This window comes from Nelumbo lutea, chromosome 4 (assembly GCF_056320005.1).
Source record: "Nelumbo lutea isolate HS-2025 chromosome 4, American lotus-T2T, whole genome shotgun sequence".
Lineage (NCBI taxonomy): Eukaryota > Viridiplantae > Streptophyta > Magnoliopsida > Proteales > Nelumbonaceae > Nelumbo > Nelumbo lutea.
Window position 1 is genome coordinate 40,471,173 of NC_142687.1, and position 72,089 is coordinate 40,543,261.

Below are 72,089 nucleotides of genomic sequence, written 5' to 3' on the forward strand. Positions count from 1 at the left end.
ATTTTACTTTTTTATATTTTTACTAATTTTAATAATTTTATATTAATTTTTTATTAATTATTTATCATGAATACTAGTTCTCTTATGTATGTGTTTTATATTTTTATATTATTTTTAATTTTTTGAATTTATCCATTAATTTTTTATTAATTTGTATTAAATGTGGTTAAATTGATTATTGATCACGTGTTTCGGCTCAACGGTAATTCTCTAGGCATTGTGTATCAAAATGGCACCAAGCAGCCAAAGACCCAGTAACTCTGATGGGCTTCGGCTTCACAATAATCCTTTTGACACTATGTATTAAAAAGGCATAAAGTTGCCAAAAGACCCAATAACTCTAGGGGCTTTGGCTTGACGATAATCCTTAAGTTTCTATCTATCAAAAAGGCATAAAGCTACAAAAAAAACTCACTAACTCCCGGGGGCCCTGGTTCGACGATAATCCTCTAGGCACTAACATTGTGTTAAGAATGACAACTATCATATCAGCCCAAGATGAGCTTATTTCTACATCTTTAAGAGACACTCAGCACTAGCCCCCACAACCGGTAGGTATGCACAAGTTTTATATTTCATATGTGATGAAGGAAGATTTAGCTCGACCGCTTTATTATGAGACACGTGGCAAAAACGATAGCTCGGCAAAAGGGGGCCAAGCCTAGGCGGGAATAAGGGCATACTTCGCCGAACTAACCCCCCTTGTAACAGCTCAGGACAGACTTCGCCAAATTGCCACCTTGTAACAGCTCGGGACAGATTTCGCCGAACTACCTTGTAACAGCTCGGGATACACTTCACCGAACTGACCCACCTTGTAACAACTCGGGATAGACTTCGCCGAACTACCTTGTAACAGCTCGGGATACACTTCACCGAACTGACCCACCTTGTAACAGCTCGGGAAAAACTTCGCCGAACTACCTTGTAAAAGCTCGGGATACACTTCGCCGAACTGACCCACCTTGTAACAGCTCGGGACAGACTTCGCCGAACTACCTTGTAAAAGATCGGGATACACTTCGCCGAACTGACCCACCTTGTAACAGTTCGGGATACCTCCGAGCTCAAGACCGCCTCGCTCAACACTTCGCATCATCTTCTAGGCACCAAAGCCAAACAAGTCGTACCATGCCTGACACCAGGGAAGTCCGTGCCCGAGGACGCCACGCCTGATTGACTTGGGATCTGATGTTTGGCAGCAGCACTCTAAACGGCCACCTGCCACCGCCACTGACGCCGCCATCTCCAGTTAGACGGTTAGGCAGTGACGGTTCTATCTCAACAGAAGGGACGATGGCCGAGTTGACAAGCGCAAGGGTAATCATACCCGATCTGACAAGGGCCTCGGGACGAGTACACGAAGTGACTATAAGAGCCCCCTGCCCCCCGACAACGGAGGTATGCAAAAACTTTGCGCTATCTGGTATTACCTTGCCTTTGAAGGATTCTAACTTGAGCTTCGGAGCCTCTACACCGGGTTCCCCCCGGAGCTTTTCCACCTCTTCCGTTTCAGGTTCCCTGCTACCCCGTTCAGAAGCAAGGCAGCGAACAGCTAAGACCAGCCGGATTGCGCTCCATCAATTGGCGCCGTCTGTGGGAAAACGCTTCAAAAAGCCTCCCTCCAAACTTTGATACCCCCCTTTTCTCTTCAAAAAACCCAACACTCATGGCCTCCTCCAGCAACACCGGATGTGGCACGGAGACAAACGCCACCGGGGAGCAACTTCAGGTCCCCGTAGTATGCGTTGGACAGTTCACCATCCCCCTTTCGGCGTATGGGATCCCCATCCTGAACACGCCACAAGCAGTGGCACCCGTAAACCCTCCTACCACAAACGTCCCCTTTCCTCTCCCCATTGAGACAATCTTCACTGAACCAACTGCCGTCCCCCTGGCAGCTAGCCAAGACCGATTGGAGGACCTGATGCAGTGCATGCGGGCAATGCAAGCCCAAATGCAACAGTTCCAGCAACACCAGCTTCACCAGCACCAAGTGCTGCACAACATCTCCCAGTATCACTATCAACAGCAGTTCCCCCAACTGCCACTGAACCAACCATTACTTCCACCTCGCCACCCCGCTCCGAGGCCGGTTAAGGACTCCCCGCAGGATGGGCGCCCCCGGCAGGCGAAGGCCTCCCGGCCCCAGAACCACCCCAACAGCCAGGCCTCGTCCCCAGGCCGAAGAGAGAAAAATGTCATCCCCGCCTCGCAACCCACAGGCGGGTCGGGAACCTCGCCCGCGAGGTCGGCACCCTGGCGCTCCCAGCCCGAGCTCCCGCTCACCGAAAACCGATTCAGCGCCTTGGCGGCAGATTGCCAGCACTCTGGGCCCATCGATCTCGGTAACACGGAGGCCAGCAGCGCCAGCACAAGGCCCGCTCAACGGCGAAGGCGCCGGCGAAGTCGCTAGACCGCCACCCGCGCCTTGTCGGAATTCAGAGGCAAAGCCACGAGCTCGGACGAGGTAGGGGCTATCCCGGCTCTCTGCGTTCCTTCCCCCCTCGCATCGGAACTCCTGGCGGTCCCCTTACCTATAGACTTCAAGCTCCCACCTCTGGACAAGTACGACGGGTCCTTCGACCCCAACGACCACGTTGACGCCTTTCAGTCGCAAATGCACCTCGCCAGGGCTAGCGAATTGTGCATGTGTGTGGCCTTTACCACCACCCTCAGGGGGGTAGCCCGCACTTGGTACAGGAACCAGGCCCCCGGGTCAATAAAGTGCTGGGCCCAGTTCGTGCAAGTCTTCACCACACACTTCGTCACCAGCTGACGGTGCCCCAGAACAGAGGAAAGCATCTTCGAAGTGGTCCAAAGAGAAGGAGAATCTATTCGGGGCTACATCAAGCGGTTCAACGAAGCATGCTTGCAAATGCGGTTGGACCCTGCAGTGCAGCTCGCGGCAGCCAAAAGAGGGGGGACGCACAAAGAGTTCAAGTGGCACATGGTGGCCAACCAACCCGCGACCGTGGCCAAATTCCTCAAACTCGCGGATAAGTTTATGAGGACAGAGGAAGAAATCAACCAACGAACCGAAGGCGGGAACGAGAAAAGGAAGAGTGAAGGCGAGCTCTCCAACCCGGTGAATAGAAAAAACCCGACCCGGGAGCCGAAGCCGAAGCAGTCCTTCCGGGCCCCCCTAGCAGTTTGGACGGACTACACGCCGTTAAACACGAGGCGGACAGAGATCTTAATGACGATCAAAGACGCTCTGTACGTTAAGTGGCCACCTCGCCTAAAAGGAAATCCGAACGAGAGAAACAAGAATTTGTATTGTAGTTTCCATAGAGACTATGGTCATAGCACCGAACAGTGTAATAACCTCCGGGACGAGATAGAGGGACTCATCCGTCGCGGATACTTGAGAAACTTTGTACAGCACAACAATAACAATAAAGCAGGTCGGCAAGGGGAGCACGAAAAGGATGCCCCCGAGTCTAACAACAGACCTGCCGAACCGTTGCAGAAGCAGCCTCCGGAAGAGAGGCCAGTTCGGGGAACCATCCATGTAATAGTGGGAGGTTCGGTGGTAGCGGGGTGTACCTCGGCAGCAGCCCGGACTTCAGTTCGCGAAGCGGCACTCGAAGAACGGAACCCCCCAAAGAGACCAAAGACCGAAGAACCAATCTTTTTCATGGAGGACGACGCGCAAGGAGTCCACTACCCCCATGATGACGCGCTTGTCATTAAGCTAAGGATTAGCGACTTCGAGGTCAGGCACGTACTCGTAGATTCGGGCAGCTCAGCAGACATCCTCTTCAAATCGGAATTTGACCAGCTGCAGTTAAAGAGGAGCGAGCTGAAGCCCGCGAACACTCCCCTGGTAGGTTTCAGCGGAGAGGAAGTCAAGCCCCTCGGAAAAGTAACTGTCCCTGTGGAAGTCGGCACATGGCCTTGTGCGGTCAGACTCAACCATGATTTCCCGGTGGTCGCGACCCCCTCCCCATACAATGCCATAATAGGGCGGCCGATCACGCATATCCTACGGGCGGCGGTCTCCACCTACTATTTGGCCATGAAGTTCCCTACGGACTTCGGTATAGGGGTAGCGCGGGGCAACCAGCTCGAGTCCCGCAAGTGCTACGTTGCCGCCCTGAAGGGCAAAACCAAGGCGGCCGACGACCTCGAACTGGAGCGGCCGGCGGAGCAAGGTGAGGAGCGAGCTTCGCCCACGGAGGAAACAGTCGCAATCCCGACTTCAGCTACGGACCCAGCTCGCACACTAAGCCTCGGAGCTTCCATCGAAGATCCCCTACGAGCCGAATTGGTGAGTTTTTTACTTCAAAATTTAGATATTTTTGCTTGTTTCACGGCCGACATGCCCGGCATTAGCCCCGGACTGATAACTCACAAACTTAATACTGACCGTGTAGTCAGACCCGTTAGGCAGAAGAAACGCAACTTAGCCCCAGAACGCTGGAGAGTGGTTGACGAGGAGGTTGAGAAGCTCCTCGCAGCAAACTTCATAAGGGAATTCCACTACCCGAGCTGGGTGGCCAACCCGGTGTTGGTAAAAAAGGCAAGCGGCAAGTGGCGCATGTGCGTCGACTATACCGACCTGAACTGAGCTTGCCCGAAAGATTGCTTCCCCCTCCCCAGAATTGACCGCCTAGTGGATGCGACCTCGGGAAACAAGTTGCTAAGCTTCCTGGACGCCTACTCGGGCTACAACTAAGTTAGGATGGACCCATCCGATGAGGAAAAAACCAGCTTCATTACCGAGTTCGGCCTGTATTGCTACAAAGTCATGCCCTTCGGACTAAAAAACGCCGGGGCAACTTTCCAAAGACTTGTAAATAAGCTATTTCGGCCCCTAATTGGCACGGAGATAGAGTGCTATGTAGACGACATGGTCGTCAAGACTCAGTTTTCACAAGAGTTAATACAAGACTTAGATTCTGTTTTCCAAATTCTGCGTCAGTTTAGTATGAAGTTGAATCCCAACAAGTGTGTCTTCGGCGTCACCTCGGGCAAATTCCTAGGCTACATTGTCAATCGGCGCGGTATTGAGGCCAACCCGGACAAAGTAAAAGCCATTCTAGATATGAAACCACATCGGAAAGTAAAAGAGGTTTAGAGGCTGAACGGCCGCATAGCCGCTCTAAGTCGCTTCTTGTCCAAGTCAGCAGACCGCTGCCTACCCTTCTTCAAGGCAGTCAAAGGCAAAGGGTTCGAGTGGACCCATGACTGCCAGTTCGCGTTCGATGAACTAAAAGGTTACCTCGCTATTGTGCCAACCTTAGCCCGGCCCGAGGTGGGCGAGGTCTTACAACTGTACCTCTCGGCCAGCGACGAGGCCGTCAGTTCGGTACTAATAAAGGAAACAGACCGGGTCCAACGACCCATATATTATGTTAGTAAGATTTTGCAGGGAGCAGAGGCAAGGTACCCGGAGATAGAAAAACTAGCATACGCCCTAATAATAGCAGCTCGGAAACTCCGCCCGTACTTCCAGGCTCACACAGTCATCGTCCTAACTGACAAACCTCTCAGACAAGTTTTACTCAAACCCGAAGTCTCCGGTCGACTGACGAAATGGGCCATCGAACTCAGCGAGTACGATCTCCAGTACAAACTGAGGCCCAAGCTTTGGCAGATTTTATCGCCGATTGCACTTTCAGCCATGAAGCCCCACAGGTCGAGCCCGAGGTCCCCATTTGCGGCGAACCCGGAGCTCCTGAGCCCATAGAGTTCGAACCCCGTGAAGTAGCACCCAGTGTGGCATCTCTCCTGATCAGGCGAAGAGCGAATTGGGATGAGGAGCCCTGGATCCTTCACGTGGATGGTTCCTCGAACCGGCAGGGCAGCGGAGCTGGAATAGTCTTGTGCGGCCCGAGTGGCACAAAAGTAGACTATGCACTACGCTTTGAGTTCGCAGCATCCAACAACGAGGCAGAGTACTAAGCACTGATCGCCGGGCTGGACCTAGCGTGAAAGGTTAAGGCAAAACACTTGGTCATCTGCAGCGATTCTCAACTCGTGGTAAACCATACCGGCGAATACGAAGCACGCGATCTCTCCATGATCGCATATTTGGCCAAAGTAAAAGAAGCCCTGCTCAACTTCCGGTCACACATCATCAGGCAAATCCCGAGGTCCGAAAACACTGAGGCCGATGCCCTATCCCGGTTAGCCAGCACGAGTCACAACAATATGAGAACTGTGTACATAGAGGACTTACCTCGGCCTAGTATTCTCGGGGGGACAGAGGAGGTCGCTCCCATCTTAGAAGCAGAGCCGAGCTGGATCGATCCACTTGCGAGCTTCCTGATAGACGGAACCCTCCCTGCCGAACGCAATGCGGCCAAGAGGGTGCAGCGCCAGGCGGCCAAATATGTCATAATAGACGAACGGTTATACCGACGGTCATACACGCTCCCCTATTTGCGGTGCCTGCGACCTACCGAAGCCGAGTTTGTACTCCGCGACACTCATGAAGGCCTGTGCGGCGGACACTTGGGGGGCAGAGCACTCACCCAAAAGGCACTTCAACAAGGATACTACTGGCCAACAATGAAGGCAGAAGCTGTCGAGCTCGTTAGAAAATGCGACAAGTGTCAGAAGCACGCTAACATCCATCATCAACTTGCCTCCGACCTCAAATACCTCGCCAGCCCGTGGCCCTTTGCACAATGGGGCATCGACCTCCTTGGGCCATTCCCACCAGCAACAGGCGGAAGAAAATTCTTAGTTGTTGCGGTAGATTATTTTACGAAGTGGATAGAAGCCGAACCTCTGGCAACTGTCACGACTCGAAACATACTGAACTTCTTTTGGAAGAACATAGTATGTCGGTTCGGATTACCTCGGGTTCTAATCTCCGACAACGGCAAACAGTTTGAGGATATCAAGTTCCAAGAGTGGTGCCAAGACATGTGGATTCAGCAAAATTTCACGTCAGTCGCGCACCCACAGGCAAACGGCCAGACGGAAGTGATGAACAGAGCCATCCTGCGCGGACTGAAAGCACGTCTGGATCGTGCTAAGGGATTGTGGGCCGAAGAGCTACCAAGTGTCTTATGGGCTCATCGAACGACCGAAAAAGCAGCCACGGGAGAAACCCCCTTCAACCTCACCTACGGCACTGAAGCGGTGACCCCGACGGAAATCGAAATACCGACGTTGCGATTAGAAACATATGACAATCGGACGAACGAAGACGAATTACGCACCAACCTTGACCTACTGGACGAGGTAAGGGACCTTGCGCACATCCGAACAGCGGCATACCATCAGCAGGTAGCTCGCTACTACAATAGCAGAGTAAAGCAACGAAGCTTCCGAGTCGGCGACCTGGTCCTCCGTAAGATTATGGTGCCCGAACCCGGCGTCGGCAAGCTTGGACCTAATTGGGAAGGGCCCTATAAAGTAAAAACAGCGCTCGGGGGCGCATACGAACTCGAAACCTTGGAGGGCAAACGAGTACCCCAAACGTGGAACATCGTGAACTTGAGGCGATACTACCTATAAACCACCTAGCGAAGTGGACGAAATCAGGCCATGTGCCACAAGGCAAGCCGAGGAACTTCAACACATTATCAGCTCGGCAAAAATCAGTTTGCGGCATAAAAGGCCACGGAAATTTAAAAACCCGGCAAAGAAATAGCTCGGGGAAGGTGAGCAAGGGGAAAAAGACTCCATTGCAAGAAACAGTACACTGGCAAAAAAAAAAAAATTACATGCCCGGAGCCACTTCTTCGCCATCGGAAGGCACATCAACAACACCCGAAGGCCCTGCCTCTCCTTCAGAGTCCGGCTCACCATCGGCAGCATTGGCCATCTCCTGAGTTATGCGCGAAGTGGTTATGGCACTTACATCGAGGTTGGGGTATGTATTCCGGATCATCCACCGGCTCAACTTGAACCCCCTCCTGTAAGAGTCCACCATCAGATCGTCAAAACGCGGGGAGGCAATGTAGTCTTCAACTGCCTTCTTCTTGGCGTCTTCAATGCCTTGGGAAAAAATCTGTGTTCTCTCCCTAATGTCCTCCTGAAGATACTCGACTTGATGCTGCAAATCCTACTTCAAGTCCGCCATATGCTTGACAACTACCCCCATGGCCTCGGCGTCACGCTGAGACCTCGCCTGTCTGGCCATCGCGACGCGAGCAGCCTTTTCAGTAGCATAAGCAGCCGCCTCAGCAGCCCGGGTATTTGCCTCTGCAGCACGGAAGGCTTCTTCAGTAGCATGAGCGGCAGCCTCAGCAGCTCGCGCCTGTCGCGAGCTCCTCTCCACTTGGGCCGCCAAGGCATGAATCGAAGAATTCACCTACCAAAAGAAACAAGTGAGCAAAATGACAGCAGAAGCAACAGAATAAAAAAGGTCTAACTTACCACCATGGCATGCGTTACGCCACGGCAAGCGACCTGATTCAAGGGAAGATCGGTCCACGCCGCGATCTCCTCGGGGAAAGTAGCGTCCCTACTCTTCTGAAGAGCGTAGTTCGGCGTCAACACGCTCCTACCCTTCACCGTCTCTTTATCAAGAGTTACGCCCAAGTCGGGAGCGGCCTCACCCCACCCGGTCTGGAAGGGCCATCCTTGTGCACTTCGTACGCCGAAGTAGTCCCACTTCCACGCTGGGACCTTGTTAGGAAGATCGTGCAGAAGTTTAAAACCTTGGCGAGGAGTAAGGTAATACGCCCGTCTTCCCCCAGGAAGAGGACCCGCCTGTCTCTTGAGCATCAAGATAGAAGAGAATATCTCTAAGTCTAAGGGGAAGTTCTGCTCGCAAAAAAGGGATATTGTCCCCACCAGGTTCCGAATAGAGTTCGGATGAAGCTGGCCAATGGTGACACCGAAGTGGTTTATGACTTCGACGAGGAGGCGATGGAAAGGAAGTCGCAACCTTGCAGCGAGCTGCTCTCAAAAAATCACGATCTCGTCGGGACCGTGTTCCCAAGGAAAGCTACCCGAAGGAATGAAATATGTGTACCCCCCAGGAAGATTATAGGACAGAAGTATGGATTGAAGCCCCTCAGGGGTCATGGTCGAAGGACCAAACCTGTCTAGCATCCGACCTCGGCGGGAGGTAGACGCCAAACTGCCCGAAGCGACTCGGCCCACGAGTTCATAGTCTTCAGGCTCCACCTCAGGATCACTGAGGCAGTCTGGGGACACGACTCGGTTGGTGGAACCTACGTCGGCCCTACTCGAAGAATCGTCTGAGCTATCAAAGCTAGACATTGAGGGAAAGATAGATTCAAGAAAGTACTCACCGGAAAGTTTGAAGAATAAGCCAAAGAACCGTGAAGACTGTGTAACCAGCCTTGACGCGAGCTGGAAAAGACTTGGACGCGAGTTGAAAGGTTGGACGCGCACTCAGTAGACAAACCGTAGAAGTGACAAACCAACCGGGGTCCCCCACTATTTATAGCTACAGTAACCAAGAATCGACCGTGCAGACTGAAGAAGATCCGACGGCCCACGTTCTTACCGACGTCGCTTCGACACGCGTCTTTTCGAAACTGACGCGCTGCACGTCTCCCTGACAGTCGACGGCGCACGTACAACAGTGGCGTGCCTTTTTGAAATGACCCGTTGTCACGTCCCAGCGGCGCGAGTGGGTTTGAAATTTAAAAACGCACGGTCACAACCACCAGCATTCTTGAGTAAGCACGTTTTCAGCCTTCTCGAAAACCGAAAAAACCCTAGCAAAAGCGTGTCATACAGTGGAGATTTGAAGGACGGTACAAATCTACAACCACCTCGTGAAAACTCCCCGCACCATGGCAAGGCCCTCGGCGCAAGGAGTGGGGGGCAATTGATGAAGGAAGATTTGGCCCAACCTCTTTATTATGAGACACATGGCAGAAACGGCAGCTCGACAAAAGGGGGCCAAGCCTAGGCGGGAACAAGGGCACACTTCGCCGAACTAACCCCCCTTGTAACAGCTCGGGACAGACTTTGCCGAACTACCTTGTAACAGCTCAGGAAACACTTCACCGAACTGACCCACCTTGTAACAGCTCGGGATAGACTTCGCCGAACTACCTTGTAACAGCTCGGGATACACTTCACCGAACTGACCCACCTTGTAACAGCTTGGGACAGACTTCGCCGAACTACCTTGTAAAAGCTCGGGATACACTTCGCCGAACTGACCCACCTTGTAACAGCTCGGGACAGACTTCGCCGAACTACCTTGTAAAAGCTCGGGATACACTTCGCCGAACTGACCCACCTTGTAACAGTTCGGGATACCTCCGAGCTCAAGACTGCCTCGCTCAACACTTCGCATCATCTTCTAGGCACCAAAGCCAAACAAGTCGTACCATGCCTGACACCAGGGAAGTCCGTGCCCGAGGACGCCACGCCTGACTGACTTGGGATCTGACGTTTGGCAGTAGCACTCTAAACGGCCACCTGCCACCGCCACTGACGCCGCCATCTCCAGTTAGACAGTTAGGCAGTGACGGTTCTATCTCAACAGAAGGGACGATGGCCGAGTTGACAAGCGCAAGGGTAATCATACCCGATCTGACAAGGGCCTCGGGACGAGTACACGAAGTGACTATAAGAGCCCCCTGCCCCCCGACAACGGAGGTATGCAAAAACTTTGCGCTATCTGGTATTACCTTGTCTTTGAAGGATTCTAACTTGAGCTTCGGAGCCTCTACACCGGGTTCCCCCCGGAGCTTTCCCACCTCTTCCGTTTCAGGTTCCCTATTACCTCGTTCAAAAGCAAGGCAACGGACAGCTAAGACCAGCCGAATCGCGCTCCATCAATATGCATTTCATAGATGCATTTCAACAATAACGATCGTACTCAAATACATATGCATATTCTCATATATACAAATTTATACATTACATACCCACAACATAACAATCATAACACCACCACACGCATAATGTTCATATTTCTATACACATCACTTACAGCTTACCATTCAACATTCCTCATATACGATACCAGAAAACTTATAGCCCATAACACTATTACATGCTCATACATTAACACACTAAAATTCATATTCATATTTATACCACTATTATTACAACACCACATATTTGCATGTAGTTCACAAATATCCCATATGCAAACTAAGCAATACAAACCTTATGCAAATCACAATACACAAAACCTGCACACCCATCAACATTTACAACTTTGCATTATTCAATACTACCTTGCCAATACTAGGGTTAAATAAATTTAAAAGTTTTAGAAAACTTGTGGGTTAATAAAATTGAATTTTTTCTGAAAAATTGGAGGCTAATAAAATTGATTTTTTTTTGAAAATTTGGGGGTTGATAAAGTTAAAATATTTTGTGAAAATTTTGAGGGCTGATAAAGTTAAAAATTTTTAGAAATTTTTGGGGCTGATAAATTAAAAGAAAATTTAAATATTTTGGAGCTAACAAAGTTAAATTTTCAGAAAATTTTGGAGGCTAGTATTACATAAAATTTTAAAAAATCCATACACGGACGTTTGAAGGATTATGGCGGGTCCCAAGTTTCGCCCAATACAGCTCATGTCACGTGACAACCAGTCTTCACGGACGTTTGAAGGAAACCTGCCCTTTTAATTACAGAAGAAGAGAACTTGGAGAAGAAACCAAAACTCGCTGAGCAAATCTCTCTCTCTCTCTCTCTCTCTCTCCCTGTTTGAAAAAATCAATGGCGGAGCAGTTAACGGAAGAGCAGATCTCGGAGTTCAAGGAGGCTTTCAGTCTCTTCGATAAGGATGGCGATGGTAGATTTTATCTCCATCTGTTTATTTCTTGTTTTTAGTAACGTCATTGAGCTATGGCTTTCGTTTCGGAGGTTCTTTTCAAATTGAAACCCTAAAATGTTGACATTCTGGATTTGCGTGGAAATGCTAGTGGCTTATTTCCTTCAGTCGCCTTTCTCTTCTATTTTAGGTGTACGGGTTTCGACTGTTATTGATTATTATGCTTGCATTCTTGCTTTGAGCAGAGGGAATGTTACTTTACTCTTGAGCTCGTTACCGTTTTGTTTCTAAATATTAGAGGGATTGTTGACCTGGAATGTGAGAATGATAGATCGAGATCTTATACTTCTAATATTTTATATTACATTTGTGTTCTATTAGATAGAATATCCGGATGACGCAAGTTGCTAGCAACTTGCGATGAACTTTACTCCTGCGCTGAAGCTGCGATGAACATCACTCTCGAGATGTTATGCGATTAAGCTGCGATGAACATCACTCTTCCAGATGTTATGCGATTAAGCTGCTATAAACCTCACTCTCGAGAATGAGTTTGTTACCATCCCTTAATCGGTTACGGATTTGGTTTTGGTTGTTTCATTTGTAAATGCCACATCAGCTCCTTGTGATAATTGCCTATATATATTACAGGTCCTCGGGAAATTCAGATTCTTGCGGAAATTTTCGTTTCTTGTTTTTAGTCCTCTTCTGCATCTTGTTTTACATTTCTTGACTCAAGTCTCCTTCTTGTTTTGCCCTTTTCTTTTATCAACATTGATGGCCGTGAAGTGATCAGAATTCACTCTTCTACCTACATCCTTTTGATAGCCCTGGCATGATGCTTGTTTCTTGTCTTCTTAATGAAGACAACTACATGACTTGGCAAAGAGCAATGATTAATGCTCTCAGTGCCAAGAACAAGATTGGCTTCATGAATGGAATGATTCAGAAGCCAGATCCGACGAATCAGGCAGAATTTCTTGCCTGGTTGAAATGCAATTCCATGGTGGTATCATGGATCTTCAATGCGCTAACCAAAAATCTCCATGAAAGTGTAGCCTATGCTGAAAACGCTCAAGAAATGTGGAAAGATTTGGAAGAAAGATTCTCACAAGGAAATGCACCAAGGATCTTTCATCTCAAAAGAGAACGCATGCTGCTCAAGTAAGAAAATTTCCTTGTCTCTGTTTACTTCTCAAAACTCAAAGGGATCTGGGATGAGTTATCAACCTATATTGCTGGACCATTATGTATGTGTACCTGTGGAATCCAGAAAAATTTTGTTATAGAACGGGAAAGAGATAAGGTGTATCAATTTTTGTTGGGTCTGAATGAAAAATTCAACAACATCAGATTGAGCATCTTGAGCATGGATCCTCTACCGAGCATCAGTAGAGTCTATGCACTTGTGTCACAAGAAGAAAGACATCAATCTTTGATTGCTTAACATGGTCCAACTGTGGAGGTTGTTGCTTTTCATGTTGCAGGCCCGCCCAAAATTCAATCCAAAAGGAGGAAAAGAAAAGTCCAAGATTCGATGTGATCACTCCAAGAAACAGGGTCACAACAAGGACCGTTGTTTTGAATTGTTTGGATATCCACCAAATTGGGGAACTTGATCAAAGGCCACATTCAAGAACAATACTGACAATCAAGAAAAGGTTGTTGTTGGTACGAACTTAGTCCAACGAGTCTCTTCGATTCCCAGCCTATCCAAGGAACAATATCAACAATTGTTGAGCATCATCAACAGTCTGTCTGATCTTTTGAACAAAGATAAACATACTTTCTCAGCTAACTTTGCGGGTAAAATCACTACCCCTTCCTAGCTTTTGGATAGTGGGGCCTTAGATCATACGGTTCCTGCTAATTCTGGATTTGCTACATCTTTTACTTTGGCATCAACACTAAAACTGGTTCAGTTGCCAAATGGAACACTGTTACCAGTTAGTCACAGAGTGACATAGCATTGTCCTCAGGTATGGTATTAAAGGGTGTGTTATTCATTCCGGGATTTCAATGCAATCTTATATTTGTTGGTAAACTTACCAAAGATCTGAGCTGTACTGTATTATTCTTTCCGACTTTCTGTGCTCTTCAGGACTTGACATCCAAGAAGCTGATTGGTGTGGGTCTAGTGCGTGACGGGCTGTATCATTTCACGTCCTTTTCATCATCATTTTCTTTGCACAGTACCTGTGCACATGATCCACGCATATGGCATTCAAGGTTGGGACATGCTTCTTATGAGAAACTAGCTTTGATTCTGGAACTGTACATTACTGTACCAAATGATGATTGTTGTGACACATGCTTTCGAGCCAAACAAATACGTATATCTTTTCCTATTAGTCATACTAGATCTGATGCCCAATTTGCACTCATTGTGACATCTGGGGAGGCTATTGGACTCTATCTCATTATGGAGCTCATTATTTCTTGACAATTGCAGATGATTGTACTCGAGGTACTTGAGTATATTTGTTACGATATAAATTAGATGCCTGTTCTTTTCTTGGAATGTTTTGTGAAATGGTGAAAACACAGTTCAATGCCCAAGTTAAGTATATTCATTCGGATGGTGGATCCAAAATTTTCTCTGGACCTGTTCAAGATTGTTTGAAATCACATGGAATCTTATAACAAACATCTTGCATAGACATCCCTCAAAAGAATGGTGTGATTGAGCGCAAGCACAGACACTTACTTGAGATAGCAAGGGCCTTGCAGTTCCAAGCGCACTTGCCAATCGAGTTCTGGGGAGAATGTGTTCTGACAGCAGCCTACATCATCAATTGTCTACCCACTCCAATACTTGCTGGAAAATCACCATGTGAACCTTTTAGCAAGCCCTCATCATTTCAGAACATTAGGTTGCCTCTGCTATGCAAGTACATCTAGATGTGGGCGTGATAAATTTGATACCCGTGCCACCAAATGTGTGTTTGTTGGGTATCTTAATGGTAAAAAATGATACAAATTATATGATTTGACAACCAAGCGGACATTTGTGTCCAGAGATGTGATTTTCCTTGAACACAAATTTCCCTTTGTTGATGAAGTATTTTTGGAGCCATTTCCATCATCAACAATACCTCTGCCAACAGTCGATGATACAGTGGCTGACACAGTTCCTAGTCAAACACCTGGAACTGAACCTGTTTGTGACAGTTCATAGCCCTCCATTAGTGATAGTTCAGAATTGCTTGAACACACTGGTGACATGGACTTCATCACTTCGCCAACTTCTGAACCAGCTGTTTCTAGCTCTCCCACCTCACATAACCATCGCCCACTTTGCTCCAAGAAACCTCCTCCACACCTGACTGACTACATTTGTCCAACACTTCAATCACAAACTAAGTCATGCAGCACTCACCACCCAATTTCCAATTTTTTAACTATGGGACCAATCCCCTCTGCCCAACCTGAACCTTCTTGTTATGATGAAGCCAAAAAACATGACTGTTGGAAACAAGCTATGTCAGGCGAACTAGCTGCACTTGAACACACCCATACTTAGATATTGACTGACCTGCCACCAGGAAAGACTCCCATTGGGTCTACAAAGTCAAGTATAAATCTGATGGAACTATTGAGCGTTACAAAGCCCATTTGGTAGCAAGAGGCTATACTCAATCCGAAGGCATTGATTATACAGAGACATATGCCTCAGTTGCCAAGCTAGTAACAGTACGTTGCCTCTTAGCTCTGGATGCAGCCTGAAATTGGGATCTACATCAGATGGATGTAGACAATGCTTTTCTCTATGGCACTCTCCATGAAGAAATCTACATGGTGCCTCCACCAAGACTCCTGTCTCCTAAGGATCAACGAGTATGTTGCTTGAACAGATCCATTTATGGCCTCAAGCAAACCTCACGCAATTGGTTTGAAAGTCTAGCTCATACCCTTCGCCAACGGGGCTTCAAGCAATCAATTGTCGATAATACCCTCTATACTTTAGTCCAATCAGCAAGCATTCTCGTGGTACTTGCATATGTTGATGGCTTGGTAATTGCCGGAAATGACCCAACCCGTATTTTTGCTCTTAAGGACTACCTACGATAGTGTTTTCCAATCAAGGACCTTGGCGTTCTTCGATATTTTCTTGGCATTGAGATCTTTCGGTCCTCTTCGACATTTTTCTCAGTCAAAGGAAATATACCCTTGTCATTCTTTAGGATGCAAATATGTTAGGATGCAAACCTAGTATGTTCCCCATTGCACAACAACTTCATTTGGGACCTGAATCTGGTGAGTCAATTGCTCAAGCCAATCAGTATAGACGACTTGTGGGTCGTCTCCTCTATCTCACCATTACAAGACTAGAACTCACTTATTCAATTCACATTCTAAGTCAATTTATGAGTGATCCTAGACAACAACAATTTAGACACTGCAATGCACGTCATCCGATAACTGAAGGCTACTACTAAGCAAGGTATACTTCTCCTGGTTGATTGTGATCTTCAATTGCGAGCTTATTGTGACTCGGATTAGGCTGGTTGCCCAACCAGTTGGAAATCTATCACTGGCTATCTTATAACTCTAGGACAATCTCCTTTGTCATGGAAGAGCAAGAAGCAAGCAACAGTGGCCTGCTCTTCTACTGAAGCAGAGTACTGTGCAATGACAACCACCACTAGTGAATTTTTATGGCTGAAGCAAATCTTCTTTGATCTTGGTCTTTCTCATCCACAACCGATGCAGCTGTATTGTGGCAACAAGGCAGCACTCCACAACAATTTGGACACTGCAATGCACGTCATCCGATAACTGAAGGCTACTACTAAGCAAGGTATACTTCTCCTGGCTGATTGTGATCTCCAATTGCGAGCTTATTGTGACTCGGATTGGGCTGGTTGCCCAACCAGTTGGAAATCTATCACTGTCTATCTTATAACTCTAGGACAATCTCCTTTGTCATGGAAGAGCAAGAAGCAAGCAACAGTGGCCTGCTCTTCTACTGAAGCAGAGTACTGTGCAATGACAACCACTACTAGTGAATTTTTATGGCTGAATCAAATCTTTTTTGATCTTGGTCTTTTTCATCCACAACCGATGCAGCTGTATTGTGGCAACAAGGCAACACTCCACATCGCTGCTAATCCAGTGTTCCATGAGCGCACCAAACACATCGAAATAAATTGCCACTTTATGCGAGAACAACTTCAGTCCAAAGCTATAACTACTGCTCATCTACCTACATCAGCTCAGCCTGCAGATATCTTCACTAAAGCAATTGGCCGAGATAGATTTGCATCTTTGTTAACCAAGTTAGGCATTTTTAACCCTCATGCTCCAACTTGAAGGGGGGGGGGGTATTAGAGAGAATACCTAGATGATGCAAGTTGTGATAAAGCAACTTGTGATGAACTTTACTCTTGCGCTAAAGCTGCGATGAGCCTCACTCTCGAGATGTTATGCGATGAAGCTGCGATAAACCTCACTCTCGAGAATGAGTTTGTTACCATCCGTTAATTGGATACGGATTCGGTTTTGGTTGTTTCATTTGTAAATGCCACATCAGCTCCTTGTAATAATTGCCTATATATATCTGATTATTTTAATGAAGACAAACAACTTTTCTCTTCGTCAATTCTGCGTCTCTGAGTTTTTACATGTTCTTTGTTTATGGATTTACATTTCCTGCTTCCATTTGCCATTACTACTAAAAAATTAATAAGTGAGTTATTTTTTTAGCTTCTATTTATAAACACACGTTTCCTTGCTTCTTCTTCTTTTTCCCTCCTGGCTGTGAGGTTTTCTTAAGCACTGCAAAGAGGATCTTTTGTTCGTTGTTGTTGTTGTCGTCTTCATTTTTTCCCTCCTCTTACTTGATCCTCTTGTGTAAAGGTTTTGGATCTCCTTAGAACATTCAGACCTTACTTGCATCTGGGTGTCCTTTTTTCTCTGTTTCCTTGTATTGCCAATAACAAGAATTCAATGTTCCAGAATCACAAAATGAATTTCTTGAAGAATCTTTAACAAAATGATTTTTTTGGAAGATGACCTATACATTAAATATTTCCTAGAAACTGAAAAAATTTCATCCACACCATAGAATTGTCAAAGCTATTCTGCTATGTTTTCCAAAACGTGCTGGATAATACCCGTATGTTTTCTTAGACCCTAACCGAGGGAAGCATATCTTTAATTAGTTATTTCTTTTGTCATAGTCTGGTCTTTCCAATGTTTATGCTGGGGGCCATTTTTTAATGGCTGAAGTGGCTGAACTGAATGACTTATTGCTTTGTCAATTTATCTTTTAGTGGATAAAACAATCATACAAGAAAAATTTTAGCAGTATAGCAATCGGACCAACAAGACATTTAGCCATAAAGGAGCTCACAATGTATTTACTGACTTATTCACTAAATTTCAAAGCTATAAGTATTTCAGTTAAACCACTTTGTAAAAGTACAAAACTTATTATGAATATTTGATATGAATTTCAATCCTTATGTTGCCTTTTGTTGCCTATAAATTAGATGTTGCTGTTCCCCTTTTATCAACATCTAATGACAGAAGTGTTGTCATAAAGCCTGAAAGAGAGTATGTGGAGAAGACTTACTAAGACATGCAACTTTCTAACTCAGGAGTCAGGTTGACTCAACTCATCAACATTAATCCCAAGTATTTGGGGTAGTCTACATGAATAGTGTCCTGCTATTATGCTCTATCATTTTCCACTTTATGTTACTCTTTAGGATTTGGGTGCTTGTGAATTACTTTATAATGATATTTGTTGATCTGAATTGATTAGGACCTCTTGTAATCTATCTATTTTCAGAATCTCAGAGTGCTGTGTTAAATTTTTTTTGCAGGTAAGTAATGCTATTATTTTTTTTTCTATATCAATGTGAGGATAAAGTTAGCATTGGAATGTGTAGAAAACATTTGCTTTAAGTCATAAAGAGTAGGGGTGTTCATAATGTGAGTCAAACCGACCAAACCGGCCCAACCCAACCAAATTTGGTCGGTTTTTCAAAATCATCGGTCGATTTCAGTTCTTGTAAGTAAATAAACTGATAAATTGGGTCGGTTTCAGTTTTCAAGTGTGAACACCGAAACCAACCCGAACCAAACTGAACATGTAATGTAAAGTGCTTTTCCAACTTTCCATCCTGTTGCTCCTTAGTCCTTAGTCCTTTCCTATCTTAGTTAACCGCTTTAAGTAACAATAGTCAAATGGGGAAATGCTTTTGTGTTGGGTTTTAGGATTGCTATTTCTATTTTCTAATATTTCTTCCTCCCTCTTTTTATTTTGTTTTTTTGAGTTGGAAAGTTTACACACAAAAGGAAACATGGGATATGGGAAAAGCTGAACTTTATGGCATAGTTTGAGTCAATTTCAAAGTCTAATTGAAATAAGACCCACACTTTTATCTATTGCCTTTTTGGGATTGGCAAGACTTGCAAGAAAGACCCACAAGGCTTAAACTTGCCAAACTTAGGGAGTCTGTCATGCACAGGTGCATACACGACACAACCTCTTGTTTGGGTCTGAGCTGCCTGGCACATCTGAAGTCTCTTGGGTAGATTCCCCAAACTGACCCTTCATGTTTGGGTTTTACTTCAGTGTTGGTCGGTTTTGGTTTGCTGAATAAGCAACCTGACTAGGTTGGGTCGGTTGAACAAAATCCCTGAAACCGACCCAACCTGACCCATGAACACCTCTGATAAATAGTAAAGGAAAAGTGATTTCTATAAGTGCTGCCTTTCTGTGTTGGCACTCTCATTGAAATGTTATACAATATTATGGATGTTTCATGGTGTTTGTTGGGTTATTCAAAACCAAGTGTGTCCTGAATGCACTTTGGCAGCTTTTCCACATAATATGACCTGTTCTTGAATTGCTATTTCTTAATCTATAACTTGCTCATTATCTAAATGTAATTTGGTTTATAGCATAATGCTGTTATCAAGCCTGAGGATTTTATACTGTCAACCTATCAATTATGATTACAAGGTAACAAGTTATGTTGGCCTTGAGAAACCTTTGAAGCTGAGACAACATCCCTTAATGCTTTCTCCACCATTGATGATTGCTAAAGTCATTGATGTAACTTTTTAATGGAAATCAAGAAGGAAAATGAAAAGAAGATTTGGAAGTCCTTGAATATTCCAACTGTTGACAAAAAATTAAACGTTTCACCTTCACGTGAAATATGAAGTTTTCTTTCTGAAATCCAAATCATTGTATAGGTTGCATCACCACCAAAGAACTGGGTACCGTTATGAGGTCTTTGGGCCAAAATCCAACTGAAGCTGAACTCCAGGATATGATTAATGAGGTTGATGCTGACCAAAATGGAACAATTGATTTCCCTGAGTTCCTCAATTTGATGGCAAGGAAGATGAAGGTGAGTTTAATTTCACAGTGCAAAATGTGAAAGAGCTTCAGGGCAAAAGTAACTAGTATCTGCTGTATGGAACTTCCATTTTTATACAGCTTATGTATTTCTGCTTTGAGACAGTATTATTTTTATTGGTCTACTACATTACATGGTTCAAGTTTATCTAGGGGCTATTTTGGAATGTAGTTTTATTTGTGACAGTGCAACTTTTGAACATTCTACCACAACCACACCTGGTAACTGCTTCAGGGCCCAATTTTGCCTTGTAATTTTCATTTTTGACCTGTTTTTCCTCAAAATTCTGCCAACCTTTGGGCCTCAAAAGATGGCAAGACAGCTGGCATGGAGTTTTGGTCGTACATTATATGCTGTAAACCAACTCATCAAAAATTTGATTGCTGCAAACCAAGTGTTCCCTAGGGCTTGAGGCTTTAGACAGTAGTTAAAATGCTGGTATACTTTTCTATGGGGTTGGGGGATGAAATTCTTATCCCAACTTAGCTAAAACTATGTTATACTGGTTTTTCCCTCTGCACTGTACAATTTAAAGACATCGTTCTTGTGCTGCATTATCTTCTGTGGACTGTGGTTTATATGGTTTTTTCAAATTGTTCTTTCTCATGGTGACTATCCATTAGAATCTGATGTAGTCATAGTCTCATGTGCTTATATTTTTTAATGTATGACCATATATTAGATGACAACTTTCAAAGCCACAAACTTAATCCTGGATTGTGGCATGAGAATGTTACTGACTAGAAGCCATTGATAAACTTTTTACATAAATAATAAGTCTGGTTTTGTGCCTAAAAAATGACCTTAACTCTTTATAATGTTCAATTAGCAAATCTGAAATGCATTATATTGATTTTCCTACTTTTATATAATGGACTGTTAATACCCTAGCATTTTCATTAAGTATATATTCTTATCCATTGGGCGTTGGAGAAAAAAGATTGAATGCAAATAACCCCTGTTCACAATTTGACACAGGTCTACTTAGTTTCACAACTAGTCCGATGGCATTTCAATAATACTTATCATTCTTTGTAGCAGTTTATTCATAAAAAAATATCTAGGAGTTTGGCCCAATGTGCCTTTGGCTTTAAAATTCATCTATCTGATATTTGTTTTTGATCAACAAATTCATCTATCTGATATTCTTTTCTTCTCTCCTCTTGAAGGACACTGATTCTGAGGAGGAATTGAAGGAAGCGTTTAAGGTCTTTGACAAGGACCAAAATGGGTTTATTTCTGCTGCAGAGGTAATCTCTCTCTCTCTCTCTCTCTCTCTCTCTGTCTCTCTCTTTCTCTCTCCTCTCTATCTCTGCTTTAAATGAGGGAAAAATGCATTCTGGTATCTTGCTGCCAGCAGCTTTGAAGCCTGCATAGAGGGATTTTCTGTGACATGGAGGATTGAGATGGCAAATGTTGATGCCTGTGTTCACAGGGAGCCCTCTCGATAAGTTAAATGTACAGTGCCATTGGCAACATGGTTCCCGTGCCTTGCCATCTATTTAACTTTTCACATATGAATGACTTCCATAGAATTTGTTAAATACTTTTTTAATTACATTTCAAACCATAAACCATCAATTGTGAGGATATGGCTCTCTTTTTGCATTATTGAAAAATGAACATAAGCTGTACACATGTGAAACAGTGGCAATGTTAGGTGATTATTAAATAATGTGGTCTAGAGATCGTTTGGGAGGTCTTTTGCATTGATTGATCTGCTTTGACCGAGCCACTTTGGAGAAGCTACCTGAGATAGCTCTACCTGAAAGCCAGTTTTGCAGCTCATGTAGTAAGCCTTTTATCAGCTTTCTGGTTTTTTACCGAACATGGCTTCATGGCGTTCTAGGTTTCTCAGCTCATGTAACACCAGAGGCCACTGTGTGAAATCCCCCTCCCAAATGGTCATATTCTGGATTGCCATCTTAACTGCCGGCTACAGAAAATGTCTTACTCTGAAAGTTGCCGTCTCCTTAATCTAAACAGACCGGCGATTAACATTTCTAATTACAAAACAGACCATCATTACTCCAAAGTATTAACATATACCTTTTAGATGTTATTGGAGCTGTTGGGATATGTTTGTCCCTTTCAAATATACTATTGTTTTTTCTTCTTGGCCAGAAGAAATTGACCTTTCTTGTTTGTCTATTTGAAACTGGGTAGCTACGACATGTGATGACCAACCTGGGAGAGAAATTAACAGATGAAGAAGTGGATGAGATGATCCGAGAGGCAGATGTTGATGGTGATGGTCAAGTCAACTATGAGGAATTCGTGAGAATGATGCTGGGCAAGTGAGTGCAGGTGGATAAGACGAATTCGGATTAGCTTTAGCTGTTCAGCAGGCCGTGGAATCAATGATATTCACGTCATTAATAAATTCATGGGCCCCACTGTAAAGATGCGGGCCCAATGTATTTAAATACTGGCATGGATCCACAGCCCGCTGAAAAGTGAAAGTGTTCAGCTAAACCTTGTTCGGATAAGACATGCATATGGAAAGTAGGCATACCACGACATGTAGTAATACTAGTACATCTCATCCTTAGTGGTGAGGCAAACTTTTCATTTCAATTTTTTTTTCTATCTTTAGCTTGTGGAATGGATTTGTAGACCTGGTTTGGTAATTTGGTTGAGCAGAGTTTTTATTATTTGGTTGGCATACTACGATAATGTTTCAGCCTTCATCATTTAGTGATAATATTAATGGAATATCTTTGTAAAATTTGAAAATCATGAGAAATTGCGTATTATTGTTAATTCTGATATTTTATTAGTTGCTTTTCAAAATATTGATTCGGTATGGGTGTATCGAGCAAACATAGTTTTTAAGGCGCCAAGGCGAGTCTAGGTAACTGGGGGTGCCTAATCGTCTAGGCGATGGATTTTTTATGTTAAAAACATAGATCTTAGGGTAGTTTCATAGGTACCATAACCATATTTCTTTAATAATTATTTATGATTTTTTATTAAGAAAAGTATAAATTTCATATTAAAGTATAGAAAATCAACATATTCATGAAAAGAAAAGGAAGAAGGAAAATAAAATTCAAAAAATATAGGGGCTGAACCCTTATTTTTGTTATAGGAAAAGAAGAAAATAAAAAGTATTGGTAGTAGTAGTGGTAGAAGAAGAAGAATATATGGTTTGGTCTAGGTCCAATCCAATTCAATATAAATTCATTAGGGACGGATGGGTCCAATCCAATCCAATAAATACTTCGGACCATTAAGTCTGGTTTGGTCCAATTCAATATGTCTTGTTGGTCCATCCAATCCATCCAAATTGATTTTGGTTTGGATGGGGTTCAATCCAAAACTAGTTCATTGACACCCTTATTTGGAATGACAGAGTAATAATTCCTAGTAGAAATCAAAGAACTATATATTAAACGATAAGGATACTCCCAAGGGTAATGGTCAATCTTCTCCACCAAAGTCATGTAGCAAACATGGCAAGAACTCTATGGGGCATTCTTTTTTGGATTTTGAGAGGGGGGGGGGGGGGGGGGAGGGGGGAAGTTGGTCAATGAGATTTTTGGTTCTCCATGACCAAGAATCCTATGTTCTTTTTTCAAATTTATCTGGGACCAGGGAAAGTTTATTTTCCTTATCTACTAGGTGGAGAATAACTTTCCCACTTAGAGGGAAAGTTGCCAACACTTGAACGGGACAAAAAATCACCCTTTTAGTAATGGATTTTTATGGCTAAAATGGCCATTGCTTTATTTACATGAGAAATAAAAGAACATGGATAAATGCACTTACCCGGGTAAATGTTTCTCAAGAAAAACTTACCCAGGTAACTGCATTTACGTGGGTAAATAACTTATTGAAAAGTGAGCGGGGCCTATAAGTGATCTACTGGATGAGATTTATCTGAACCTATTTCACTTCAACAAGTTCTCTGATTGAGGTCCGGATGTAGTAGGCACGTTAAGTAAGCACAATGAGTGAGCATCTAATAGTTGTGTGACACTTGTCCCAGTTAATGCGCATTTCATCCAAACACTTTTGCTCTATTAAATAGGAGTTATCTATTATTTTATTATCTTTGTCAAAATAATTAAAAAAAAAAAAACAATGGAAAAGGGAAATCTAAACATGTTGGGAGTTGGAACTCATTGGACTCTCTCCAACTTTCTGCCGTTTAGGTTTCTCTCTCTGGTTTTGACCTTCAACAACTCCAACCTTCTGCCAAACTCATTGGGCAGTTCGGGTTTTTGCCTTTTGTGCTCCTTGTAAGGCTTAGGACCTCCAAGGGAGAGCTGGGTTCTTCCTAGGGGAGCTCGGGTCGTAGGTTCCTTCTTTGGGGGAGCTCGGAACTCTTTAGCTTGGGGCTCGGGTTGTAGGTTCCTTCTTTGGGGGAGCTCGAGACTCTTTTTCTCGGAGCTCGGGTTGTAGGTTCCTTCTTTGGGGGAGCTTGGGTTGTGGGCCCGCTGCTGTGTTGAGCTGGCGCTTCTGCCAAGTCACTCTTAGTTGCTTCCACGTGTCACGTGGCCAAGGGGTCGGGCCAAATTTCCCTCCATCAATTGCCCTCACTCCCCATGCCCGGGGTCCTGACCCGGCGTGGGGAGTTGACGGGATGACGGGTGGATTTGCCTCATGATGCTTTGGCTTTGGTTTGGAACTTCTCCGGTCTGACCTGCTTGTGTTCTTGGCCCGACCAGGGTCAGCTTGGTTCGACTAGGGGTCAATCCCGGGTTGTGTGCAGCTCACGCGCATAAACGGTTTCAAAATTTTGAACGTCAAGAATGCGCGCCAAACTGACTTCTCCTCGAGGGGTGCGCAGCTAGTTTCGCGGGGAGCCATTGATGCGCAAGTACAGTGGCTATAAATAGTGGGAGGCCCCTGGTCACTTTCCTTCACCATCTTTTAGCATTTGTTCCTTGAGCTCGCATCACTTTTTCGTAGTCCGGTAGCTTTTCCTGGTGAGTCCTCATCCTTCTCTTTGTTTCGATGTCTAGCTCTTGTAGCATTTGTTCCTTGAGCTCACATCACTTTTTCGTAGTCCGGTAGCTTTTCCTGGTGAGTCCTCAGTCTTCTCTTTGTTTCGATGTCTAGCCCTGGTCACTTTCCTTCACCATCTTTTAGCATTTGTTCCTTGAGCTCGCATCACTTTTTCGTAGTCCGGTAGCTTTTCCTGGTGAGTCCTCAGCCTTCTCTTTGTTTCGATGTCTAGCTCAGGTAATTTAGATAGTCTCCTGGGGGGTCTGATGTTGGTTCTACGAACCGAGCTGCTGCCCCCGACAGCCTTAGTGAGTCCGAGGCAGGGCCCAAAGTAGAGCTCGAGTTTGAGCCCGTAGGCCGAGTTAGCTTGGGTAGTTTGGCATCCACCTCCCGTCGAGGTCAGGTGCTAGACAAGTTCGGACCTTCCACTATGACGCCCGAGAGGCTTTGGTCCCTTATCGCCCAATACAACCTGGCCGGGGAGTATACTTATATTTTACCCTTGGGCGACTTTCCTTGGGAGCACGGTCCGAACGAGATCGTGATATTCCGGGAGCAGCTTATTGTTGGGCTGTGCCTTCCCTTCCATCCCCTTATTGTCGAGGTCATGAACCACTTCGGCGTCACTACAGGTCAGCTTCCCCCGAAATCTATCCGTAACCTTATCGGGACCATCTCCCTTTGCTGTGAACACTACCTTCCTTTGGACCTGGAAAATTTTTTTGCTATTAGAAACAAGCGGGTCCCCTACCCGGGCGTAGGAGGGCGTACTACTTGTCACCTCGTTCGAGCTTCAAGCTCTTACGTGATCTCCCAAATAAGGTCCCGGCACGGAAGCGGGACTACTTTGTGGTTCGAAGTGCTATGGGGTGGCCGTTTCTTACTGAGTGGGGGTTGGCCATTCCTAACCTCGGTGTCGCATTAGGCGAAGATATGGTGAAGGGCCTCCAGCACTGGGCCCGGCTTGGGCTCAAATGCGAAGTCTACTTGACGGAGGACAAGCTTATTCAGGCCGATATGAGTTCGGATAGGTTTCTTGCTCAGACGATACTTTTGCTTTTGTTTTTATTCTCATCTTTTGACACCGAGCTCCTTTTTGTAGGTGTTATGGAGGTAGAGAAGATTCGAGGTGTGAGTCTGTTCATTGGTATGAAAAGGAGGAAACGAGCTGCTAAGCGGGTCTGCGCCGATCCTTCCCGGGTTACGGAGCCCGAGGCACTGAGAATGGAGCCTCCTGGGGAGCTCGAGGTGCCCCCTCCAGTTCAGGAAGCAGCAGGGGTCCCCTATGCCGACATTGCTTATACCCGGGCTGCGCCTTCAGGCTCGGGAAGTCACGATGAAGTTGGGAGCGTGCTGACGCCGAGCTACGCGCTCCGAAAAAGCAAGAAGGCCATTTGCCCCGAGGAGGTTGCGGCGTGGGCCGATCTTCCTACAAATCTCATAGGCGCTCGGGCTGCCTCTCATGCCATGGTGGTAAGTCGAAGTAGTGTTTGTCCCTCCTGATTTTTTTTTTTTTTTACCGAGCTGATTTGTCCTCATTCTGGCAGGTGAACTCCTCTATCCACGCTTTGGCAATCCAGGCGGAGAGGGGCTTGAAGCGAGCACAAGCTGCTGAAGCGGCTTCCCGTGCTGCGCGAGTTGAGCTATCGAGGTCCTGAAGGGACAAAGAGGCCTTAGGAATGGTGGTAAGACACATGGCGGACCTGAAGTTGAACCTGGAGCATCAGGTCGAGTACCTTCAGGATGATATCAGGGAGAAGACTTAGATCTTCTCTCAGGCCGTTGAGGAGGCGAAGGTGAAAGCCGTCAAGGATTACATCACTTCTCCGTGCTTTGACGATATGATGGTTGGCTCGTACAGAAGGGGTTTCAAGTTGATCTAATGGATGATAAGGAACACGTACCCCAAGCTCGACATTAGTGCCATAACCACTTCGCACATCACTCCGGAAATGGCTGCTGTAGCTGATGATGACACGGATTCCAAAGACGAAGCGGGTCCTTCGGGTATTGTCGAAGTCGCTTCTGAAGGCGAGGAAGATGTACCTCTGGGCTTGTGAGCTCATTTGTGTTTTTGTTTTTTGATTTTTGGATGAAGTGTAAACAAGTTTATTTTGTAATGAATAGTTCCCCTTTTTGGCAAAGTGTTGGGCAGTTATTTTCTTTTTTCGCCGAGCTGACTATGTTGCCGAACTGCTAGACTTAGGCCCCGAGGTGAGTTAACGTAGTAAGGCTGTGCTCGATCCCGATTTGGGCTATGCACCTCGAGATCCATTAATGTGCAGATTGCCATCGTTGATGAGGTGCCGAAGTCCTCTTTAGCTCGGTATTCTGGCCCTTACGGTGCCGAGGTCCTTGTTAGCTCGGTTTTCTGGGCCTTAGGGTGCCGAGGTCTTTGTTAGCTCGACATTCTGGCCCTTAGGCTCTAGTAGTGGCTCATGGTCTGCTTACAGTGCCGAGGTCATCTTTGTTAGCTCGGTTTTCTGGGCCTTAGGGTGCCAAGGTCTTTATTAGTTTGACATTCTGGCCCTTAGGCTCTGGTAGTGGCTCATGGCCTGCTTAGTTTGATAATTTATAGGTAAAATCGTCTTAAGTTGACGATGTTCCATGCCCGAGGTTGTGGGCCCACTGCCGTGCCGAGCTAGCGCTTCTGCCAGGTCACTCTCGGTTGCTTCCACGTGTTGCGTGGCCGAGGGGTCGGGCCAAATTTCCCTCCATCAATTCCTAAAATCTCTCTCTAACAAAATTTAATCTAATCTCATCAAGTGGCACCACTATCTCCCATTTTCTCCTAAATTATCTATAATTCCTATTTATACACTAAAATATCTCTAATTTAGTAGAGAGTTTCTTCCTAAATTATCTTTAATTCCTATTTACCCTCTCCCTCACTTTTCATCTATATTCTAATTAAAAATAAAAGAATTATTTAAATATTATAATGAAATTATGTAATAACTTTAAAATATTTATTAAAAACACAAAAATAATTATAATAGATTTTAATAATATTCATATTATTAATAATTTTATATTTATATGAAATTTATAACGAAATTATGTACTAACAATATAAATTATAATTTTATGGATTATTCAATTTAAATATTATTCAAATAATTATTTAAAATTTTTAATAAATAAATATTTTAAATAAAAATTATATAACATAAATAAGTTTTAAATAGTTAAAATAAATAAATTATGTAATAATTTTAAAAAAATATTAAAAGTAGAAATTTCATTATAATAGATTTCATAATATTTGAATTATTATTAATTTTATATTTTACAAAACTAATAAAAAAATATGTAATTATAGTGTAAATTATAATTTTAAGGATTATGAAATTCAATAAATAAGTAATATTTAAATAACTAAATAATATTCTAAATAACTAATTCTTAAATATTTTAAATATCAAAAAATAATAACTAAATCATATTTTAAATATTATTTTAAAACAAACAAAATATATTAAATAACGAAATTCTGTAATAACATTAAGAAAATGATCAAAAACACGAAAATAATTATAATAATATAAAATATAAATAATTTAATTTTTTAAAAATTATTGAAATAATGAAAAATAGATTTAATAATTTAGAGGTATTGAAGTTTTCAAATAAAAAAAAATTGGTAATAAAAATTTCAAAGAAATGTTTTCAACATATATTAAAAAATAGAATAATAATTGCAACTATTAATGTACTAATAATAAAAACATTATATCATTTAATTATTCTAGAAAATAACTTTTAGAAAACTTGATAATCATTATTAATAATTTAAAATCCTAATCTATATTTATTATATATTTATATATACTAAAATTTATATTGATTGCATTTTTAGTAATTGTTTATTGTATTTTTGTGATAAATATATTTTCAATAATTATGTATAATATATTTTTGTATTGTTATTTATTAAAAATTAATCTATTAGTTTAGCTAAAATTAAGAGTGTTCACGGGTTTGTGTAGTTCAGTTTTAGGTTGTTTGGCCAACCAAATTGACCTAGTCGGGTTGGGGAGTTGGCTACCTGAAACCAACCAACCATTAGTGAAAACCAGCCAACTCGATTTATAACGATTTAGGTCAGTTTTTTATTTGGTGAGTCGATTCAAAAGATTTAAATTTAAAAATTATAGTGGTATTATGTTTGGTTTTGCTCAATTTACAAACAATCAAATCAAAACTGACTTGACGTGCTCATGTTGGAAAATTGCTGAACTGAATCCCCCTAGAAATACTAAAAAGCTGACTAACTCGGGTTGATTAGTTTGATCAATTTTATTGGTTTGATGAACAACCCTAGTTGAAATTAATTATTGATATTTTTGTATTGTAAAAAGTTATTAAAAGTTGTATATTAAATATAATTAATTATTAATTATTTAAAAGAATAAAATATAAAACAACTGTATATTCTTATGTATTTCTATTGTTTAGCTTTCACTTCCCAAAACATATACATCACAATGGTCCCCACAGATAAAATATGGAAAATAGTTATCAACCTACTAACCATTGTTCGGGTCAACCGGTTCAATAGTTAAAAAACAACAAGTTTTTGCAGAATAATGGGCCAATTGGTAAACAGACCAAAAAGGTACCGATTTATCGGGATGAACAATTCAACCGCTCAGATGAAAGATGTTTGGAAAATATTGGATATTTGAATTACCATGTAATGTGTAAAATTTTGCCGTCCCACCCCCTCTGGAAACCCTATGGATTGGTCTCCATCTCCAACGCGATATGTTGTTCCAAATGCAATACGCTTGTTGGTTATCAGACCTTTGACTTCCAACTAAAATTTAAGTTTGAAATTCAGATAAAAATGCAGTTGTGCAGTTCGAGGACCTCCACCATTCTCTTGAAAAGGATGCAACTATACGGATTCTTCGCTTTTCCCTGTTTCTGCCTATATTTATAAGTATAACCATGTATAGTAGCAATTTAATATCAAAAGTCAGGAAACCTCACTTCAATTACTTGTCCCATGAACACTTCTGAAGCAGAATTTGGTCTTTTTTCTATCCTGTATAGTAGCTATTTAATAGCAGAATTCAGTAAACCACACTTTAGACACCCGGTCTCCATGTCTCCAACCAACCAGCTGTTAATGTTTAATTAGTGTATTTACCATCCATTTGCCATTCCAGTCTCCAATCCACAAAAAGCTGCCTATTTACAAATAGGCTATCTGCCGAGCGTTGACCTCTTCAACCAGCTGGCTATGACCTCCATTTTAACTAGGAATGTAAGGCAGGCCGGGCTAGGTTGGGTCCCATTTACCCTAACCCAACCCGGGTTAGGTTAGATTTGGGTTGTCCTAACTTCTTTTTTCTAAGGATTAAGGTCGATTAAGCTTTAACATTTTTTTTTATCAGTCAATTAAGCTTTAACATTGTTATATTTGAAAGGGCATGTTATCATGTTTTAAAATAAAATGCTTTTAAATTTAAGGGTAAATCTCTTAAACTATCTTTACGGTAATGACACGCGGTGTTTAATGTCTTGCCGTAGCCTTAAGTTTTCTAACAATTGCCATTCCCGTTAAGTGCTAACAGAAGAAAACGAAATGCCATATTTGCTCTCTTCTTCCTCTTCAATGGAGCAAGTCTCGGCGGAAATTGAGACTCTTCTTCCTCTTCAATGGTGCAAAATATCAAGGAATGAGAAGCCAATTCTTCCCCAGAGGCTTGCACCGGTGATGCCTTCTTTCCCGGACCGGAGGCTTCCAGTTTCACCGTTAGGCGAGGCAATTGAAGGCTAACAAGGCCAGCAGGTCTGTTTCATTTCCACCGAGACCGGTGTTGATACCGGCAGCGACAACCGCAACGGCAATGATGGCTGTGGTGACATCTATGGGACGCAATACCGTATTCATGCACAGACATGAGAGAAGAACAACTGCACAGACTGTAAATGATGAATGCATCACAAAAACGGGGAGGAGTCGTGCCACCACCTATATTACCTTCCCCTATTTCAATCGCCGTCACTTGTAGTGGCGGATCTAAACACGGCGGTGGAGCTCCACCTAGACCGGACTGGAAAGGGCAATCATAGCTCTAGGGCATCGCAGAAATACTAAAGAACTAGAACTCGAATTGGGCATTTATGGCAACGCTATTCATCTTAATGGAAGTGGTGCCATTTGCGAGGAACATGATCAAAGCCGTGGAGGCCTGATATCGGATGTATGCTTCAGACTCCTCTCCAGTATGGGTATCAGGGATACGCAACAGTAGGGGTACTGGGGATACGCAACCGCCGCCGCCACCACTGCAACTCGAACCAGGTATCAACTTCCTTTCTCCCTCCTTCTTCCTCTTCCTCTTTTTCTTTTTCTTTTTCTTTACTTTTTCTTTCTCCCCTGTTTTGCCACCGCCGTTGGTTCGAGTTGCAACGGCGGTAGCAACTTCCTTTCCCCCTCCTTCCTCTTCTTCTTTTTCTTTCTCCCCTGTTTTGCCACCGCCGCTGCAACTCGAACCAGCAGCGGTAGCAACTTCCTTTCTCCCTCTTCTTCCTCTTCTTCTTTTTCTTTTTCTTTCTCCCCTATTCCGCCACCGCCACTGCAACTCGAACCAGCGGCGGTAGCAACTACCTCACTGGATGACAACCGGATCTTACCTACATCAAAACGGCGGATGACAACCGGAACTCAGATCTGAGTATTTCTCAGATCTCAGATCTGGATTCCTTCTGGGATCTAGGCTTGCTGTTTAGATCGGGGCTTGCCGAACATTATTTCTGCTTTGCTTCATAGACCCTTTTGAACTCAAGGAAAGTTGAGCTCAGATGAGCTTCTAGCTGAGCTCAACAATGGCGGAAAAGAACATTTCTACCTCCATTTCCATGGCTCCTCTACTCTTGCTCTTCTTTTGCTTCTCTGCATCGTCTTCACGATAGAGTAGAGCTTTTGGGTTTGAAAAGCTAGGGTTTTGATGATTCAGCATCTCTTTTCCTTTTTTCTATTTTATTTTAAAAATTTGAAGAAAAAATCACCGGCGAAAGTGGTCAGATACAGATCACGACAGTGGTGGCGGTGGCGATGGCGACAGAGAAACAGTGAGTGGAATGCTTTGGATTGGACCAAACCTAATGAATTATCAACCGGGAGTTATCGATTTATAGATCTTTACACAGTAGTCGAACTATACAGGAGTTGTAGAATGATTAGGATAAGTTAAATGAAGAGTTTCAGATAAACAATGATTGTACAAAGATAAGTCTATCGGGATCGTGGAGGGTCAATGTTGTGCACGCCAGATGTAGATGTGTGTGTTTTATCACAAGCCAATAATCTCTACCTTTCAAATTCAAACCACATTAATCCCCATGCAAAGATATCCCATATTCATATCTTCAAAGGCAAGGGGTGTAGTGTCGTTATTTAGAACACACTTGTTGCTTTCACCAAGGGCAAGCTCAAAATCCAAGAGAGATCTCAATTCATTCGCTACTATGCTCAACCAAAAAGCCAAGGATTGTGAATTCTTGATTTATAGTGGTGTTCTGCATCGGGAAATGATTCACTTGTCATTTGGGTTGGATTTAGAATTATCATTCATCAAATTAGGAAATGAAAGCAATAAGATCTGAAATTAATATTAAAAAGTGTATTTAGTTTAATAATGACTCCAAAGCCCAAACACCCGTTAGAGGAAAGGTGTCTCTTCCGGTGGGTCTAACATGAACAGCCAAGTATAAATGAAAAAAATTCAGAATAGCAGAAATATGCTAAAAAAAGTAAAAAAGAAACTCTTCACATCATTTTACGTACATATGTTATTATTTCTTCACTAGTTTCTATTTGATAAGCCATTCTGAATCAGAAATCTTTGCATTTACCGAAACCCCATTCAGGTATTGTACTGAGCTACTACAATAAATCGTGAGAATAATTGCTATCATAAACTACTACAACGGAAACATGTTCGAAACGATTAAAGAGAGTTACTATCGGTACTGTGATTTCAAAATAGAATATAAACCCGCCATGACTTACATCTAAAACAAAATAATACCTAATCTACACAACAGAAGATGATAAACTAGAAAAGAGAGGTATGAAACTGACGACAAAAACTAGATAAATTATCGTAATCAGCACTATACATGACCAAAGCCTACTTTGATGAAACAACAAATAAAGAGACAGCTGACTAACATTACGAGATCTACTATGCAACTTCTACATCTAACTAAGGATAGATGAGACAATAAATTTCAGTTTGAATTGAATTGGGGACAAAACCTACGGGAAGGAATCCTATAGGACATATTCCATCGGTCTACACCTCAACTTCGAATCCTCATTGTAAAAATAAAAACGAACAAAGGCGATTAGGTTTAGGTTTACATGAATGATGATATGAACTTTAGGTAAGTCCGATGTATTCGGTGGATCAAGATCAAATTAGGAGGTTGAACGAATCCCACTTCCACTTTGTAAGTACGAGCAAGCTGAGAATGACCTCTGCAACTTGCCTGTTTCAGGCTCACTAAACAGGAAAGTCTCAGTCTGCTACCAAATGCTGAGAGAGGGACAAGAGAAGAAACCACCGGAAAACGGTGGAGAATGGAGAGGCGACGCCGAAAATGACGGAGCATTTACCAGATCTGGTAGAAAACGATGCTTCCGCCGATGACTGGGTGCTCTGTTTCTTCACAGAAAGGGGTAACGGCGACCGGAGCAAGGAAGGGTGATTTCGCTGAGAAGGAAATGAAAAAATAATAAAAAAAGAAACGAAAAAGAATGAGGAAACTAAAATGGAGGAGGATCTCTGGGAGAGGGGAGAGAGTGCCGCCGTTGTTCAACAGAGATGACAATGAACAGTGGCGGGAAGCTTTCGGTTCAGGGAAGAGAAGAAGAAAAAGGGGAGGAAGAAAGAAAGAGATAGAGAGACCGGTGAAAGGGGGGGTTCGTCGCCGAGCTGCCGCCGTTGTCGCCTCTGTTCTTTTCGAACGGGGAAGAAGGGGAACCGATTCTTTAGGGTCTGGTTCGACGGACGAGAGAGGGAACTATGGGAGTGGCCAAGAGAGAGGGAATGAGATAAAAATGGAGAAAAAATAAGAGGGGGGAGAATGGGGGAAGGATTCCACCGCCGATCGGCCGTTGTGTCAGAGGTCAGGGAGAGTGAACAGTGGATTAGCGCGAATGGATAACTTAGGTTGAATTTATATGGGAGCCAGGGGTAGTTTTGTAATTTTGGGGACATCTAGGTGTATTTTTGTAATTTTGAGAAAATTGGATCAAATCAGTTCAGAGGGTCAGACCGGGATCTTGGTTCAATGATGGATGGTTCTTGGGTCAGAAAATGGAGGGTTGAAATAGGTCTGAATGTAGAGAATTGATCGAAATGAAATCTTTTTAGATGGAAGGGTAAATTTAGAATGCCAATTGGATTGAATTTGGTCCAATCAGATCTAGTCAAATGTGAATCCATTACAAATTGATCAAGTCCAATCCAACCCAATAAATATTTTGGACCATTTTGGACCGGTCCAATATACAATAGTAGAGTGCAAAACCTTCCAAACTAAGCTTTGTATTTTATATTATTTTGTATATATTTATACTGTACATATTTGTATTTGTACTTCTTCCAAACTAAGCCTTAACTGCTACAAGCATTTTTCCCTTTATACAGAACATAACACACTATACGCCAATGAAACTAAGTGCAGATAATTACTGTGGTCTGCCCAGTTCCTACATTCTTCATCATCACCACCTCATTAGAAGGAGCCACCTCTAGAAGAGATTCCTAATCCTACAGAGGATAGGCTTGCAATCTAATAAATGGGTGGATATTGACTCAGAGTTATGGGCCAGGTAGTGGGCCTATCAACTTAAGCTAAAGTTTGGGGAACCTTGGCTCAGAGTTATTCCACTCGCTCTTGGTCAAGGATTCTATAACTATAACTATAGAGCCTCAAGAAGGGAGCTTTGCTAATCTCAACCAATGTCCAACTTGCCAATTCAATCCCTGATAGCCTCTCCACTGTTTCAGAACCAATTTTGAAGTCAGAACTTGTTCTATACATTCTTTCCAAACTAGAGAGCGAATACGAATTGGTGGTGACCGCCATTACCAACCAACCAGATTCATCAAATCTTGGCATCTTAGATGTGTTAGGCTCTTTGCTCAATCATGAAAACTAGCTTGAGGAACAAGCCCGATTCTTTGATTCTCCTAATGCAAATCTTGCTAAGAGTTAAAAGGCAAAGGAAATAACAATAAATTTTCTCAACAAAACAGGCAACAATGGAGTTCTATCCAATGTTCAATGGTCAAGGCTGTGGTTGTGGGTGTGACAATCCTCAACACAATTATCAACAATTCTTTCAACTAAATGGCTTTAATTATTTGTTAAGTCTATAGCAAGATCGATCGTAGTGCTCTTTAATGTTGACGAGTGAGATATGTTTTTAGTCCTCAAGATGATTCTTCTAATGAACAAGCAACTTTTCTTGGAGTTAGCACAATGCAATTTGTCAATTCACACCATGTTATCTCTTCTTTTGATTCTACTTGGTACTTAGACTCAGGTTCTACTCATCATATGACTCTGGATTTAATTAATTTAGATGTCTGGGGTCCGACCCCAATTAAGTCAAACAATAGTCATTTTTATTATGTTTTCTTCATGCATGATTTTTCTAATTTTTCATGGATATATCTATCCTATGGTTCATAAATGAGAAGTGTTTAATGTTTTTCTCAAATTTAAATGGCATGTTGAAGTTCTTTTGGACTCACAAGGAATTACCCATTGACTGGCTTGTCCACACACACACATGAGCAAAATATCTCTATTGAACGAAAGCACAAGCACGTTATTAAATCAACTTTATTTATCTCTACTGGCCACCTCGAATCTTCCCTTTTCCTTCTAGATTGAGGTAGGTGAAGCTCAATCTATTTAATTAATAGGCTTTTGAATCCTCTGCAAGGTAGCTCTCCTTATGAGAAGCTATTTCACAAACCTCTAGACTACTCGATGCTTCTCTGTTTTGGTTTTGGTTGTGCTTGTTATCCCTTGCTAAGACCATACAACAAGAACAAATTTATGTTTCGCTCCTCTTCTTGCTTGTTCATTGGTTATAGTAATGTGTAAAGGGGCTATAAGTGCCTTCATGTTCCCATTGGAAGAATTTTTGTTAACCGCCATGTTGTGTTTGATGAAGGACTGTTTCCTGGTTTCCACTCATCTTGATCAACTGAGAAACCTCCATCAACTGGTGTATATATTTCAGCCCTGGTTCAGGATGTTTCTCCATCATTTGCTCCATTGGATCCCCTTGATATTGTACCTCAATCTCATGTTGAGTCATCGTCTTCCCCTCATGATATATCACCGATTGTTATAGCTTCTACCGATGCATCATCATCATCACATTTTGCTAGTTCCTCTCCCCCACCTGTACATTATTGCAGTCTTCAGGACCTTTTTGCTAACACTCTAGTAGTTTCGCCTTTGACAACTCATAGTTTCTCCATACAAACCAGATCAATGGATGGTACCCTTCCTCCAAGGTCCCACACTATTACATGGTACCTTCTTCTATATGTTCTCTTCTTTCTTCTTTTTGATGATGAGCTTAAGCCACAACACTTCATTGAAGTGTTCAACCAGCGTGAGGCTATGTAGTGGAGTATAATGCATTACTTACCAATGGAACCTTGGAGTTAGTTCCATATGAACCCAAGCAATTCAATTCAGTTATGCAAGGTTTTCACCAAATACCCAAGCAATTCAATTCAGTCATCAAACCGGTTACTGTACGTACCATCCTTGCTTTGGCAGTATCTCATTCTTGGCCCATTTGATAGCTCGATATCCATAATTCCTTTCTACATGTCTTTCTGCCAACTTATAAAAGCATTCAATGGTTTGGGCCAAGCTCATCGGGCCTAGTATTCTTGGCTTAACTTAATTCTTCTTGGTATGGTGTTTCGAAATTCCTTCATCGATCATTCTCTCTTCATTTTTGATTGCTATAGTGTCACACTCTTTACATGTTGATCTATGTGGATGATATACTGTTAATGGGTACCTCTTTAGTTGCCATTGATAAATATTTTGCTTCTCTATTAGACATTTTTCCTCTTATGGACTTGGGAATTCTGTATTTCCTGGGAATAGAAGCACATTTTTCTTCCACTGATTTGGTCTTTCTTAGAATTGTTACATTTTGCAACTCTTGTGCTGGACCAGATTAGATGGTGCCAAACTAGTATCCTCCCTAACGGCTACCTCTTGCAAGCTCTCTCATCATTCCAACACTTGCTTGTCTGGTCCAATTGAGTACCAAAATGTTGTAGAAACTTATCAGTATGTCACCATCGTGAGACCTAATACCTTATTTGCTGTTAAAAAAGTCTACTAGTTTTTACACTCCCCAATAGATGAACGTTGGTCAACTATCGAGAGAATTCTACGTTACTTGAGGTCAGTAATTGATTATGGATTTGTTTTACTTCTACCTCATTAGTCATCTCACCGGCTACACTGATGCCAATTGGGCCAATTGTTTAGATGACCAGCGGTTGACTGGGGGGGGATATTCTATTTATCTAGGCGCCAACCTCAATGTTTGGAGTTCCAAGAAGCAGACCACCGTTGCTCGATGTAGCACTGAGTCCGAATTTCGATCTCTTGTTTGTTACAAAACTTCTCTGGATTCAGTCTCTCAAAGATCTTGGGTACACCTCTCCGCCTCCTGTGATTTGGTGTGATAACACTAGCGGCACATACTTGGACGCCAATCCCGTCTTTCATGCACGAACAACGCATGTTGAGGTTGATTTCACTTTCTTTAGGATCTCTCCCTAGGTAAGAAGTTACTCATCAGATACATGCCATCTGCTAATCAAATTACTAATATATTCACCAAACCTTTACCTATTGCTCACTTTCAAAGATGCTTAGATCCAAGCTTTGCGTTACCACACTCAGCTTGTGGGGGCTGATAGAACATACACATCTACATCTGGCATGTACAAGGTTGACTCTCCAAGATCTTGATAGACTTATCTTTGTACAATTATTGTTTATCTTGTATAGTCATTGTTTATTTAAAACTCTTCATGTAACTTAACCTAATCATCCTAGAATTCCTGTATAGTTTGACTACTCTATAAAGATCCATAACTAGACAATTCTTGGTTGATAGTTCATCGGCCAATCCATATATTTTTCTCTCTTAATAAACTCTGTTCTCTGTTTTTTATTCAAACTGCTTGAAATTTGATGATGCTTATTGTCATTTAAGATTATAGTTTGACAACTCTAAAAAGGGAGCAGGGCAGAGAGGGAGACTAATCTTCACTCAGAAGTATGAATCCTCTCATCGAGGCTAGCTACCATTAAGTAGATTGTAGAGAAAGTACAAGCCCTCTTAATGTGGTTAATAGATCATTACTAGTGCATGAACAAAAAAAAAAAAAAAAGTTACTTAGGAATTAATAGACTTACAAATTTATAAAGCACATGAAGATATAAAAAAATTAAAAAAGTATACTCATAAAAGGCACATTTCTAAGTCACCTTGTACTTTAGCCCAAGCACACGCATTTATGAGGTGGTGTTGCCCATGTTAAAGCAAGGCATATGCCTTAAAATATGCATTTCCTATCTACTTAGGTACACCTAAAACATTGTTACACTAAAAATTTTCCTTTGAGGAAATTTTAATGCCATATATTCCTAGTACTTAAGGATAATAACTCAAAAAAATGTTGCCTTATATATGAGTTTTGGAATAGGATGTTGTGTAACAATGTCTAGTCATCCTTGTCTAAGTTTCTGTACTTACACCTTTTCATTTATTGCTAGTTATCATTGTTACCATCTTAATATTCAAAGAAGATAGGGATTAAAGCCTTCTACCATGCACCCATGCCTATTTTCTCCACATTCTTTGCCTATACATCAAATTCTTGTCCTGTTAATGCCTTCAAGACATGTTGGCCCCATATTTTACCAAATATAGACAAGCATGACCACTTCATGTTTAAAGTGCAGCACTGAACTAAATAATATTCATAATAGTTAAAAAGTAAACAAACTTTGTACTATTTGACTTTAAGTCCTAAGATTACTAAGTTTGGTGGAAAAGCTTTAGGAGGCAACTAGAAATTCTCAATGAGTCTTATTGTGACACAAAGGTAAAAAAATTGTGGTTCCTTACACCTTGTAAATACGATAAGTAGAGGGTTCCTAGCATAGGATAGCATATAGAAATGCATCAAACCACAAGAGGAGTTTGAGGATAAAAGTAATGGTAAAGAATGTGGAGAAAATAGGAGTTTGAGCATATAGAAATCATCACCATCATCTAAGACTTGTCCTAACTATGGGTTTAGCTACATGAATCCTTTCTGCCATTCTGTTTTGTTTGGAGCTTGAACATAAAATAATTTTTTTTACTATAGTCATCAACCTTGCTCTGCAATTTGATAAATAGTTAATAGCCTCTTGATAAGACATTGAGATATTGATAAAAAAAAGTGTATAAAAATAAGACATTGAGGGAGGTGGTCATGGTTGAAATTTATGAAAAATAAACATTTCCTAGAATTTCTTGGCTTTTATTTTTTAAATTATCCTTTGTCTCAAATACTCTATCTCTATCTCTCCCATTTATTTTCCTTTGTGTGTGTGCGTATATAGATCTGTATATATAGATTTCTTCCATCTAATTAAATGGTAATGATTAATAAAAAACTTATTATAAGAGTTATTTTATGAATTTGTTAAATATAACTAGAATTCCATATCTCAAAAAATGCAAAAGGTGAGGATTAGTTTGTGAAGTTGTGCATCAAATAGGAAAATGGAGGTTCTAATACAAATAAACATATTTAGAAAAAACTTTCAAGAGAATTTCTTCCATTTCTTTTAGAGAAGCCTACAAAATTATTTTCATACCTATCATTCACTAAGAAAATGAACCACAAATGTCTTCATAAAATTTGTCTAGAGAAAGTGATATAGAGTTGCAACCAACAAATTTAAGATTTGAAAAAGTGAGGAAGGAAATATAGAAAGTGTTAATTTATAGTTTTTTTTTACATAAAATTTGGATAAATTTGTCATTTTTATTTACCACCATAAGTATTTATGTTCAAAAAGGAAATAACAGTTATGAAATAAAGAATACTATCTGCACAAAATGGTTGCTCTAAGACTCAAATTTTATTTATACCAACCTTATAATATTCATGTATTGTATGGGATTTAAATGCCTATAAGAAATTTAGCTTTAATTAAGCAAGTGCTTTCATCGACATCAAGTCTATTGATCTTCTACAATTATTTATTATGGTCTTTTTAATGTTCAATATCAAATTATGCTTCTAACATTTGCTAAAGTTTTATTGACAAATTCCATATCACTATTCCCAAATTTCCTTCATCTTTCGAGGGAATTTATGAAAAATTTTACATTTTTGGTTGTACAAATTTTTAATGACATTAAAATTTCAAACCTTAAATGGAGCACCAATGAAGATATGAGAAAAACCTTACGCATAATAGGTTTCTTCATCTACAACAATATTGCAACTTTCACATGTAGTGTTGTTACCATACTTGTGTACTTTGTTGGAATACAAGAAAAAACAAGAACACTGATCTTTATTTAAAATTGAATCATAAAAGATAAAAAAAAATCTAATGTACCACAAAAAACACATTTGTAGTTTTGAGTTGCATACCCATTTCTAAAGTATTCTTTCCACCATCTCCTTGATTAACTTAGAAATGACAGAAAATAATTTCATTTAAATTATGTATATCAGAACATTTCACAGTAAATCATGAATTACTAATATGGTATAAAATAGAGCAATAGCATTTTGACTTAAGAAAGGGATGTGTAAAGGCTAATCAACTTATTTTTAAGAAAGTTTAAGTAACTATTTCATTAAATATAAATTTGAACCTCAGATAGTTATTTAGAGATTTTAGTTACATTTCTTTTAGATGAAAAAAAATCATAACTAGTTAGCTTCTATTATTTGTGACAGTTCTCTCACAAAGTTTGTAGTAATCAAATTATTTTATTAGTATAAAAATAGAATAATCATGCCCTGCTATCAATATCAGAAAAGATAAATCAATATCTTTGATATATAGACTAAGGAATAATATAAGCAAAAATGTTAATAATAAAAAATGATAACGAGCCATGTAATTTAAGAGATGTAAATTGCATAGGCTGTTATGCTTCATAAAAAAATTAAACTAAAATGAAGTCAATCCAACGAAGCCCTATCCCAACTTTACAGCATCAACTAAATAAATTCTGTTACCAAGGGCCATAATCAAAAAACAACCATGTTAAACAGTATTTTGCTAAATGAATGTTCATATGCATGATGAGGAAACAATGAAAATGAAAATTACAAGTTTGAACAATGTTAAATCATCTTGTATAATCTGATTGTAATGCATTTTAGTGAATAAAAAAGGATAACTAACGTTTGTTCATAAGCTTGGCAAGTTAAACAAAGAAAATGACATGGAATATGATCTTTGATTGCTAAGTGAAATCATAGAGTGCCGTATAAAGAGGGGAATAAATAGATCTTATTCTAAAATTATGATCTCCTTTGGTGGCATATAAAAATAAATAATCATATATAGTCTATAATATGAAAACATTGAATTTTGAATAAAAAGGAATATACATACATTGACCAGCTGATGATACATGCCAACTTTCCTCTTGACGTGGACCCATGCCTGCAAAAAATTTATCTTCCCATTTGTCTCCTCATTTTGTTCTTAGTTCAATCTCCACCCATTTATCCATCCTGAGAGTTTAAGGGGAGATTTTTGTTGGCTTCGGCTAAATCTATTTCATTCAGTATTTTATTAATTTTGCTTTTACAAAAAATGATGACTGAGATCCACCATCATTATTTTTCTCAAGAAGTGAACATCAGTCCTTAGTGAAACAATAGTAGGTAAAAAGTTTTTGAGAGTTATTTGCATTTCAAAAAGACTACCAGATGAAAACCATCAACTCAATTAAAAATTCTTGTAGTGATTTAGTAATTGACAAGGACCTGGTAGTGATTTCTCTTTTCACAAGTTATAGTGGGAATCGACTCATTAAAATTTGTGAGGGTTTTGATTGGTCAATGTTGTTCTAGTATCATATTTTTCTAGCATGTTAAATTTTAAATGACATAAAAATGAGAATTTTTGTCAATTGTTATGAAATTACAAACTCAAATTATAAAAAAGAATTACTAACTCATGTGGCTTAAAAATTTTTCATTGCAAAATCCTTTAAAAAATAGAAACTAAAGAATTATATGTTCAAAGAATTATAGACTCAACTTAAGAACTATAGAAGCATTTCATAGTTAAGGAATTATAAACTTAAGAATTACTGAATAATCAAAGAATGTGAAAAAGAAAAGAAAGAAAATGTAAAATAAAATTTATTTCACATCTTACATATCTTCATAATTTGTTTTAGAACGTGTACTATTTTTGCAACTCTTTGATCAACAATTTGAATTTCTTTTAAAATTTGAATACTCATGAACATGAATGTTTAACCTCTTATTTGCCTTTATCAATTTTTGTAGAGAAGAATTTGATTGCTATACTTTCATCCCATCTATTTTGTTTATGGTTGATTAAGGATTAAATTATTGATCCAAAAGTAATTTTGTAGTGGATGTAAACTTGCCTTTAGTTTTTATTGCTTATGTTTGATCTCTATTAGACGAAAAGCTTGAAAATGATACACAATTTAATGAAATAAATTGATGATGGTAAATGAAATATAAATGATTTAGTAATAAAATAAATCTTTTTATTATATATTTCATGGGTTCAATTAAGGTTCAAAATTTTATTATCTACCAGGGCTTATCAAGTGTACCTATTGTAACATTGCCTAGTAGTGCCTTAGAAAAAAATAATAAAATAGAAAACGAAGAAGAAATTCTATAATTGATGATTGGATTGTCAAAAATGCAGACATCCAAGAAGTAACTCGTAATAAAGAATTGACATCACAAAGAATGAGTTTGAAACATTTGAAGTTGGATTACAAGAGAAAGATGGATCGGTAAAGAAGATATAAAAGGTGTTTTAATGAATAAAGAGTTACAATGAAGGAAAAAGCATATACCTTAAGGTGAGGTAGAAAAAAAAGCTTGGCTTCCGTAGCCTCAACCCTTAGTGGCAAAGCTTAGCTGTTGACTTGCATGGTGTGCTCTTTAAACCTTGAGCCTTGTGTTGTTTAAGGCATGAGCTTCAAATTTTGTCTTGTCAAATCACGAATTTTAATGTTTAAGTAGCTTGTCATTAAAAATCAATTAGCAATTTAAAAGCTGATGATGAGAAAAAAATTCTCACGCTTCACCATTAGATTGATATAACCTTCTCAACTTTAACTAGAGAAGAAGAGTTTAGAGTTCATATTTTAAAGTTCTAGACAATGAACAACATATAATCTGATAGTGAGATTGAGACAGCTTTCTCAAGTTGGATCGACAAAGAAAAATGATCAAACTTCAAAAAGTAAAAACCAAAGAACAATAGGTGATTCAATCTCAATCGTACTATTGTTTTTTTTTTTTTTGTTTTTAAACAAAACCATAAATTATTCACTCAAAGGTACCATATTAAACGAAAACAATGGATCATTTTTTCATTGATGTTTCATTTTTACAAACAAATGTTTGATTTGTTTTTGCTTATATAAATTATGCAATAAAAATAAATGTTGAATTTGTGCATTTGTGTATTTGTGTATTTGAGAGGAACCCTATTAAATGTAAGTAAGGAATTTCAAGACAAATATTTTCTTGGACTCTTTGCTCAATAGCTATTAGTGTAAGCATTCAGGACTCAAGAACAAATTATCCTTTCTTATACCAAAATTTTAGGGATTTTTAAAACTTAAAAAGGCTTATGATTCACAACAAAAAATTATACTTTTTTATTTTCTTTATACAAACTATTCTATTTTCCTTATAAATGCTATTAATAGATATTTTTGGGGAGCTCACACCCCAAAACTTATGTTGATCATCTCAATGGAGAAAACGCTATGCTATAACCGAAAGAACATCAAATTATATTATCTTTGAAAGAGGCCTTACTTGGTTTATTTTTATATGCTATTAAAATTTATTGTTAGAATTTTATATTTGAAAAATTTATGAACGACTAATAGGGAAAGAAATCTATTCCATAAGTAAGACAAACTTTCTAGTTTATGATCTTCATACTTGAAAATTTTGAGTTGATATTGGATGAGATTCGCGAGAGTAATAGGAGATCCCGGATCTGTATATTTTTTGTACAGTTAGGAAGTTTTGTGTTTTATAAGTTTTGTTTTTAGCAGCCTTGTTTTTAGGATGATATTCTTTTTGGATTAGGAAGTCTTTTGGAGATAGAAGTTGCATTGCATTTAGGACGTAGGGTTTTTAGAAAGTTTTGGGAGCAAGAAACTCCATCGAGTTTGTATATATATATCATAAGATAACAATGGAAAGGAACAACCTTTGGCTTGCGAAATTTTTCATGGTATCAGAGCCACCTTCTGGCAAGTCAAATCCAGCAACCCTTTGATATGAAGGTAGTTGGCAGCCATTATAAGATGGTAAAGCTCATCGACACCGACGTTGATGTACTCTCAGTCCCAGTTCCTGATTTCTTCGTGAGCCTCATTAGGATCGTCCATCTTCTTCTTGGAATCAAACTCGACATGTTTCCTACAATAATCAATCACCTTGGGTAAGATATTACTGCTGACGTTGAGCAACGGAATCACAGATGACCATTTGCTTGAACATCTCAGACGAGTCTTGTTGATCGGTCACCATGGCTGCCAACAACGACAGGAACGGTGAGAGCTCGAGTAAGTCTGTTGGACCGTCTTCTCCTTTCTATTTGCATCCATAAGATAATCATGAAATTATTATTAGTCTGGTGGTCTTGAGAGGAGATAGTTACGACGAATGGGCAAAGGCGATGAGAACTGCTTTTCGTGCCAAAAACAAAATCGATTTCATCGAAGGCAAGGTCACAAAGCTGAAGAACGACGCTCTAGAAATTGATCTCTAGTGGATTGTGAACTAGATGTTGGTGGCTTGGGTTTTCAATACCGTCGATCCATCACTGCGTTCAACTATCATGTATATCTTGACAGTCAAGGAGCTTTGGGATGATTTGAAGGAACGATTCTCGATTGGCAACGGACTCCGGATTTATCAGATTAAATCTGAGCTTGCTAACTGCAAGCAACATGGACCGGCAATGATTTCATATTACGGAAAATTAAAGGCAATATGGGATGAATTAGGAAGCTACTCTAAGGTACCCGTGTGTACATGCAGGTCCACGTGTGGAGCGGCAACCGAATTTGGAACTGTGCGTTCCAACATATTGAGTATGGAGCCAATTCCAAATATGAACAAAGTTTACTCAATAATCATACAAGAAGATCGACATCGATCGTTGGCACGAGGTAAGGAGGAATGGGCAGATGCGGTTGGTCGAACACTAAAAAATTTTTGTGCAATGGTTGAACGACAATTTAATAAGAATGTTAAGGTGGTGAGAAGTGATAATGGAACATAGTTTAAATCCTTGAAATCATATTTTGACGAGCAAGGAATTTTATTTCAAACTTCCTGTGTTGGAACACCACAACAAAATGGTCATGTGAAGAGAAAGCATCGTCATATTTTGAATGTGACCAAAGCACTCAGGTTCCAAGCTCATCTTCCGATCAATTTCTGGGGTGAGTGTGTTTTGACCACAGGGTACTTGATTAACCGAACACCTTCGACCCTTCTTGTTGGTAAAACACCTTACGAGATGCTATTTGGACAAAGTCCTTCTTATAAACATCTTAGAGTTTTTGGTTGCTTGTGTTTTTCGCATACTCGAGACCGTGACAAATTTGTCGCTAGGAGTAGGAAATGTGTCTTTGTTGGGTAGCCTTTTGGGAAAAAGGGGTGGAAATTATATGATCTTGAGTCTAGTGATTACTTCGTCTCACGAGACGTTGTGTTTAGTGAGGCCGAGTTTCCTTTTGCCACTCTAGAACATCAACCCTCAGTAACCAGTCCTCCCATAGCCAAGGAAAATGTTGGGTTGCCTTGGACTGTCCAACCACCGAACTTTGCGACCACTCCTCCTGACATGGTATTTGATTCACCTCATATAGAAGTTAGGGGGAGCAACATGATTGATGAAGAAGGACATCAAAACAAGGGAAATGATGAGGAGGTAGGTCCTCTTGATGAGACAAGGAGCCATATAGATTGCAAGAATAATGAAACTTCAGCTGCTCCTCAGCCTACCACGGAGTTATTAGGTCACAGACATCGAGAAAAGTGGACCCCCAGCTATTTACAGGACTTTGTCACACACTCTGCTCATCGTTTAGACCCCTCCGTTGTTTCTCCTGCATCATCTTAGTCCTCAGGTACTCCTTATCCTATAACTCATTATGTGATGTATGATAATTTTTCTGTGAAACACAGACATTTCTTGGCAGCTGTTACTGTAGGCTGAGAACCTACTCATTTCTCTGAGGCAATGGATGATGCTTGGTGGCACGAGGCTATGTGCCAAGAGATACAGGCTTTGGAAGACAATGAGACATGGACCTTGGAAGACCTCCCACCTGGAAAAAAGGCAATCGTGTGTAAATGGGTCTACAAAATCAAGTACAACTCTGATGGATCCATTGAAAGATTTAAAACACGGTTGGTAGTCTTAGACAACGCTCAAGTTGAAGGTCTTGATTACAACGAAACCTTCGGCCTCCAGGACTGGAAAGGTATGCAAACTCTGGAAATCTTTGTATGGTCTATGGCAGGCCCCCCAGAATTGGTTATCTAAATTAGGTACTGCCTTGAAAACTTTTGGGTTTGTTCAGTCCTACTTCGATTATTCCTTATTTACATATTACAAGAATGGGCTTGTCTTGCACGTCCTGGTTTATGTTGATGACTTAATCATTGGTGAGAATAACCTGGAGTTCATACACAAATTTAAACAGTATATGAACTGGTGTATTAACATGAAGGACTTGGGTGTTCTTAAATATTTTTTGGGCATCGAAGTGACTCGCGGATCATCGGGGATATTTATTTGCCAAAGAAAATATGCGCTTGATATTATTACAGAAATTGGCTTATTGGGGTCCAAACTTGCTCATTTTCCTATTGCTTAGAATCATAAACTTGTCGTTGCTGACGGAGAACTCCTGGATGACCCTGAACGATATCGACGTCTTGTGGGCCGTTTGATTTATTTAACCATTACACGGCTGGAGTTCAGTTATTGCATCCATTTCCTGGCTCAATTTATGCAATGTCCTCGTATTGGTCATTGGGATGTGGCATTATGTGTGGTTCATTATATGAAAGGACATCCTGGTCAAGGGATATTTCTGCGTTGTGATAGTGATCTGCAATTGTATGCCTATTGTGATTCCAATTGGGTGAGTTGTCCTCTAACTTGTCGCTCTCTTTCTGGGTATTTTGTCATGTTAGGACATTCTCCCATCTCCTGGAAGAATAAGAAACAACATACTATCTCCCGTTCCTCTGCCGAGGCTGAATACCGGTCAATGGCTACTGCTAGTTGTGAGTTGAAGTGGCTAAAAGGTCTGTTGTCGTCTTTGGGTATATCTCATCCTCAATCTATACGCTTGTTTTGTGACAATCAAGCTGCTCTACACATTGCTGTGAACCCTATCTTCCATGAGCGAACCAAGCATATTGAAGTTGATTGTCATTTCATTCGCAATGAGCTCCATGCCGGCACCATTGCACCTTCCTATGTACGTACTGGTGAACAACTTTCCGACATTTTCACAAAGGCTCTCAGACAAAAACTGTTTGATTTTTTCCTTCCCAAGTTGGGCATTCACAATCCTCATGCACCACCTTCAGGGGGAGTGTTGGACTAGATTCGCATGAGTCCTAGGAGATCCCAGATCCGTTTATTTTCTGTACAATTAGGAAGCTGTGTGTTTTAGAAGTTTTATTTTTAGCAGCCTTGTTTTTAGGACGATATTCTTTTTGGATTAGGAAGTCTTTTGGAGATAGAAGTTGCATTGCATTTAGGACGTAGGGTTTTTAGAAAGTTTTGGGAGCAAGAAACTCCATCAAGTTTGTATATATATCATAAGATAACAATGGAAAGGAAAAACCTTTGGCTTCCGAAAATTTTCAGTTGAATTGTCATGGTGATTATATTAATGGAAAAAAAAAATCTAAACGGAAAATGTCACTAAAATTATGATAACGAACCTTGTGTTGTTTAAACTTTCTAGTCTTATGCTTGACAATTTGCTTTAAACTATGAACCTTGTGTTATTTAAGGTGTGGGCTTCAAATTTTGTATTGTCAAGAGATGAATTTAAATGTTTAAGTAGGGGCAATTATATCATAAAAGAGGAAAAAAAGGAATTAGGGCTTGTCATAATCAATTGACAATTTAAAAGTTGATGATGATAAAGAAAAGATTATCATGCTTGACCATCAGATTGTGACTACCTTCTCCAACTTGACTAAAAAAGAGGGTTTAAAGTTCATATTTTAAAGTTCTATTCGATGAACAACATATAATTTGATGGTGAGATTGAGATTGCCTTCTCAAGTTGGATCGACAAAGAAAAAGGTCAAAACTTCAAAAAGTAAAACATAATAAACAATACGTGATTCAATCTTAATAGTACTATGCCTTGTTTTTGTTTTTAAACAAGTTCATAAATTGTTCACTGAAAGGTATCCTGTTAAACGAAGGATTTTAAAACTAGATTAGACACCAAAACGTTCTGGTGATCGGTTTCTGGGTTAAATGGTTCGATTGTCCGGTTCATATGAATGACCCATTCTGATTTAAAAAATATAAAAAAATAGAAAATTAAAAAATTAAAAAAAGTAAAAAGTAAAAAATGGCCAAAAACCATTGTCTAGGTCGATGGTTTAATGGTTCAACCGCCTAGGTCAACAGTTTGCTAACTGATGGAGGACGATTTGACCCAACCTATGAAACAGTGACAGATGGACACTGACTCAGCACGAGCGATAACTCAGCGTTGTAGCCTGGTGCGACCAAGTGACGGGCCCATAAAGCTGCTCGCTATGTTGTAGCTCACAAAAAGAGAAGCTTGCCACAACGCGAGCTCTGGGTTCCCCGAGCTACCTTCGAAGAGATACTTTGAAGCAACTTTAACTCGCGAGCTAAAGTTATTAGCTCGTCCGAGCTCCCAAGTAGACAAGTCGTCCCAGGGACCAATTCTACTAAGGATAATCCTGGAGTGTTCCAAGGTAGCTACAAAATAGCTCGCGAATGAGCCGCATGAGCGCCCCTCAGGAAGCTTCTGGCTGACAGACCATACCGGTCAGACTGCGCCATATCCCTTACTAACGACGCAGTCCCAGTCCTTTCAGTAGTCTGCGTCCACGTCTCTCAGTAGGCAAAGGCGTGCCTGCCACTTCGGAGACGTGTTACTCACCCGGGTGAGACATACACCACAACGGCCACCTGTGCAGCCCAGGCAAGTAACGGGTGTGGCAGGAGCCCAGTGGCGGTTATGCCCGACCTGATGTGAGTGCCCCTATAAAAGCCCTCAAGGCAGAAGAGAAACTTCTTTTTGAGACCTCTAATCTCTTGAGAGCCTTCGTCTCCTTTTTGCTTCTCCTACAGAGTACTAACTTAAGCATCGGAGTATCTCCACCGGGTAAACTGCCCGGGGATTCTTCTTCTTCTTCATCTCAAGTACCTTCCAGGAGCCATGTGAGTGCCAACTAGGAGTTACCGGATCGTGCTACATCATTTGGCACCGTCTATGGGAAACGCTTCGAAAAGCCTTTCTCTAAACTTTCACATCCCTTTACTCTTCAAAAACTCAATACTCATGGCTTCCTCTAGCAATATCGGACAAAGCATGGATTTAGATAACTCTAGGGAACAACCCTAGCTTCCTACTGTCTGCATCGGATAGTTCACCGTCCCCCTCTCAGCGACAGGATCCCTAGTTTGAACGTGCCTCTTGCAGGGGCACCCATCGTTGCTCCACTCCCTACCACAATCGAAATAACCTTCACTGAACCCTCGGTTGTGCCCCCAGCGGCCAGCCTGAGCCAGCTGGAAGATTTGGTGCAATGCATGCGGGCCATGTAGGCTCAAATGCAACAGTTTCAACAGTTTCAGATTTATCAACAACACGTGCTACATTAGGTCTCCCAGTACCAGTATCAACAGCAATTTCCCCAGTTGCCACAACCTTAGCTTCAGCAATTGCAGCTCCCTCCTTGGCACCTAGCCTCACATCGTTCTAGGTCCCATCGTCAAGAGGAGCACCTTTCTCGCCAAGGAAAGACCCCCCAGAACCCTCCAAGGAGCCATGCCTCCTCTCGCAGCAGACAGGAAAGACCAGTCTCTCCGGCCTCACCACGGGCAGTTAGGTCAGAAGGACCCCAGCTCACCAAGTCCACATCGTCTCAGCCCTTCAAGCTCGATACCCCATTCTTAGAGAATCGGTTCGAGATTCTGGCCGCAGGCTCTAAGCAGGATCCCTCTGTCCGCAGTCATCACCAGCAACCCGAGCTACTTTCTGCACACACCATCCCGGATAGCACAGAGGTGCGCAGTACAAATGCCGAGACCGCCAAGAAATAGAGACGCTGTTGCCGAGCTCGCCGGTCTGCCACCCACAACCTGTCCGAGCTCGGAGGCAAAGAAGTAAGCTCGGGCGAAGTTAAGGCTCCCATTCTTTTAGTTCAATTCCCCCTATCTCTCGAGCTCCTAGTAGTCCCAATGCCTAAAGACTTTAAGCTCCCCCCTCTTGACAAGTACGATGGGTCATTCGACCTAAATGATCACGTAGATGCCTTCCAATCACAGATGCACCTGGCAAGAGCTAGCGAGTCGTGCATGTGCGTGACCATCTCTACCACTTTTAGAGGAGCAGCCTGTACATGGTACCGAAACTTGGCACCTGGATAAGTAAAAAGTTGGGCGCAGTTTGCGCAAGCCTTCACGTTCCACTTTGTCACCAGCAAGCGGTGTTCGCAAACTAAAGAGAGTCTCCTCAGCATAGTGCAGAGAGAGGGAGAACCCATCCGAAGTTATATCAAGCGGTTCAATGATGTGTTCATGTAGATACTGCACCTGGACCCCACCGTGCGCCTCGCAGCAGCCAAGAAAGGCGTGATGCATAAAGAGTTCAAATGGCACATGGTCGTCAACCAACCAGCGACCATAACCGAATTTCTTAAGCTTGCGGACAGATTCATAGTCACCGAAGAAAAGATCAACTAGAAGGGCAAGGGCACGCCCGAAAAGAGGAAGAGAGAAGGAGAGCCTTCCAATCAAGGGGACAGCCGAAAGAAAAAGGTTGCAGCTCGGGGGGCAAAGCCGGGTCAGTCGTTCCGAGCTCTTGTAGCAGACTGAACTGATTACACCCCACTGAACGCGAAGCGGGCCAAAATCCTGATGGCGATCAAGGACGCCCCGTATGTGAAGTGGCCACCTCGTTTGAGGGGAAATACCAATGAGAGATATAAGAATCTGTACTGTAGTTTTCACAGAGATCACAACCACAGTACCAAGAGTTGTAAAAACCTCCGCGACGAGATAGAGGAGCTCATCCGTCGCGGATATTTGAGGAACTTTGTACAAAATAATAATAGTAATAATAAAGCAGGTCGGCAAGGGGAGCACGGTAAGGATGCTCCCGAGTCCAGTAGCAGGCTGGCCGAACAGCCACAGAGGCAGCCTCCAGAAGAGAGGCCGTTTTGGGGGACCATCCACATGATAGTGGGAGGTTCGATCATCGTGGGTTGTACTTCAGCAGCAGCTCGGACGTCAGTTCGTGAGGCCACTTGGGAAGTGCAGAATCCTCCAAAGCGGCCGAGGACAGAAGAGCCAATTTTCTTCATAGAAGATGATGTGCGAGGGGTCCACTACCCCCACGATGACAAGCTCGTAATAAAATTGAGAATCAACGACTTTGAGGTCAGGCGCGTACTCATTGACTCGGGCAGCTCGGCCGACATCCTCTTCAAAGCTGCATTCGACCAGCTTTAGTTGTAGAGAAGCGACCTGAAGTCTGCGGACACTTCTTTGGTGGGCTTCAACGGAGAAGAAGTCCGGCCCCTTGGGAAAATAACAGTACCTGTGGAAGTTTGCACATGGCCCTGCATAGTTAGATTCCAACACGACTTCCTGGTGGTCGCTACCCTCTCCCCATACAATGCCATAATAGGCCGGCCAATCACCCATGTCTTGCGGGCGATGGTTTCCACCTATCATTTGGCTATGAAGTTTCCAACAGACTTCGGTGTGGGTGTAGCATTGGGCGACCAGCTCGAGTCCTGCAAGTGCTATGTCGCCGCCCTGAAGGGAAAGACCAAGGTGGTCGATGACCTCGAGCTGGAGCAGCCTACAGAGCAAGGCGAAGAATGAGCCGCGCCCACGAAAGAAACAGTAGCAGTCCTCACCTCAGTAGCCGACCCCGCTCTGACGCTTCAGATCGGTGCTTCCGTTCAGGAACCTCTACGATCCAAACTGTTAGGCCCGTTAGACAGAAGAAACGCAACCTAGCCTTGGAGTGGTGGAAAGCGGTCGACGAAGAGGTCAAGAAGCTCCTCGTAGCTGACTTCATAAGAGAAGTCCACTACCCTAGTTGGGTAGCCAACTCTGTCCTAGTAAAGAAGGCCAACGGCAAGTGGCGCATGTGTGTCGACTACACCAACCTAAACCGGGCTTGCCCAAAAGACTTTTTCCCACTCCTCAGAATTGACCGCTTGGTGGACGCGACCTCAGGGCACGAGTTGCTAAGTTTCTTGGACGCCTATTCGGGCTATAACCAAATTGAAGATGGACCTGGCGGACAAAGAAAATAATGCCTTCATCATAGAGTTCAGTCTGTACTATTACAAGGTTATGCCCTTCGGGTTGATAAACGCAAGGGTAACCTTTCAAAGGCTTATAAATAAGTTGTTTGTGCCACTAATTGGCAGAAAAGTAGAATTCTATGTAGACGACATGGTCGTCAAAATTCAATTTTCACATGAATTAATACAAGACCTGCATTCTGTTTTTGAAATTTTGCATAAGTTTAATATGAGACTGAACCCAAACAAGTGTGTATTCGGTGTGACCTTGGGCAAGTTCGTAGGATACATCGTTAACCGACGCGGCATCGAGGCCAACCCGGACAAAATTAAGGCCATCTTAGATATGAGACCACCCCGGAAATTGAAGGAGGTTCAGAGGTTGAATGGGTGCATAGCCGCCCTGAGCCGCTTCATGTCCAAATCGGCGGACCACTGTCTGCCGTTCTTTAAGGCAACCAAAAGCAAAGGGTTCAAGTGAACCCAAGACTGTCAGCTCGCGTTTGACGAGCTCAAGAAATACCTCGCTAGTGTGCCAATCTTAACCTGGCCCGAGGAGGGTGATATTTTAGAGCTGTACCTCTCGGCAAGCGACGAAGTGGTCAGTTCGGTACTAATAAAAGAAGTAGATCGGGTTCATCGACCCATCTATTATGTTAGTAAAGTATTGTAGGGAGCAGAGACGAGATACCCAGAGATAGAAAAGCTAACATACGCACTGGTAATTGCAGCTCGGAGGCTCCGCCCGTACTTCCGGGCTCACATATCGTTCTCACCGACAAGCCTCTGAGGCAAGTCTTACTTAAGCCCGGGGTCTCTGGCCAGTTGACGAAGTGGGTTGTGGAGCTCAGTGAGTACGACCTCCAGTACAAGCCACAAACTGCCATTAAGGCCCAAGCCTTAGCAGATTTCATAGTTGAACACACATTCAGCTCTGAAGTCCCCGGGCCGGTTGAGCACGAGGCTCCCAGCTCGGGTGAGCCCAAAGCTCCCAGGCCGGTCGAGTCCGAACCTCGTGAGGTAGCAGCCAGTGTGGCATCTCTACTAGTTCGGCCAAGCACGAGCTGGGATGAGGAGCCCTAGATCCTTCACGTAGATGGCTCCTCGAACCAACAGGGTAGCAGAGCCGGAATAGTTCTGCATGACCCAAGTGGCACGAAACTGGAGTACGTGCTACGCTTCGAGTTTGCGGTATCTAACAATGAAGTAGAGTACGAGGCGTTGATAGCTGGACTAGCCCTAGCTAGAGAAGTAAAAGCAAAGCACATCATTATCTATAGCGACTCCCAGCTCATGGTCAACCAGGTCACCGTTGAGTACGAAGCTCGCGAGCCAACCATGACAGCCGACTTAGCCAAAGTTAGAGAGGCCCTGTTCAACTTTTAGTCATACTTTGTAAGGAAAATCCCAAGGTTGGAGAACACTGAGGCCGATGCCCTGTCCAGATTAGCCAACGCCAGCGACATCACCATGAGAACCGTGTATATAGAGGACTTGCCTCGGCCTAGCATTCTCGGGGGGTAGAGGAGGTTGCTCCCGTTATTCAAGCAGAGCTGAGCTGGATTGACCCGCTCGCGAGCTTCTTGCTACACGGGACCCTCCCTGCAGATTGCAATGCAGCCATAAGGGTGCACCGTCAGGCAGCCAAATATGTTATGATAGACGAACGACTATACCGAAGATCTTACATGCTCCCCTACCTATGTTGCTTGTGACCTACCGAAGCCGAGCTCATACTTTGCAACACTCATGAGAGATTGTGCGGTGGACACTTGGGGGGTAGGGCCCTCGCCCAGAAGGCACTTCGACAGGGGTATTATTGGCCAACAATGAAGGCAGACGCTATTGAGCTTGTTAAAAAATGCGACAAATGCCAGAAGCACGCCAATATTCACCACCAACCTGCCACAGATCTCAAGTATCTCACCAACCTGTGGCCCTTCGCACAATGGGGCATCGATCTACTCGAGCCATTCCCTCCAGCAATGGGTGGGAGGAAGTTCTTAGTAGTAGCAGTGGACTACTTCACCAAGTGGGTAGAAGCTGAACCCCTTGTAACGATCACAGCCCGGAACGTCCAATTTGAGGACATCAAGTTCCAAGACTGGTGCCATGACATGGGAATCTGACAGAATTTTACTTCAGTCGCACACCCTCAAGCAAATGGTCAGGCAGAAGTCACAAACAGAGCCATCCTCTGCGGACTGAAGGCACGGCTGGACCGGGCTAACTGGTTGTGGGCAGATGAGTTACCTATGGGCCTACCAGACCACGGAGAAGACCGTCATTGGAGAAACACCCTTCAACCTCACCTACGGTACCGAAGCAGTTATCTCCGCAAAGACCAAAGTCCCTACGCTGTGACTATAAGCATACAGTGATCAGACGAATGAAAATGAGCTCCGTACCAACCTCGATCTACTCGATGAAGTAAGGGAACTTGCGTATATTAGGACTACAACCTACCAGCAGAGAGTAGTTCGGTACTATAACGCCAGGGTCAAGAAGCAAAACCTCCGCATTGGCGACTTGGTTCTTTGAAAGGTTATGGTATCTGAGCCCGGTGCTGGCAAGCTTGGGTCTAACTGGGAAGGACCTTTCCGAGTGAAATGAGTACTCGGGGAAGGAACATACGAGCTCGAGACCCTCAAAGGGAAACAAGTACCTCGGGCATGGAATGCCGAGCTAACATGATCTCGGCGCAATAAGACCCAGCCGCCTTTGAGGCATAGGCGAACTTCAAAAGTGGACTCTAAGTCACTCCCAGAGCTTAAGGGCCAAAACGCCGAGCTAACACGATCTTGGCACAATTTGACCCAGTCGTCTCCATGACATGGGCGAACTTCAAGTGGGAAGTGTAAGCAGCTCGGGCTTAAACTCCACCAAGCATAGCTTGTTCTAGTACGATGATCAAACTAGAGAATAACCGACGAGCATATAGTTTGGGCACACGTGGTAGTCACTTTGTCGTGCGCCATAGAGATGCTTTAAATGATTTAAGGAACAATTTGAGATAACGATTATCGAGGAGTCCTACTTTGGGTATGTAGCTCTAACAGCTTGGGTTTTGAGATCGCCTTAGCAAAGATAAAGAGAGCACAAAATACTTGGAAGAAAAAAGGGAGAACTTTCATTATCATTTCAAAAAAAAAAAGAAGAAGAAAAATGACAATGCAATAATAGAGCTAAACAACTCGGAAAAGTTTGACTATCACAGGGCATAACCGCCCAACCAAAGACCTTTGAAAGACCGGGTTTATGGCAGCCGAAAGCCACCAGAAGTCTAGAGAAACACTGCCTTAGGGATCCGCCTCCTCATCCTCATCCTCTGGGGAGTCAGGCTCCTCTTCCTCCGCTTGGTCCACCATCTCAGGAGACAGACCCTTCATAGTGATGCCGTCGAGGTTGAGTCCGGAGAACTTTTTTCGGACCAACCACCGACAAAGATTAAACCCAGAGCGGTACGAACTCGAACCATATTCCACCTGGAGGTCGTGGTATTCCTAGGAATCTCTAAAATCTCAGACTGCTTTCTCTCGTTCAGCCTCCACCATCTGGTCAAAGTTTCGAGTCCGATCTAGAAGAGTGGACTCCAAGTCCCGCATCTGCTGCCTGAGGAGCTCCATCTCCGTCGCCACCCTCGATGACTCCTTCCTGTAACGCACGCTCTCTTCAGAAAGCCGGGCAATTTGTGCCTCCTGGTCATGGACGAGCAGCTCTTGAGACTTGCTCCCCTTGCGAGTGTGATGGGGCTCGCCCTAGAATTGAATTTCATTATAATACATTATATATAATATATTAATATATAAATACATCGCATATTATATGTTATGTGTTATATATTGTATATTATATATTACATATTATATAATGAATTTTGGTTAACTCGGTTTTCCGGTTAACCGAATTTCTAACTTTGAAAATCGAAACCGAAAACCAGAATTCCTAAAAATTGAATGAACTGAACCGAATTACCCAAAAACTGAAAAACTGATTTAATTAATATATATATATATAAAATATCATATATTATAACCTATAATATATATTATGAAATTGAATTTCATTATAATACATTATATACAATATATTAATATATAAATATATAGCATATTATATATTATTTGTTATATATTATATATTATATAATGAACTTCGGTTAAATCGGTTTTCCGGTTAACCGAATTTCTAACTTCGAAAATCGAAACCGAAAACCAGAATTCCTAAAAACCAAACAAAACGAACCGAATTACCCAAAAACCAAAAAAATCAAAACCGAAAATTTCAATTCGGTATTTCAGTTTTAACCAAATAATGCTCACCCCTAGTTATTCCTCAATTTAATATAGAAGATCTAGAGTGAATGAAGGCACACTTAGATGACTAGAAAACAAGTTCTTTATCATAAATGGGACTAGTTTAGTTAAAGAGTGTATATTCTTATGTTCTAACACATACTACTATATCTGTGTTTTCTATTCCTCATAAATCATGTTGGCAGATGAAGAGACAAATAAGGGAGTTTGGTATGATGGCTCTTCAAAGGTAGGTAGCAGGCTATTGCTTATTTGCTTGGGGAAAGATGTGCCACTCAAAGTTGATAGGAGGTTTAGGTATTAGATGGATCAAATATTTAATGATGTGTTATTGGCTAAAGCATGGTAGAGAGTTGACAAATGGCAATACAATCTAGGTCCATGTGCTAAAAGGTGATTTATTGAATGTTAGGTTCCAATAGGTGCCTCATGGACATGGAAAGGTGTTTATGGTATTCAGTGGCTACTGAAATGAGGTTGCTATCATGTAATTGGTGATGGTGAATCAGTTTGGACTAGGCCTATTAATGATACCCAAAAATCTGAGGCTCAGCCCAACATCTAATCCAATTATTTCGAATTCACATGATGTATTTATGTAATTAGATCAGATTTGGATGTTACAATCTACATCCGATTAATAATCAGATCGGATTCTGATTTGGCTCCATTTGATTAATGATTGGTTGTTTTTTAGGCTCAGTTACAAATATGTACAATACAATACAAAATAATATAAAATACAAGATTGCACTCTACATATTTGTATTTGCACTCCTTCCAAACTGAGCCTTAGTGAAGTTTGCTTTACAATCGAGCATGATAAACCCCTAAGCCAAAATTTGACAAGACGAACTGATGCATTTAATAGGGCTTGGGTCCGGACATATATGTGTGGGTAATCGGTCCAATGGACAACCATAGATCTGGCAACCTGAGTTTTCCTCCTAAGCTGAACCTAACTGGGCGAGGACATTTTGAAGCCTAGGTTCATCCCTGGCCCCATCTTGCTAGGGGTGCTATTCTGGTGGGCTGAGTTGGGTTTAAGTTCAACCTATTCTCAATCTTAAGTATTGGGCCTAAGGCTTGAGTTCAGTCCAAGTTCGAGGTCAAGCCTGAAATGTAAAATTTGGTCCCAACCCACCCTAAACTTGATGTACTTAGGTTCGGCTCTGGCCTAGCCAGGCTTGATTAGTCAACTTCCCCATACTAATATTTAATATGAATGTATGTGTATTTTGTGCATGTATGAATATATATACATGCAAATGTGTGTGCGTCTGTATACATATTCGGTCTAGACTCAGTTCATGGTAAGGTCGAGCTGAGTTTGATCTACCTAAGAACAAGGCTTAGGCCCAGCCTGGAAAATAAAAAAACTAAACTTTTGGGCCCAAGCCCAGCATGAGGACTGAAAACCTAAGCCCAACTTGTATAAAATTGTGGGCCAGGTCAGTTCGGTTCAACCTGGGCCTATACAAGTTGCATGCCTACATTTTGCTACTTGAGAGCCCAGGGCTTCAACTTTGATTGAACTGTATTGATTGAGCTGTATTGGTTGAGCCACTTTGAAGAAGCTACTCAAACTAACTTCACTGGAAACTTGATTTCTTAGATGAGTTAAAGTATATTTAGGCGTTCCAGGTTTTCATCGAATTTTGAAATTTCTCACAATTTAACAACAGTTATTGAAAATTCTCAGAAATTATAGGGAATTCACATAAATTATAGAAAATTACCAGAACATATCAGTTAATTATAGGAAATTATAGGACATTTGCAAAATTGCAGAACATTACCATAAATTATAGGAAATTCCATTCAAATCCTTTTTCATCATATTGGGTATTGGACTTTCCCATGCATTGCTTGAGGCCCAACTAGTATATACATATTCATGAGTTGACAGGCAAAGTTTAAAGTATCTAAAACGTTGAGTGAGTGTATCAAAAAGACAAATTTAAGAGACGTATCAGGATACGCCTTTGATACACATGGATACGGACAAAAAATTAAGATACACATGAAAACATTATAGATACTCCAATAAATCATTAAAATACATCAATAACATTAAATATAAACCAAAATGAGTTATTTATACATGAAAACCACATCCTTTAGTGATTTTTATGAAAAATTATATCATAATCAACATATGGAAACATAATGGTATTCTCTAATAAGGTTATAACTACAAAATATAAGCCTAATAATTATTCAAGGAAATATTTTTCTGTAATTTTTTAAACAAGTATTTATTTCTTATTTAAATAATTACTTTATTTTTTATTCCAAAAATTATAACAAAAATTAAAAAATGTAACAACATATAACTCTATGGATGTGATAAATCATTCATAGATTTACATGGTAAAGTTTAGATCACACAAAAAATCAGAAAAAATAAATGTTTTGTATTCTAATAATTAAAAAATAAAAAAAATAAATATTTCAGAAGAAATTTTAATAGATCTATGAATAAAAAAAATTAGAAAAGATAAATATTTTTATTCTAAAATTACAAAAAATTAAAAAATAAATATTTTTTATAATAAAAATTACAAAAAAATGAAAATTTTACAAGAAATTTCAATATATATATGGAGATGGTAGATCACCCATAGATCTATGACACAATTATTCTTTATGGGTAGATTACACCAAAAATATAAAATTTTCTTTTTTTTGTTATTTTATATTTTTCTGAATTTTCATTAAAAATTACATAGATCTATTTAAAAAACAAAAAATATAGGATTATCAACACAAGGAGACTATATCAATCTATATAGAAGCATTTCCAAGCATCAAAACAAAAAACAAATACAAAATATTGCAACATATTTTTAAATAATTTGAAAAATACCTAATTTTGCAATTTTTGAAAAAAATTGAAAAAACTACAAAAATCTGAGTTTTGGCGGTTCTTTTTGTTTTTTTGTTTTTTTGTTTTTTTTTAAGATCTTACAACCAAATAATGTATAGGGATGATTTGGTGAGTTTGGGAGCGAAATAAAGCTTTTAGAGAGAATTAGAAGCATTTTTTCTCAAAAGTTTCTAATTTGTTTTTCAGCTATAGAAAAATTGTCAATACGCCCCTGATACACCCTGATACACCCCCGATACACCCCTGATACACCCTTGATACATCCCCAATATGGGTCGGCACAACGAAAAGATATGCTACAAAGGATTTTGTAGTGTTTCCCATACCGCCCCCTTAAAAAGATATGATATGTATCGGCCAGTATGGGCCGATACGTTACGAAATTTTAAACCTTATTGAAAGGTGAATCAACTCATGTGAGAGAATAGCTTATTCAATTGAATTAACTATCCATATATTGAATTAACTATCAATTGAATTAGGTGACGTGGGAAAATACTCACCATTGAGTAATGAATGAACAAGCATTGTCTCACATGGCCTAATTGTTAGAATGAACTATAAAAGGATAGACAATCATAAGTGTTGAAGACCATGTTATTTAGTGTCATAGGCCGAAAGCCAAGCCCAGCCCAACCTAGTCCGAGCCCATTCAACACTGTATTACATATGGTACACATCATATAATACAAAATATTATAAATAATTAAATTTTTATTATTTAAAGTCATGGGCCCGGATTTCAAAAAAAAAAAGTCAGGCCCAAAGCCACGCCCTATCGGAACCCATACAGACCTAAGCCCAAGCCTGGACTATAACCCTTGTTATAGGTGCTAAGCCCAGCCCATGATCACTGCTATCTATTTGTACAAGTGTGAATCATTATTGATATTTTTCCTGATGATTTTGATTGCTCAGCATTGATTGTTGTCGCATTGATATAAAATATCAATAATTTTGTTATCTTCACTGCTTTCTGAAAGACTAGGTGGAAGATGAAACTATAACTTGAAATTGGCAGTTCATAGTTAGAGTTCACCCACAATTACATTGATCCAAGGTGCCTCATGATGACTCTAGCTCTAAACAAATTTCAATTCTGATGCCACACTAGTTGTCCACCAAATTGAGTCTTTTCTGATATTGCTCATGTTCACAAAAACCAAGTTGAGTCTTCACCATCTTCTGGTTAAGTGACAATGTTGGATCTTCTGTTAGGACTAGTTAATGATGTTATGTGTCTCAGGTAAAAGCATCTTAGAAATTATTTATATGCACCTTTCTTGGACTTCAAATTATTAAGAAGAGCTGGAAAGGAATGTATGGTTAATGTGGGAGATGTGGATATGCACTTTGCTTGAATGATCAAGTTGTGCACTTTTAGCTTCCTGGGTCATTTCTTGTGTGTTCATCAATGGAAAAGAAAAGGATAAATTCAGTCACCAGGAAAGGTGTAGTTGTTTTATGAGTTGCATAGATGCATATTAATTAGATTTTAATAATCTTTATCTGCACTATGTTTCTATAGTTCTAAGTTCAACATACTGAGAAGAAGATGTAAAAAAAAACTTTCTTTCTAATCAACAAGTTTAACATACTGGTACTTGAAACAAATAGAAAAGTGAGATAACAAGATGAATATTGTCTCTTTTATTTCATGTGTTGCAGAGAGCAGAGGAAACTCTACCATTCCTCAGTTGAACACCCAAGATACACTTATGCCTAAGAAGATCTCATTTTTTATTATATTTTTCATCAAACCATAAGTAGGTCCACTACACAGAGCCAATGTCACTCATATATTGGCATTCTAATGGGGTTTGGAGATAGAGAAGTAGACTTGTTCAACATGTCATATGTGAAGGTACCAAACACAACACGGGAACCACAAGTGAACTTGGGCAGAACTGGGCAAGGGATGATTTTGTTTGCATCCTTGTCCACGCAGACATAGATTTCATAAAGCTGATATTTACCATTCTTATATTCAACACTGCAACGAATTGCAGCTGCATCTTCAAGTTCATTGTTAATGGCTTCCTCTACTTCAAACAGACTGTAGTCAGCATAATCTGTAGGAATAATACCTGCATATGCCCATGTTGGAGAATAAAGAAATACTTAGATAAGCAAACATCAGAAATCAGAAGCTTATCTGTTGATCAATAAAGTGAGGGAGCAACTCACCATTCTCCCCAAGTATGCTAAGCATATTGGCATCAGATCTAAGTTTCAATGCCCTCTCAAAGTAATCATGTTGACTAAGCCCAGAGCACACTCCATATCAAAAGGACTTCTGCTGCATTTCTTGAGTTGTTTTCCATTCTGGGAGCAGGGAATCAAGCTCCAAATAAAGAAGTCTCGTTCTGGCTCCCCAGTCTTTGGAAGGCAGCATCCTGCTTTGCTCTGCCTGCAATATGATCCTGGCCACTGAAGATTTATAATCCAAGCTGAGATAAAATGAATCCACAGATAAGATATATCTGACTGTGCAGATCTATAATGACAAAGTGCAAATTTCTTTACTAGTTTAAAAAGATCAACCCAAAAACAGAAATGATAAATATGTAGAACACTGACAGAGAAAACACCTTCTAAGCTTTTACTCGAAATGCTATATAATGTTACTGGTGCTACTTTAGGTTAGTTAATTGTGTGGGTGGTGCAAATTTGGATGGACAAGGTAAAGTTGACAAACTTTCATTCATAAATAGTTCTGATTGCATTTTGGGGTCCATTCAAATGGTGCCTGCAATGATGGACAACATATTTGGGTTTTGGAGCTTGCTTGCATTTGCCCATTAATGGTATAACTGTGTTAGAGAATAAAAACTTCTCCATTGACCTCAACTAACAGCTTAAGCTTTTAGGTTGAAGGGTTCCTTGATAAAGTGATTATCCAAAATGATGCCATGTGGCAAAGTTTCATCTGATAGTGGAATAAATACTAAAACTAGCAGAATGTGGGGAATTCCTCACTCTTACTGGGACACAAACTGGCTTTGCAATGAGAGAGAGAGAGAGAGAACCTGGAGGACTAAGTAGTAGAAAGCAACTTCTTGGGCATCCAGAGTCTCAACAGCATGAGAGGTGCACAAGAAAAGAAGGGCTAAAAGAGCCATGGAAATGTAAAGAATCTTCATATTAAAAAGAAAACACTAGCAACTCAAACAAATTGTAGAACCAGAGAAGAGGAGCTGTTATGAGAACAATCGTAGAATGGTCATCTATTTATACATGCAAAGGCCAGCAAAAAAGTAGATGAGAACTTCAATTATATGCACCATCTCCAAGGAGAAACAAAAAACACGTGGGATGTACTTTTCTTATCATAATTCGCAATCCACAAAACCCTCTGTGAATTTTGATTTCCACCCACTTTTCCTTAATGATACTAGTTGATTGTGTTTATCACTTTAATGATACTAGTTGATTGTTTACCACTTTTCCTTAATTGGTTATAAGTTTTTCCTAGTAGTATGTATTTCTCTTATAATAAAAATGATTAATCTTGTATTTTTAAGATAAAATTTAATCAGTTGTGATGGAAAACGAACCAGATTTCATCTTGGGCCTGAAGCGTGTTTATAGTTCAGTTTGGTGCGATTTTTAATACGGTTTTAGTCATTTTATCGGATTTAGTCCAATTAAAAAGTTCAAACAACATGTATACTTGCATGAATCAAGGTTCTAAATATTGATGCGCTCGATACGCCAGTAGGGGCATATTGGGCAGTATCAATATATTTTTTTTTTACTTTTTTCTTAATTTTATTTTCAAATCCAGTTCAGGGGGCCAGTTTAAGGTTCCTCCACCCCCTAAACCGGTCAAAACCCCGATGCACCCTCTGTAGGGGCATATCGGGGTTCTCCCAATACGATATGTATCAGCTAATTCCGACTGATCCGTGTCGATTTTTTGAACCTTGGCATGAATATTAAATATTTTCTTCTAATTATGATGAAATCATTGAATCATTGTAATAGAAGCTCTTCTACTCCTAATCCTAACATCACTGATCATAAGTTGATTAAACCTCTTCAAGGCTTTGTGAAAATCAACTTCGATGCATGGAGAAAATTCAACTTCTTGTTCTGCTCCAGGAATTGTTATCGGGATCACCATGGATCCTTGGTGTATGCTAGAATATTATACCTTTTAATGCTCACGCAGATCTCATCACTCAGTCAAAAGCTCTGTTTGAAAGTCTTCAGTTTGCTTTATATACCGATATTTCTCAGGCTATTATTAATCTCTTGTTGAATGGCTCTCTCCAACCTCCGTGAAATATCAGTACTCTCATTTCTAACTGTAAGAGTATCTTGGCTCACCTCCCTGATGTCTCAATTACATATATATTCTCCCAGATCTTCAAATGTTGCTGCCCATACTTTTGTTAGATCTGGCCTCATTTGTTCCACTTGTTATAGTTGGTCTTTTACTCCACCTTTTCCAAAGATTTTTTTATAGCGGGATGCAACTGAACATCTTGATCAATGAAGTGCCCATGGACTATTTTCTTAAAAAAAAAAAAAAGTAATTGGTATCAAGGTTCTAAATATTGATACATCCGATATGTCGGTAGGAGTGTATCGGGCAGTATTAATATTTTTAAATTTTTTTTAATTTTTTTTTAAATTCGGTTTACGTGTGCCGGTTTAAAGTTCCTCCACCCCCTGAATCGATCAAAACCCCGATACACCCTCTGTAAGAGACGTATCAGAGTGCTCCCGATATGATATGTATCAGCCAATACGGGCTGACACGGGTCAATTTTTTGAACCTTGATTGGTACATCAATTTAATTAGAATTAAAAAGATTTTTACAGCAAATTGTGATCAATGAAGTGCCCGATATGATATCTAATCCATGTGAATAATAATGCATGTCAAAGTCGGTATGAGTGTTGATTTTTAATTTTTCCCAAATATAGGGGTTAAAGGGCTGGTGGGACCCCATTGAATCATCCCTATAGTGGATTAGATATTTGGGAAAATGAGAATGACAATTCAGCCCAGGGTTAGAATTTTTAGGCCCAAAGTACAGTTGGGGTGGGTGCCGGTTCGGAATTGATGCCAATTCACGCGAATAGAGTGGGAGATTTTCACATTTTGAATGTTTATGGTTTTTGCTTTGGAATTCAGAAATCTGCATTGGGCCTGTCGGCACCTCTTTGTAGATGTTTTTCAATTTCTTAACTTGATGTACATAAATGTTATTAAAAAATTTCTGAAAAATATACAATAGAATTCTAAAATTACATCCCCCCATAATCTACTAGTAGCCCCCCTTATAAACTACATCCTGCCCATGGATTTGACATCAATCCACCATCAGGATTCATCCACCTGTGCGATGGAGCTAATAATTCTAAGGTGGGCTGAACAATCATTCTCCTTTAAAATTTCCATCAAAATGTCATCTTTTCCAAAGGAAGGACAATTTAGTTGTCATAAGGTTCTATAATCTCTTTAATGAACAAATTAGAGTTTGACAATTGGTTTATTTTTAGGGTAAAATACAAAAACTTTCCCAAAAGTTTCTAACAATCATAAAAACCTCCTCTATAGTCTTATTTTAATAAATACCTCTCCTAAACTTTTGAGAAACTCAACAAAAACCTTCCTTTAATTACTTTCCAAGAAGAAAAACGTTAAACAAATGCACTTTTTTTTTCCAAATACCCATTCTACCCTTATGAATGATTTTAGATACAAAATTACTGAAGTAACCCCGTTTTAACTCAACAAAAGCCTCCTTTGGATACGCATGCCTCACGCATTTGCACATTTAGTTTTTTAATTCTCTCCATTCACACCACCAAGACCTGCTAGTTTGGCTCCTCTCTCCTCTGGGTCTGGGATTTTATACATTATCTTCTTATGGATTGAATTGAGACGGATGACGAGCTCTCACTCTCTCACTCACTCTCTCTCTCTCTCAGACACAACAAAGAGTCTCGACTCATCGCTCTCTTCTAGAGTGAGGAAGGAAAAAAACATCTTTTTCCCTGTGATTCAATTAAAAAGAACAAAATAAAAAATGAAAAGGAAAACTGCAGAGGAAAAAATTTTGGTTTTTATAGTCTTTTTCCATATCTCCGTAACAACTAGCAACCGACCCTGTTCTGCCCATGCTATAAAATCGTAGATCCTGTTGTTGTATTACACGTTTTAAATTTATGATTTGTTTGGTTTGAAGGAAAAAGTAAGGATTTGTATAGGTTTCTCTACATTTCCCTTCCTTTTCCTACTTTTTCCTTCAAACCAAGCATATCCTTAACAGAAAGCCCCCACAACACCAAATTGAGATTTTTCAAATTTAGAAGTTTGAACTTCGAAGTTTCCCCCATCTCAGTCATAGTATACCCATCCTACAACACCAAGGGCATTCCCATTGTTTTTCTTTTCTTTTAAATATCTAACTACAAGTTTATAATCAAGATGAATTCGAATTCATTTTCTTATCTTTGATAATTAAAATATTAATTATGGGTTGTCGTAACATGATCAGCTACTTGAAAATCAAAAGAGTCGGAAAACTCAGCTATAACTAAACATATTTTCTTGGGTGTTGTTTTAGTGTCCGTCTTCAAAGACTACTTGTAGTTGTAGTCTTATTTCTTCTGGAAATTAAAATAATTTTTTCAATTTTTATGGGCCGGGTTTTCATTCTTCATTAATATAATTTTTTCAAGCCCGATCAACGGGCCTTCAACTTGGGCCCAAACTTGACCCTCATAAAAAGCCCGAAGCTTGGGCCCGAGCCTGAAGTCCAACCTTAACTTAAACTTGATTCAGAGTCAAACGAGAAAAGGAACAGCAAAAACTCAAAAAAAAAAGAAAAAACAAAGTTCAGACTTCCTTATGTCAGAACAGAGAGAAAGAGAGAGAGAGAACCTGGTCACTCGCTAGCTGCCACTACTAGCCTAGTTTGTCACCGTCTGAGAATGATAAAAATGATGAGAGACGAGAGGATGTGGTTGCTAGCTCGCTACTACCTATGTTCGTCAGAAAAGGTAAAGTCAAAAAAGGTTGCCGCCTGCCATTACTAGCTTATGCTTGATACTCACTTGCCAGAGATTGCCAGTTTATTGGTGGTGTTGGTGCCTGAGCTCGCTGGAAAAGGTAAAGTAAAAAAATTGCTAACTGCTGCCGCTAGCTTATGCTTGGCGCTGACTTGCCGGAGATTGTTAGTTCATTGGTGGCACTGGTGGTTGTTACTTGCTAGTTACCATTGGTTCGTTGAGCTATAGGCTAAGACTCTGAGAGTAAGAAGTGAGATTGATGAAAAGAGGGAAAGGGTTACTTTGGGTTTAGAAATTATAAAAAATAATTATATATTTCATATTATATAAAAAGATGGGCCGAACTTTTTGACAAATCCCGAACTTGACCCAAAAAATAATCGAGCCGAGCTTTTAGACCTAAAGTCAAGCCCACAGGCTAAAAAACATATCCAAGTGTATCTGGGAACCAGGCCGGGCCGTCTAGCTACCCAGCCCATGAATGGGTCTAATCATAAGAAGAGTTTCATCACTGTTAAGGGGTCCACGACCATAATAAACACATAACAGGAAACTAAAAATATATATTACTGTATTTTCTCAACATTGGGTCTCTGTCACGGTAATGCGACAGATGGAAGTCACTGAGATTCGGCTTGTTGACGTTGAACTAATGGAAGTCACTGAATTTTGGCTTGGTAAAGAAACATTAATGAATGACGAAGCATCCTCTGCAATAGCAGGCTCGGCAACAGCCTCCAATCTCTTAGAATTGCTACAATAGGCAGTCATTTTGGACACTTTTTCTGAAGTTTACAATTGTAAACACACTTTAAAATTGCTAGAACACTGGAGTTCAAATCTGCCCCTACGGAATGCGTCCCAAAAACTTCCCATATCATATTTCAATTGTGTATTGGAAATATCTTCCAGTAACAGGTAGGAAAGATACTCTCAATATATACTAAGAACTGTAAATTGCCTTACCTTAAACCCCTTGACCAAAATTTTTCTACTAAAAAAGGTTTTTTAATGTTTGTAGTGTGACTTGAACCCAAATCAATTAATGATAATGCTAAATCTTTAAAAATTAAAAGAATAATATTTAAAATTAATATTTTATAACTAAATGAAATAAACCATTTATCAAATCCAAATTTACATCAAATAATGATTTTAATCTCAAAAAATTTATACAAATAAAATATTAATAATAGAATAGTTATCTTAGTACCTAAAATTTATAAATTTGTGTATGATATATAATATAATAAATTAATAGGTTCATACTAATGCATCCTGGGTATCGAGTATCGAATACCCTAAAATCAAAATCCAAACCCATCCCAAACCTTATAGGATTTTAATCTAAAATCACAAACCTATAGATTTTGATAAACTGATTTTATTAAGATTGGGATGAATCAGATACCCAAAAATAAGAGAGTAAAGGTTGGTATGTAGAGGCAAGAGATAAAAGAGTACAGGTTATGCCACGTTTTAGTTGGGCGGATATATAGAGGCAGGAACAGAGCTTTGATCATATGTATTGCGAGATAACAATTAATTAGGGGTAATTTTGTAAAAATATTTCCCTATGGGAAGAAAAGTTTAAGGGAGATTTTTATTGAGGTAAAATTAGAGAGGAGGTTCTTATGATTGTGTTTTTGTATTTTACCCATGCCCATTCCCCATATCCATCACCCCCACCAACCGTGGTGGGGGCCGGGATTGGATTTCATTCTGTTGTAGGACTTGAACAGGATTAAGAATCAGAATGATACATGGGATAATGGGAATTCAGATATGCTCCCCACAAGGCACGCCCCGCAAGATCCTTATAATTACGAACATTTCCTATAATTTTTATAGTCCCATCATCAACCCCGAATGCGGAGTGTTACAATACTCTGAACTCTGCTGCAACGAGCCAAACTCCTTACTAAGGAGCCGGTTGATACCTTGTTTACTTTCAGATATTATTTTGGTGGTTTGATTATGGAAAATTGCAAGGAAAGACACCATAGTCAAGCTCTAAGCCTCTAATAATTATTATTATTATTATTATTATTAATAAAGACGGCTATGAATCGTGAAGTTCCCATCAATGGTGAAGTTTGGGTCAAACCACTCTTGCTACGTACATAGTATTGTGTGAAAACAATTTATAAGGGCAATTTTTTGCCCTGAATATAATATTTTTATAAAATAACTAAAATAGGGTAAATTTTTTTCTTGCACGAAACTAGCAGAGGCCCCAGAATCAACAATCCCGGCCAGAAGAAATCTTGGCTGGAGCTGTCATGGGATGATGAATGGTTAGAAGAAACGAAAGCTGTCGACGACGAAGGGAGAGGGTGAACGAGGATGGAGACCTTCATGCTGTTATAGCAACCGTTGGGGCAGATGAAGTAAAAACGTTTCGCCTTGTCAAGCGGGATGAAGTCCTTGCCGCTGCTCCAGTTCCCGACAGCTCCGTAAGTGGTGCAGTTGTCGTAACCCGTCTCGTGAGATCTGAAGGTGGGGTTTTAGGAGTTTTATCAGGGATTGCGAGGAGGAGGGTGGGGGGCATTTACAGATGAGGTCGCCGATGTAGAAGGTGTGGTTGTTGGCCCAGAGTGTATAGTTGATTCCAGGGTTCCAGCCGCGGTTGGCTCCGACGATATGGTCGGTTCCGCTGACGAGGGTGGTGACGGTAGCGACGACGCATTCGAGTAAGAGGAGGCGGAGGAAGGAGAAACGGAAAGCTGAAACCGACATATTCGCTTCTCTTACCTTTTTGAGAAAACGGAGTCTGCCAGACCCTCTTCAGTTGTGGGGTTCTAGGAGATAAGGGAGGATGAATATAGACATAGAGGAAGACGGTGAACAGTGTCATTTTTCCTTTATATTTTTCAAAAAAAAAAATTTATTTTTATTATTTTATAAAAATATTATCTTTTATTGATATGCAGGGCAAAAAGTTGCCCAAATCTGCACCAACAATTTAATGAAAGGAATTGATTTATTGATATGACCCACTCTATATAAGATGACGTGGCAGTCTTAATTGAGCCACAACAATTAATCTAAGGCTATAGCTATGATTCATTCTCAGTCTTACTCCTACGCTATTTCACTATTGTAGAAAACGCCGACTCGATTTGGGGCAATTCATCATTGTTGTCGTTCTTAATTTAGGTCTGTCCTTTCAATCAATCTATTAGGTTATGTTGGATCCATTTCTTGGTTCATGCAAAACATAAGGATAACGATAACCGCTATATAAAGAAATAGTAACCATTTTTTTAAAGGGTAAATTTCACTGACCCCCCGTATTATCAGGTCTGTAATAAAAACCCTTATACGACTTTTGCGACAAACAGATCGCTGAAATTTTAATTGCAACAAAGACTCCCTTGACTGTTAAATCAGCCGACAGAAAACATTAAATTATCAAAATTCTCCACTATCATTTCTCTACTTTTTTTTTTTTTTTTATCATTCTCTCTTAAAACTTAATTGACCGAAAAATATCTTCTTAGACAGTTCGTTTTCCCCCTTCTCTCATACAATCTTCGAACAGTTCATTTTCCACTTATTTCTGTCATTAATTTAATAGAAATTTTCCAAATCATTACAATTACAGCAACTCCAATAACACAATTCCGGAAAATATCCTGTGACTATCTCCGACCAAACCGCCGTCTCATTGTTGATCAACTCCGGTATCTCAATCTCAGCCCAGAAGTCATTGCCATCGTTGTTAAATTTCTCGTTGTTGTTGCTGCTGCCCTTGTTTTCGGACATTATGGCCTTCGCTGCAGGCGCAGCTACCATCTGAATATCCCTCGTCGTGTATGCTTGGATTTTTCCTTTATGGATAAGGAACATAACGTACCTATCATCAACAGACAACAAGAACAAGGAATCATTCCCTACAGTTTCCAAGGATGAGAGTAAGGATGCATTTACAATTTATTTCATCAATAGAAATGAAAATTCATTTCTTCATGGACAAAGGCAAAGTGGCCATATGACAGATCCATATCCCAGAAAACATTTGCTTAATTAACAAAATTTTCAAAGCTTTTATTGGCAATGCATGTCATAATTAACCTATATTTGTAATTTAGATTTGAAACTCTCTCTCTCTCTCATCCGCTTCTATATATTGTATTGGCTAAGTAGCTAGCTAGAATGGGAGATAGACGTCGAGATAGATCTAAGTTTGAATTCCGTTCCGGTGGGCTAATGTGATTCTAAACACATTAGGAGTCACCAGAATATAGGTCACCAGCAACCCCTCCCCAATGGGCAGCAACTGGGTCTTCGACTCATCACTCCTCCACCCAGACCCCTTGCACGCATTATAACCCACTACCACTGCTCCACCCTTCTTTGCACTTGCCTGCACCACTCCGAAGAAACCTCCATGGCCCTCTGGAGTACAATCTATGAGCACAAAATCCGCTCCGCTGTAATTGGTCACCGAGATGGATTTGGTGTCCCCAACAACGAACTCAACAGTCATTGTTGTGTCATAAAGCTTCTTCTGAGTTTTGACAAAAGGAGCTCCTCCAACCCAGGAAGGATGCACACCACCTGGTCATTCATCTGATATGTGTTCGGCATCGAAGCTGCAGTTGCTGATGATGTGTGGTTGGAAGCACAGTTATTTTCTTTTGGAACCCTTGCTGCCGGTTAGGATGTTTCCCGGAGCAACAACAATTTTTTTCTGTTTGGAGATGAAATCAGCTCCCCCACAATGTCCCACGGCACACTCCAGTTGTGTGTTGTCACGGTGGTGATGTTATTTCTGTTTGTACTAGTGTTCTAGAAAACGTTTTCAGCACTGATACCCATTATCCAGTACCATATCACTGCCTAGTTGGCAGCAATGAGCTGCAACCAAATTTAGCGTTACTCCAAGCCATGATTTCTTGATTTCT

At 40.8% G+C, this 72,089-nt stretch overlaps 2 protein-coding genes across 4 annotated transcripts; one reads left to right on the forward strand and one right to left on the reverse strand.

Annotated features, from left to right (window-relative positions):
* Positions 1-11,443: 11,443 nt before the first annotated feature.
* LOC148855369 (calmodulin) lies at positions 11,444-22,801 on the forward strand. 2 transcript variants are annotated; one of them, XM_088983977.1, is made up of 6 exons: positions 11,547-12,848; positions 13,172-13,663; positions 13,786-13,913; positions 19,896-20,053; positions 21,232-21,312; positions 22,229-22,801. In XM_088983977.1, the coding sequence occupies exons 3-6, from the start codon at positions 13,889-13,891 to the stop codon at positions 22,361-22,363; spliced, it is 399 nt and encodes a 132-aa protein (XP_088840103.1). In that variant the 5' UTR covers positions 11,547-12,848; positions 13,172-13,663; positions 13,786-13,888; the 3' UTR covers positions 22,364-22,801. The 2 variants fall into 2 exon arrangements, with proteins under 2 accessions (XP_088840102.1, XP_088840103.1); XM_088983976.1 differs by lacking the exons at positions 13,172-13,663; positions 13,786-13,913 and having other exon boundaries at positions 11,444-11,705.
* A 38,927-nt stretch (positions 22,802-61,728) lies between these two features.
* On the reverse strand, positions 61,729-63,332 carry LOC148855370 (extracellular ribonuclease LE-like). Of its 2 annotated transcripts, none has more exons than XM_088981954.1 (3): positions 63,180-63,332; positions 62,338-62,580; positions 61,729-62,237 (listed from the first exon to the last, which is right to left on the reverse strand). In XM_088981954.1, exons 2-3 carry the CDS (start codon positions 62,360-62,362, stop codon positions 61,942-61,944), a joined length of 321 nt encoding a protein of 106 aa, XP_088838080.1. In that variant the 5' UTR covers positions 62,363-62,580; positions 63,180-63,332; the 3' UTR covers positions 61,729-61,941. The 2 variants fall into 2 exon arrangements, with proteins under 2 accessions (XP_088838080.1, XP_088838081.1); XM_088981955.1 differs by having other exon boundaries at positions 62,338-62,600.
* Positions 63,333-72,089: the final 8,757 nt, after the last annotated feature.

Coding starts and splice junctions, on each gene's coding strand:
- LOC148855369 (XM_088983976.1), top strand. CDS start 11,630: ATGGCGGAGCAGTTAACGGAAGAGCAGATCTCGGAGTTCAAGGAGGCT. Junction 11,706..19,895: donor CTTCGATAAGGATGGCGATG/GTAGATTTTATC, acceptor ATCATTGTATAG/GTTGCATCACCACCAAAGAA. Junction 21,313..22,228: donor GGTTTATTTCTGCTGCAGAG/GTAATCTCTCTC, acceptor GAAACTGGGTAG/CTACGACATGTGATGACCAA.
- LOC148855370 (XM_088981954.1), bottom strand. CDS start 62,362: ATGCTTAGCATACTTGGGGAGAATG. Junction 62,238..62,337: donor TAGCATACTTGGGGAGAATG/GTGAGTTGCTCC, acceptor GGGCATATGCAG/GTATTATTCCTACAGATTAT.